This window comes from Protomyctophum parallelum (assembly GCF_964188405.1).
Source record: "Protomyctophum parallelum genome assembly, chromosome: 8".
Taxonomy (NCBI): Eukaryota; Metazoa; Chordata; class Actinopteri; order Myctophiformes; family Myctophidae; genus Protomyctophum; species Protomyctophum parallelum.
This window is the reverse complement of record NC_139703.1, coordinates 21,537,411-21,604,986: the sequence shown is the minus strand read 5'-3', so window position 1 is coordinate 21,604,986 and position 67,576 is coordinate 21,537,411. Positions and strand designations below refer to the sequence as shown.

At 42.9% G+C, this 67,576-nt stretch overlaps 3 protein-coding genes across 4 annotated transcripts in view; all 3 read right to left on the bottom strand.

Annotated features, from left to right (window-relative positions):
• The window catches only part of tfeb (transcription factor EB), a 93,246-nt gene extending 80,818 nt beyond the window's left edge, over nt 1-12,428 (bottom strand). For both annotated transcript variants that reach the window (XR_014569585.1, XM_083770522.1), the window contains exon 1: nt 12,120-12,428. The gene's annotated coding sequence lies outside the window, so the exon portion shown is untranslated. The remainder of the gene's footprint in view (nt 1-12,119) is intronic.
• A 17,613-nt stretch (nt 12,429-30,041) lies between these two features.
• ikbke (inhibitor of nuclear factor kappa B kinase subunit epsilon) lies at nt 30,042-66,760 on the bottom strand. Its single transcript, XM_083770521.1, has 17 exons — nt 66,584-66,760; nt 63,630-63,790; nt 63,138-63,248; nt 61,184-61,363; nt 50,683-50,894; nt 47,830-47,888; nt 47,352-47,443; nt 46,812-46,913; nt 41,189-41,246; nt 39,226-39,338; nt 36,204-36,280; nt 35,894-35,933; nt 35,466-35,567; nt 34,114-34,210; nt 32,773-32,864; nt 31,909-31,980; nt 30,042-30,173 (listed from the first exon to the last, which is right to left on the bottom strand). Exons 1-17 carry the CDS (start codon nt 66,755-66,757, stop codon nt 30,107-30,109), a joined length of 1,809 nt encoding a protein of 602 aa, XP_083626647.1. The 5' UTR covers nt 66,758-66,760; the 3' UTR covers nt 30,042-30,106.
• On the bottom strand, nt 58,276-59,265 carry LOC310863705 (beta-galactoside alpha-2,6-sialyltransferase 2-like; the record flags this gene model as incomplete). The annotated part of the gene is made up of 1 exon (XM_083772202.1): nt 58,276-59,265. The coding sequence occupies one exon, from the start codon at nt 59,263-59,265 to the stop codon at nt 58,276-58,278; it is 990 nt and encodes a 329-aa protein (XP_083628328.1).
• Nucleotides 66,761-67,576: the final 816 nt, after the last annotated feature.

Below are 67,576 nucleotides of genomic sequence, written 5' to 3'. Positions count from 1 at the left end.
AACATCAATACAGCATGGAATTGTGGTCAAAATCGAATCCAACTACAACAAAATATTCTATAAGTCTTGAGTCCGAGAACAAAAATCAATTCATCAATCGGTGGTCCGTGGCTCGAATGCAGAATAAATAACGGACCTTGATTGAAAACCACCATAACAGAGCAACAGTGTGTCATCCACCCATCCAAAAAGAGGATATGGACCCCCCCCCCCGCCCCCGCCCCCATGAGGAAGTGGTGTCACACATTAAAACGCCCACTTTTGATCATGTGTCAATTAGTCACCGATCACATGACATGTTATTGATTTTTCGAGGTAATCTGAACGGTGTACGTTAAAGACAAGTATACTGTTAGTGCCGTGGGGTTCCAAAGTGGGGGTCCGGGGACCCCCCGGGGGGTCCTTCAGGGAGTCCCAGGGGGGTCCATCATGCTAGTTAGGAACCAAATGGACCCTTATGGGTCTGTAACTCAGAGAGTGTGCAAATGGAACCAAATCACTCTCAGAGTTAAATTTACAATATAAATGGGGTCCCAGAGATAGAAATGCCATTAGATAGATGACCGTAAGCCCTAAATCAGGTCAAACTTGGGGGTCCTCGAAAAGAAAATGGTTGAAAACCACTGCTAGAGACGTCAAAACCTTCTCTTATGGGGGGCCCTTGGCTTATATTTTCAAACGGGGGTCCTTGACATGAAAAGGTTTGAGAACCACTGCTGTACTGTACGGTACAGTAAATCAAATCTATTTATTATTCTGTATACATTACTGTACATACTGTACACTTTCTGCATTTATTCTCTCATTCACTGCATTACTGTATTGCACTCTGGCTGGACGCCAATCTTCATTTCATTGTCAAAGTATTTGTATACTATGTGCAGTGACAATAAATTGAATCTAATCTAATCTACAGTAAATCAGAGTAAAAACAATATATATATATATATATATATATATATATATATATATATATATATATATATATATATATATATAGCTCAAAGCTGTACTTTAAAAAGGTAGTGTAAGTGATTGTTGGTTAAAAGAAAAAGTGTTTTGTTAAAAGGTAAAATCACTATGTTCTGATAGTAATTGTTGCTATAGAGTGTTTGTTTAGTTGTCTCTCCATCTCATGTAATATTACAACATTTATACAGTATTTGACTAAAAACAGAGTTTAATACAATGCTGGAGAGACATGAAGACTCCTGATACTGAACAGACACTCCATCTATATAATCAGCAATGATTACTATCACAATATAGAGCTTATTTTAACCAAAGAAAATCACTTGAACCCATTTTGGAGGCGGGAACCCCTTTTGGTGTTTTAAAGCATCATGTCATGCTTTAGCTATTGGAAAATTAGCAGATCTACAAGCTCATAGCACGGCACCGAGTGGCGCGCTATGAAATCTTTGAATATATATATTATTACTGAGTGAACATTTTAACTCAAATCTTTGCTTCTGGGGAGGTCCCTGGAACAACATATTTTCAGATGGGGGGGGGGGGGGGGGGCATATTACATATAATTTTTGGGGTCCTTATTTTGAAATATTGAGCACTATGACTGATGACAGAAACATGCGGTTTTTCAGAAAAACTGTCAGGATTTTGAAGAATTATTTTTTTCTTCAAATTTCGACGTCAGGCCTAAATGGGTTAATACTTAATACTCACTCAATACTCGCCCTACTCTGAAGAATAGTACTTGAGTACATGTACTTAGTTACTGGACAGGTGCACAGGGTCCGTGATGCATTGAAATCAGCACTCATGAGTCGCTGCCCGGTGACAAGGTCACATCGTCAGCATTCAGGAGTGCTGCGGGCGCTCAGCACGCCTCATGGAACCGAGGCTCACAGTCATAGAATACGTGAGCCATATGGCACATGGACCCACAGTTTGTTTACACACACGCAGATGTGTGTGTGTGTGTGTGTGTGTGTGTGTGTGTGTGTGTGTGTGTGTGCGCGCGCGCTGTGCTCCCATCACCGTCACTCGGAAGAGGACATGAGTTCAATGAGGCTGAAGGTATATTCGATCCACACCCACTTTTCCACGCACGCACGCACGCACGCACGCACACACCGAAAAGGTGGCCACCTCTTCACCTTAAACCGGAGCACATGAATAGGCCTTATACACGCCTCCTCGCATCACGGAGGTGAATGTGAATGCACACAAACTGATTTTTGGTGTTAGCAACTTAGCATCACGTTATGCTTTAGCTATTGAAAAATAGCAGATCTACAAGCTCATAGCGCGCCACTCGGTGGCTATGAGCTTGTAGGTCTGCTATTTTTGAAAAATCGAAGAACGACTGACATTTTTTAGAATCTGATCTCAGGTCAGAATGGGTTAATCAGACCAGTGTGTGTCCAGTGGAAATCTCGTATGAATCTGATCTCAGGTCAGAATGGGTTAACTATAAACTGCTTTTTGGGATGAAATATGCACCCTATTTTAAAATCTTGGAAATATATCCATATGTGGAGATCTAAAGGGTTTGAGGTTCGAGGTCAGATGTAGAGTTGCTAACCAATAGTGATGACATCAGGGATGTCCATATATGGGCTTAACTGCGACAGCAGGTCTAATTTACTATGACATGGTGCACGACACGCTGACAGGAAACGCTCCATTCCATTAGGTAGTTTACTATGACATGGTGCACGACACGCTGACAGGAAACGCTCCATTCCATTAGGTAGTATGACTGTGACCTTCGGTCAAAATCGTATGATATTTAGTCGAGTCTAAAACTAGACCAAAACTAAAACTTTTCGGATGACTAAAACTCCAAAACACTATAGGAGTAAAACTCCATCCCAAATCGACACTCAGCAGAGTGACTTCAGCTGGCCTGTCACAGACTGTTTGGCCCGCGTGTCGGCTCTGAAGGTTCACCTTTAACCTGTGACCCTTCACCCCCTGGTGAACTCCCTTCCCCCGCTGACTCTATACTCACCAGTTCGGTCAAAACAACCGGGTCCAAAGACTGTTTTGTTGTTGTTTTTGTTGTCATTTGTAACCCACTCAAAAACACTTTGAGATCCACTGGTGTTGGGTGTACATATAGGCTTGGGATGATCGCAATCAATCAATCAATTCCATGTTGAAAAATGTCAATATATTTTCAAAAAATTGCAGAAATAGCAGATCTACCAGCTTACACAGTGACGTGTTGTACGCTTGCAGATCTGCTATTTCCCCTATTTTGTCATTTAAAAAAAATATATGTTTTTATATGAGGCAGTGATTTCTTTGTATATTAACGTAAGTGATATCTGCCCTGTGCAATCAATTTGTGATTACAAATTACTGTTGTGCAAAAAAGAATCACAATTAAATTGTTAATCACAATTATTTGTGTGACAACGAATGGTCAGCTTAAATGGTGACAGCCCAGTAGGCATAACGCTAGCTAGTGTACCCTCTGGAATCATTTCATTACATGTTTTTGTAGTCTGGGCTTACTGTACGTACCGTATAGCCTACCGTATACTGTATCTGCCAGATACAGTATACTCAAATGCTGAATAAATAATGGACCTCCATGTGAAAAGGGTTGAAAACCACTGCACTACATCACAAAACACTACAGTAAAACATAGGCTCACCATTGTACAATACAATAAAATACAAATACAGTACAGTACAGTACAGTACAGTACAGTACAGTACAGTACAGTACAGTACAGTACAGTACAGTACAGTACAGTACAGTACAGTACAGTACAGTACAGTACAGTACAGTACAGTACAGTACAGTACAGTACAGTATTGCAGTGGTGAAGTGCTTCAAAGAAACTAAGACATTGGGTAAACAACATCAATCCTACACCTGTCCCAACAACATTGTTAGCGATTTGGCTATGTATATTGTGTGTGTGCGTGCGTGCGTGCGTGCGTGCGTGCAATCAATAAAACATGGCATGCACGTCAAAAAGGTTAGCACAAGCCCTGGTCGAGAGAGAGAGAGATAGAGAGAGAGAGAGAGAGAGAGAGCGAGAGAGAGAGAGAGAGCGTGAGCACTCTGACCTCCAGGTGCACCTGTGTGTGTGTGTGTGTGTGTGTGTGTGTGTGTGTGTGTGTGTGTGTGTGTGTGTGTGTGTGTGTGTGTGTACATTCCTTCGTGTGTGTGTGTGTGTGTGTGTGTGTGTGTGTGTGTGTGTGTGTGTGTGTGTGTGTGTGTGTGTGTGTGTGTGTGTGTGTACATTCCTTCGTGTGTGTGTGTGTGTGTCCTGTAGTAGCACTAATCGAGGGAACTTCCGACAACAGGGCTGTGAGTACTGAGTACGTCTGTCTGTCTGTCTGTGTGTGAGACTCAAAATGGAATACAAAATAATACATGCATACTCTATGCATATATATACTTATCTCAGCCCAATAATAAAACACCAATAAAATGTATCACACAGTAGCCAAGTGCTGTACTTAAGTACAATGTTGAGATGTTTGCACTTTTTCGAGTACATATGTCCAATTACTTACTTACTTCTACTCCACTACATCTCAGAGGCACATATTGCACTTTTACTCCACTACAATTATTTGAAACCTTTAGTTACTAGTTACGTTGTTGATTTAGATTATTATTATTATTATTATTATTACAAAACGTACATTAACCCCTTCAGCCCTATACATTTCGGCCATTTGAAAATATATATTTTCAAATGGGACATTATGGAAAATAGGTGCTTTTACTTTTGCACTTTAAGTACATTTTGATACCAATACTGTTGTACTTTTACTCTAGTCTATTTTGAATTCCGGACTTATTTACTTCCACAATGTAGAAATGTATTTCTACAATTGCGGTGTTGATACTACTTAAGTAAAGTAAAACATGCAAGTACTGTTTTTTCTCCACCACAGGTATTCCCCGTGTCATGAAAGGAACTATAAGTTGTCGGACCGGTACAACCACCTTTAAGCCTGATTTGTACCAAGTTGAACGTCGGTGTTTGCAGGCCGCCTTTGACTCCACATGTTCATTTACTCTGTCTCGTCTTGGTCGCGCCATGAATTTGATTCAGTCTTGACTCTGTCTCGGACAAAGGGACTCGGGACTCTCCCCCCACCGAGTTCACTAGCTGTTATCCTGTGTGTGTGTGTGTGTGTGTGCGTGCGTGTGTGCGTGCGTGCGTGCTGGCACGCACATGATCCCATGCAGTTCAAAACCGCAAGCCACCATTTATTTGAATGACTAAAAAGTTCTATTAGTGGCTGCTAGTGACTCTGTGGTGCATTGTCTCCATGCTGCAGTGGAGGACCCCATTCATCATGGTTAGAGAGAGCATGTCTGCATCGGTGCTTCTCCACCCTTTTCATGTCAAGGACCGCCAAATTGAGATCTTAATTTTGCGGGCGGACCCCCGTCCAAAAATGTTTTGTGCGAGGTAGGGACTAGCCTGAAATTACAATGTGCAGTTTAGACAGGGATGCAGCCAACACTGAGTCCAACATGCTTCAATATACACATCAACAAATTGGCAAAAACGTTAGAACAGTCTACAGCTCCCCTTGGCAAACACAGAAATCAAATGCAAGCTTGCTTTTCGCAGATGACCTGCTGCTGCTGTCTCCAAGAAGCAAAGGAAGGACTACAGCAGTAACTTGATCTCCTACACAAATTCTCCCAGACGTGGGCCCTGACAGTGAACCTAACTAAGACTAAAATCATAATATTTCAAAAGAAAGATCCAGCCGCCAATGCCATACATTCTTCCTAAATACAATCCCATTGGAACAAACAAAAAACTATACATACTCTCTCTCTAGACCTCTCTTAAAGTCTCTCTCTCGGAGCAAAAACACAAGAGTAATTAAAATGAATTGGACAGCCAATGTCCAATCTTATAGAAATGAGATCGCATAGGTGTCGTTTCAAATTGGTCTAATCGTGGACCTAGTATTTCAAATCACATCGTGAGTTGAGTGAATTGTTACACGCCTATAGTTCCTAAACTTCGTATGTTGGCCCACAAAGCAACCGAAGGTGTGGCATACCTTCAAAGTCTGATCCAACCCTTCCATGATCCTAGATGAGTATGTGACGCATTACCAGCTTAGTGGTCAGTTAACGTATTTGCTTTGCTTTTTTTGGTGTTGTACTCTTTAACTCGTGTCTTTTTTAACTTATAGCTATTGCCTTTTTTCTACTGCTTTCTATTTACTGATTTTTATATGTTCATTGTTCTGTGTATGTTTTTACACTGAAACAAATTTCCTTCGCGATCAATAAAGTATCTATCTATCTTACTACAAATCGCTCTGGATTAAGAGCTTCTGCTAAATGCCTACGTCGTAAATTGTCTGTGTCCATTAAAGTGTACATTCATGTGCTCCTAATGTGTCCATTGAAGTGTACACTACATGCATGTGTCAACTGAAGTGTACATGCATGTGTTCCTGTGTCCATTGAAGTGTACATGCATGTGTTCCTGTGTCCACTGAAGTGTACATGCATGTATTCCTGTGTCCACTGAAGTGTACATGCATGTATTCCTGTGTCCACTGAAGTGTACATGCATGTATTCCTGTGTCCACTGAAGTGTACATGCATGTATTCCTGTGTCCATTGAAGTGTACATGCATGTATTCCTGTGTCCACTGAAGTGTACATGCATGTGTTCCTGTGTCCACTGAAGTGTACATGCATGTATTCCTGTGTCCATTGAAGTGTACATGCATGTATTCCTGTGTCCATTGAAGTGTACATGCATGTATTCCTGTGTCCACTGAAGTGTACATGCATGTATTCCTGTGTCCACTGAAGTGTACATGCATGTGTTCCTGTGTCCACTGAAGTGTACATGCATGTGTTCACAGATGATCTCAGGGGTCAGTTGGAAGGTCAGATCCCACAAGCAAGAGGTCAAAACTCAAAAGGTCAACAGAGCACGTCAGTGCGACATGAGTTGGTGCGGATGTTCTAAAAGACACTCATTGGACAGACAGTCTCCGTGTTGGGCTTAAATTTAGACCCGTGTTTTAAACGTGTCTATAACAGCACTTCCAAACCTACAGTTCTTGTTCATAGAATGTGTTCCTCCCTAATGCAGGAACCTTTATACTCCCTCTTGGAACCCCATTTGATGCCGTTAGTCTCTCAAACACAAATCTTTTGTATTTTTTTAGTTTTTTTTGTAAATCAACGGCCTATACTTTATCATACTACTCATCAAAGGTATAGCCGATCTACAAGCTCGGAACTGCACTAATTGTACATTTGAATCCTGAACTGTTGAGTAACAATTTTTGGACACATCGATAATCCCATGATGCCATATGGATTTGGTACAGATCTTAGAGGAAAACTATCATATTCTAACACTCTGTATATGCACACAGAATGACTCCTCATACTTCCTAACAGGCTGCTTCCTTACTTCCATGTTGTGTTACCGATGACACTAATTAAGTCTCTGTTCCATTTAGTGTTAACGTTTTAACTTCAAGGAACCCCATAACTCTGAGAGTGTACACAAATGGAACCAAATTGGTTAAATTTGCTCCATTTGGAGACACCCGTGCAGGGCCATACATTTGGAGCCCACTCAGGTCGAATTCACACCTCTACTTCGGTAGACTTGATGCAAATGGACGGAGAAGTTGCATACCGTTCTTGCATATTTAATTTGCTGCATTTGCCTTCACACTGGCCGTGTCAAGCCGCAGCAGGGAACCGCAGGGAACGTTGTCAATGTGTTCAATTCATAAATCATACAGTGAAATATATGGTGTTGAAATAAAAATATATACTGTACTTATATAATAGTCAGTTTAGGACGTAAAGTGAGGGTTACGTGGATGCAGTGTCTACTCAACTGTCTACACAAACACACATACCACTTTTATCTGACTCCAGATCAGCGGAGCCGCCTGTCAGGATTCCCGGTCCAGGTCTGTACTACGAGCGCAAACTCTTTCTGCGACATGCAACGTTGTGCAAATGTGCGATGGAACCCAATCGCCTCCATTCTCTCGCTATTATATCGTGTACACTGCATTGTCCTTGTGTGTAACCTTCAGCATATTTGATATAGGCCTATGATCGTCTGGCCATATTTGCAATAAGGGCTTCTATTTCTTCATTAGACCAACGTCTGTCCACAAATGATGCCTTCTCCTTCCTTCTCGTGTGCCAAATACCAACTTATTCATCCCACAATGGCACATTCACCCCCTATATTTAATGTGTGGATCTTTTCTACGTCCGAGCAGACATGGTAACAGCCATATTCAATGCAGTTGCATTCACACCTGCTGTGATCCGCACTCTGCTGCACTTTGAAGCGAAGTGAAACCCCCGTTTTTTTTGCGAATTAGAATGTGCTTCTTTGATGCATAAGGATTCAAATGAGCCTTTACATCTGCCAAACAAAGTGCACTTTCCGACCATACGCAGCAGGATTAGTTTTAATCACAGTATAGCATGCTGGTGTGACTGCGACCTCAAAGACACGTTGAGACCCACTGGGGTAGCATAGTGGTACAGTAGCAGCACCCTGACTCTGTTTGACCAGAATGGAACAGAGCCTTCATTACTATCATTAGTATCATTAACACTGACTCTGTTTGACCAGAATGGAACAGAGCCTTCATTAGCATCATTAACACTGACTCTGTTTGACCAGAATGGAACAGAGCCTTCATTAGTATCATTAACACTGACTCTGTTTGACCAGAATGGAACAGAGCCTTCATTAGTATCATTAACTGTTTGACCAGAATGGAACAGAGCCTGATTAGTATAATTTACACTGACTGTTTGACCAGAATGGAACAGAGCCTGCATTAGTATCATTAACGGTTTGACCAGAATGGAACAGAGCCTTCATTAGTATCATTAACACTGACTCTGTTTGACCGGAATGGAACAGAGCCCTCATTAGTATCATTAACACTGACTCTGACCAGAATGGAACAGAGCCCTCATTAGTATCATTAACACTGACTCTGCTTGACCAGAATGGAGCAGAGCCTTCATTAGTATCATTAACACTGACTCTGTTTGACCAGAATGGAACGGAGCCTTCATTAGTATCATTAACTGTTTGACCAGAATGGAACAGAGCCCTCATTAGTGTCATTAACTGTTTGACCAGAATGGAACAGAGCCTGATTAGTATCATTTACACTGACTGTTTGACCAGAATGGAACGGAGCCTTCATTAGTATCATTAACTGTTTGACCAGAATGGAACAGAGCCTGATTAGTATAATTTACACTGACTGTTTGACCAGAATGGAACAGAGCCTTCATTAGTATCATTAACGGTTTGACCAGAATGGAACAGAGCCTTCATTAGTATCATTAACACTGACTCTGTTTGACCAGAATGGAACAGAGCCCTCCGAAGGAAGTCTGGTCCAATCATTTTAAGATTTCTCCAGTTTAATCCTGAGTTTAAGTTTTGTTGTGTTCAATATCTGATTTTAGGCATGTTTAAGCCTCCAGGAAAATCCGTGTTGAGGTTCTTAATCCACTGTTTTTCATTAAAACGTCTTTGTCCTACTGTCCAGTTGGGATTGTGTTGAAGTCCAGCGCATTTTAGAGCTTCAATGCCGTGAGCCATGAAATGTTGCACAAACCTTGTGGTTGTCTTTTTTCCATTGTTAATATTGTATCTGTGTTGTCCCAGCCTTGTACCTATTGTTTTACCCGTTTCTCCGACATATTGTAAACCACATTTGTCACATGTGATTAAGTAAATGCAGTTGCTGGTTCCGGCTGTTATTTGTTGTTTAATCTCTAACACGCGTTTTGTAGTTCTATTTTTGACTAATTGTTTGGGTTTGAAGTATTCTGGTCCCTGGCGTGCTGGTGTGTTGATTTCTTTTAGCTTGCTGTGTACTAGATAATCTTTAAGGTTTTTGTTTTTTCTGTAGGCCAATATAATTTTATAATCTTTTAGAAGATCATCCGTTCGGTTCTCCTTTTTATTCTGTTGTTGGCTAGTGTGCTCTGTGTTGAATAACTGGTTATCAGGGCCAATTTAGGGCCTGGATCCTGCACTCTTATTTCTAAGAAGGTATTTTGAGCTTTCCGGAGGAATGTCCTAATGTATCCTCTTAGTCTGAGGGCCTTAAATAGTGTTTTACAAGCTATTTTGAAATCACTTCTTTGCGTGCAAATCCTATGGAATCTTAGTAGTTGTGATTTGACTATCCCTGTGTAGGAGTGTGTCGGGTGGAATGACGTTTTGTGTAATAGGGCGTGGGTGTCTGTTTCTTTAAAAAATACTTTTAAGTCTAGTTTCCCATTTGTGTTAAAGTTTAGGCCCTTGAAGATTGTTACATCAAGAAAGTCAATCCTTTCAGTGTGTGTCACAAATGTTATCGTTATGGATCTATGATGGCTATTTAGAACATCAATAAATTCCTGGAATTCTTCTTTGCCATGTTCCCATATTCCAAATATATCATCCAGAAACCTATAGTAATGTGTCGGTTTAAGTCTGCATTTTTCTAGTGCTGTCTGCTCCCATATGCTCATGTAAATGTTTGCATAAGATGGTGCAAATCACTTTCCCATGGCCGTCCCTTTGATTTGTAAATAAAACTTGTTGTTAAAGGAAAAATCATTCTGGGTTAGATTTAAGTCTAGTAATTTGAGTTGGAGGGGGGGGGGGGGGACGAAACAAACTAAAATTAAACTATGACAAATCCAAAAGTAGTGGGCACTAAAGTAGAGTGGGCACCTCGATGTAAAATGTGCTATATTATGTTAAACAAAAAATGGCCTCTTAGTTATAAGTAATGTAAAAGTATGCTATTCTGATGTGAACATGTGCATAGAGGCTCCCTCCATGCATTGCAGAGAGCTCTCCAGTAAACTTGTGTGATTACATAACTCTCAGAGTATCACCATCACAGGGTTTATACATAGCAGCATGGTGTCTGGGGACGAGCTGTCCCTGTCTCTCTCTCTGCCTAGAGAGAGAGAGACAGGGAGACAGAGAGAGAGAGAGAGAGAGACATGGCCGGTCCCTGTCTCTGTGACTACCGAGAACCTCAACCGACCAGTCTCTCTCTCTCTCTCTCTCTCTCTGCCTACCGAGAACCGACCCGTCAACTCTCTATCTCTCTGCCTATACCCAGAACCTCAACAGACCAGACCAGTCCCCTCTCTCTCTCTCTCTCTCTCTCTCTCTCTCTCTCTCTCTAACAATGACAATAACAACTCGACATACTGTAGAAGGGATTCACCTTCAGACCACCTTCCATTATCCATGGGGGGGGGGGGGGGGGAGGGGGGGGGGAGTAAAAATGAGAGCATTGCATTATTGTTGTAATTTATTACCGCAAAAAATAAAATATATTTGATTCTTCCGACTCATATAATAATAGAAGGGCTCCAGTCAGAGCTGCCTGTCGCACTTATTGTTGCTGCTACACGCTTATAGCCATGTAGCCATGCAGTGGTGGAAAAAGTAATCAATTGTTTTACTTACTGGTAAGTAAAAGTATCAATACTGCAATGTAGAAATACTGTCAAAACCGTACTTAAAAGTACCAAAAGGAAAAGTACTCCTTATGCAGAATGTAACGTTTCAAAGTTGTCAAATGTTTAACCACATAAATAGCAGATCTACTATAATAGCGTAATGTATTCAATCAATCAAAAATATGTTAATGTAATGCATGTGTGCATTTAACTAAGAGGGTAATATATATATATATATATATATATATATATATATATATATATATATATATATATATATAGGCCTATACTTATGATGTGTGCTTTTCATGCAGAAGTGCTTATACACAAGAAAGAAAGCTTGATTCGTCCTAAAGGCTATGTGTTAACAACAATAGCCTACACCTTTTGGAGATCAAACCCTTTCGTTTGGACCTGTTAATACCCGTGCCCAATAATTATAATTTGCCTCACACAATGTCAGACAAAATGACTATGGTCGGATTGCAATTGCAACAGTACACACACAGTTCAGTTCAGTTGGGTTGGTTTGTGTTTGCTGTAGTGCGCGCTGTGCGCATATACACACACACACACACACACACACACACACACACACACACAGCAGCACTGTTCACTTGCAGTCAGTAATGTGTGATATAATGTCACTCACCAGCTCTTGAAGGTCAGACAGAGAACGAAGTTAAGAAGCAAGCTCCAGGAAACTCCCCCCAAAAAACCCACACACACCACCACCACTCTGATGTTGTTGGAACTGAAATGCACTCTCTTCTCTCGTTTAGGAACAAACTGTGTCGGATCATCGAAACATTTAAAAGGGTTTCTCCTTCTTTTATGTTGTTGTTGTTGCGTGTGTGGCGCACCAGCTGCTCCGCTGTCTGTCCAGTGGGGCAGCTAGAGGGGGGTCCGACAGGGCAGCAGGGGTCCGTCCGTTGCAGTGCTGTCCGTGTCGACTTGTTGTCAGTCACCACGGCGGACGGAGCGGAGCAGAGCAGAGCGAGAGCGTCCGTCTGCCGGGTCACCTGCGCCTGACTGTGTGTGCATAGTGACAGGCAGGGCCACCAATGACAGCACGTGGCAGGGGCACCATGGGAAATGGAGTTCTCCCCCCCCCCCCCCATCTTTTCTTGTAATTTTATTTTTTTGTTCTAGGCCTTGTGAGCTTGTAGATCGGCTATTTTCAAAAGATTTGTATTGATTTTAAATTTTGAAATGAGACATTCTGCAAAATGAGTAGGCCTACTTTCTACTTTTGGTACAGTATTATTTCATGATATCATTATTTTTTAATTTATTTAATTTTTTTCATATTAAGGACAAGGTCCATTAGTTATTCGGCGTTTGAGCCACGGACCTTTAGCCAGCCTATTGGACCCAAAACTAAAGAATATTGTGATTTTGTCCACAATACCACGCTGTATTGGTGTATTGTATTGTGTTGGTACCATTAGGAGAGAATCGAGAGATAACAGGCAAAAAGGAAAGGAAAGTTACCATGTTTACCCAGGGTAACTGGACTAAGCTCAATAACTTGTTTACAGCCAGGCCCTGCAGAACATTTCATGGTAGGGGTTCAATGCCTTGTCCAAGGGCACTTCAGCGGTGGTAATTTTAACGTGCCGGTCCGGGGATACGAACTAGCGACCTTCCGATATCAAGACCGCTCCGCAAACCGTTCGGCCACCGCTGCCCCTAAGGCAAGGTCTAACAATAATTTAATTCTAATTTAGCTCAATTTGGTTTCATTTTACATAGTTAAAGATCTAATAAGGGTCCATTTGGTTACCAATTATCCATCATTTATCTGTATGGGGACCACCTGGACCCCTCTCAAGGACCACTGGTTGAGAACTACGGTTCCAGACTCTAGCCTATAGTGGTTTTCAACCTGGGGGCCTCATTGTCAGAATATGTATCTGTCGAACCGACCGAGTCCAACTAAATGTAATACCTCGACTTCACTTGAATATACAATTCCAAGTCGGCTATACTTATCAGGGTGGTGGGCACTATCTTGCCTTACTCCGAATCCCTAAGCTTCTTTGCCATTTTTTACTATTTTGAAAAACATTTTAAAATAGTTCAAATAGCCAATATACAAGCTCACAACGTGTCGATAAATCGGCTAGTCATGTAACTATTGTTCTTAAATAGTTTTGTAATGCTTGTAATGTACACATATGTTTTCTCATTCCAACAAAGCTCCTTTTAATTGAATTGTATTCTATACATACTCTGTTACAAGTACAATTACTTTTACTTAAGTAAAGATCACCTTACAATTTAGGCATTTAGCAGACGCTCTTAATCCAGAGCGATTTACAGTAAGCAAGAACATTTTCAATACATGGTAATACATCAAATACATAAAAAATAGTCATCAAGAATCATAAGAAAGCTAAGAACTATAGCATCTGTCTAACAGTAGAAAATATGTACAGTAAAGCTATGAGTATATACTATAGAGTGCTACAGTATATGTGTACATAAAAATGCTATCTATACATTACATAAGTTTAGCCTTTGCATACGCCTGTAAGGTCATCGAGGCTAAGTGCTACGGCAAGTACTTAGTGCGTACGGGCTAAGATGGAGTCTGAAGAGGTGGGTTTTCAGAATACGGCGGAAGATTGGGAGTGAGTCTGCAGTCTTGATTGTATATAAGGGGAAGTGCTATAGTCATAGCTGATCTGAGCGTGCGGGCAGGTTGTATAGGGTTCCGATCAGACTTTGAAGATATGGGGGGGGGGTGCCAAACCTTTGGTTGCTTTGAAGGCCGGCATCAGAGTTGCGTACGCGGCAACCGCGGGAGCCGCAACCTTGGCACCCAATTCTACTACTCACAGTGGTATCACTTATAGCAGTGTTGTTTTCGTCGACTAAAACTAAGACGAAAAATGTTCGTCAAATACCTTTTTTCACTGACTAAAACTAAATGAAAACGAAATAAAAACGAATCTATGATGACTAAATATACTGACAATTTCGTCAACAAATAAAAACTAGACTAAATGTTAGGAAGGGACTAGTGGACAAGAGATCCAGTTTTATGCTGAGTTTCATGCTGAAAATAGCAGATATACAATCTCTCGTTGTGAGATTGTATATCTGCTATTTTCAGCATGCAACCAAAGTGTAAAATATGTCATTACAACGACATCAAGGCCTGTCAAAACACATTTTAGTCGACTAAATCAACTGTAGATTTAGTCGACTAAAATCGTATGACATTTAGTCGACTAAAACTAGACTAAACACTAGAACATTCCAGGTGACTAAAATATGACTAAAACTAAGTGAAAACTATTCAAGAGACTATGACTAAAACTAAAATAGAAATTTGCTGCCAAAAACAACACTGCTACAGTATATACACTTAGACAGAGGGATACTGTGACAGCTTCCGTCCTGTATACATGCAGCCACCATGTACACAATGACAGCTGGATACGCTGTGCACTTTTAAATATGTTGCCATTCTGATGATTGAGTTCATCACAAATCTATCCTCTCATATATGAGATATGACTGGTGACAGCTTGTAAGTTGTATGTTTATATCTATCCATAGTTACTTTGTACATTAAGCTACAGTAACCACCACCAGTCCAAGTGCATAATATATGCAATGCCATGCAGGCCTCTGTACTCTCATAGGCCTCACTCACACCTTCGCAAAACAGACTGATGCATGCTTGTTGTATAGACCGATTCCGTAGCGGTTTCATGGTCGCAGCCTACGTATTTCCTGTAGGCGGACTCGACGTAGCTGCGGGGATAAAACCCTCACCAGGCGCACCTCTTCCACTACAGTTAACGGCAGAGTGACTGATGTTAGTTTGCCTCAAACTTTACTCCTTTACCTGCTTTTTTACTAACACTAACATTACAAAGATGCCCAGAACATCGAGATGAACCTGTGTAGTTTATGGCTGCTCCAACAGTAGTGGCAACATAAAAAATAAAATAAAACGGAATGTCTAATATCCACCGCGGTGGCTGAGACCAGAGCCATTGAGTAATGGTTGAGACGAAGCATGCAGGGAAAGATACATATCGCCCATGAGTCTTACCCAATACCAAATCTTTCTGTTTTATGAACACAAGGCTGCTGTATTTTATACCTCATACTAAGCATTTAAAGTATGAGGTATAAAGTACACTGGCGTTATGTATCTTTCACTTCTTCGTCTCAACCATTACTCAATGGCTCTGGTCTCAGCCACCGCGGTGGATATTAGACATTCCGTTTTATTTTATTTTTTATGTTGCCACTACTGTTGGAGCAGCCATAAACTACACAGGTTCATCTCGATGTTCTGGGCATCTTTGTAATGTTAGTGTTAGTAAAAAAGCAGGTAAAGGAGTAAAGTTTGAGGCAAACTAACATCAGTCACTCTGCCGTTCACTGTAGTGGAAGAGGTGCACCTGGTGAGGGTTTTATCCCCGCAGCTACGTCGAGTCCGCCTACAGGAAATATGTAGGCTGCGACCATGAGACCAGCTACGGAATCGGTCTATATACAAAGGGTGTGATACATCTTGCCCCAATGCATTTCCAATGGGAGTCACATGGTTTGACTCAACATTTGTGTTGTATGAGGGGGAGGGGGGCAGTCGAAACACAGCCGAAAGCCATAGCCTACAACAGCTTGTAGTCCAAAATGTTGTATCAAACCATGTGACTTCCATTGGAAATGCATTGGGGCGGCCATGACACTTACATCTTGCTTACATCTAGCATGCATCCATGTTGTATGCTAGATCGAAAGGTGTGAGTGAGGCCTTACATGCAGTGCTGGAAAAATAACTAAGTACACATTTTACTGAAGTAATGTACTGAAGTAAGTACAATTTTGAGGTATTTTTTGAGAGGCTCCTCTATGCACAGCTGTCCCTGTGAGCACATCTAAGCGTCAGGAGCGTGAAGTTGAAGCTGAAGTTTTCTTCTTCGTGGGGTTTTTAGACAGCTGGTGGATGGAAAATAAGCTCCACCTCCGCGCCCGACGGACGCGACGGACAGACTCAAATGGACGCGACGGACAGACTCAAATGGAAGCCGCGCACAAGCGTGAAAATGAAGCGTGTCACCCGGCAGTGATAGACACTAGCCAATGGAACAGATGCAGCCTGCAGCCCATCCACTGGGCGGGGTTTTACTTGTAGTTTTCTTCTTTCACGCTGTCAAACACCCCTGGGAGGGAATTGTGAAGCCATGTCAAGGGATACAGGAAGACATCTGGGCAGTGGGCAGCTCGAACTGCTCGAAGTAACATTATGTCCAAATTGTTAACAAAACATTGAAAAATCGTCTGAAGAAATAAAGTAAAGCATTGGTTCTCATGTTTGCTTCAGATCACCCCTGTAATCTTTTCATCCATGGCTGAATTACATTGTCATTTACTGTAACCCTGATCCATGACATTGAAAATAACTTTATATTTATAAAATAGCCCGTTCTCTTCAGCCTCCACAGCCCTTCTCATCAACATCAACATCATCATCATCTCCGTGGTGGTCTAGTGGTTCGGTTGCGGCGCTCTCACCGCCGCGGCCTGGGTTCGATTCCCGGTCAGGGAACACTGTTTTATGATGAATTCCTGTTCTGTTTTTTAACTATATAGAAGTGTCTATTTGTACGTCTTTAATGTTTTGATGAATTGAACAATGTGGACCCTGTTGTAAACAAGTGTAATGCTTAATTGGGTCGTCCACTCACAGTTAACAGTCTTTGTATTGAGTTTGTGCTTCAAATGTATTGTAATTCTGCAAACTGTTAATAAATATTTAAATCAATCAATCAAAAATCTCCTTCTCCTTCTCACCGCCGGGTGACACAAGCTTGTCGGCAGCTTACATCTGACGCGGAGGAGAGCGTCAGATGTAAGTTGGCCGTCGCGCAAGTCGTCGGCGAAAACAAAACTAAAACAAAACTCCTCGGCTGGGAGGCAAAACGGGGTTGCCCGTTCCAAAGGCACGTAGGTTAACCAGTCGACTAGACAGTCATGTCTCGATAGCCAAGTAGCAACCCAGCAACATATAGCCTACACTAGAATGCGCCTTTGTCTGTGTCAACCTCTTGTCACTCAAACGTCACTCTCATGCCCACTTCGCTAACGAAGAAATAGAGGACTACAGGCGTTTAAATAGGCTTCCGTGTGCGTCTCCTCTAGGAACCGCCCAAAGCCCCGGAAGGATTTAAAGTGAGACCTGATGCGACGTCCAACTGACGCCTTCACGCCTGACAGTGTATTCACAGGGTGTGTGTGTGTGTGTGTCTGTATGATCACAGAATGTGCTCAGCTGATTGGCTGAGCACGAAATGTGATGTATATGATGTTAGTGCGCCCGGGCGCCCCTCACTTCACACGGGTGTGATTTGTTTCTAGTTTTTTTTTTTACTTTACTTGAGTATTTCCAATTTCCACTCCACTATCTCGGATTCAAATATTGTACTTTTGCTCCACTACATTTATTTGAAACCTTTAGTCAGGCCTACTAAGGTATATGCGCATGCTTAAAGTGAATGGCACATCGAGTGGCAAATCGAGTGGTAAAGCAACAGGCAAAGTGAGTTTAACATTGTTTAATGTTGTTTAATGCAATCTGCATGGGTTGTCAAGGCCAGAAAGTCGTTTTTTGCCACTCAGTATGGCGTTCCTGCATAACTTCCGGGTTTGATGATGATGTCACGCGCATAATACCCTCTATTGTATATTTTAATATCATTACCACTTCAGCCCATTTCGGCCATTTGAAAATAGCAGACTACAAGCTCACGAGTCACAATGAGCTTGTAGATCGGCTATTTTCAAGATTATATATGCATTTGAAATGAGACATTCTGCATAAGGAGTACTTTCTACTTTTGGTACCAAAAGTACATTTTGATACCAATACTTTTTGTACTTTTATTCAGGTACATTTTAAATTCCGGACTTTTTGAGTACTTTTTCCACCATTGGTCTCTTCCACAATTCATGCTGATATTTTAGTATAAAAAGGCAGTGGTATCATATCTCCTCAAGTCTAGACCAGTACGATACTGTTACTTTAATTGAGTATTTTACAAATGTACTAATACTACTACTAATATTAATAGTATTATTAATATTATTATTATTATTATTAATAATAATAATAATAATAATAATATTAATAAATACTTCTACTACACTGCAGTTTGAGGCAAATAGTATACTTTATTTACTAGTTACTTTGCAGGTTTAGATTATGAATAATAATAAAAAATGCACTCTGACAAATCACAGTGGTTCTCAACCTTTTGAGCTAGACTGCTAATCATCAGTGGACAACATCAGTGTGCCAGGTATAGGGTGGGCGATATGGAAAAATATTATATCACGATATTGGGATAGGGATATTACAGTCAGTACAGTCAACCACCATACAAGTTAACAACAACTAAGGAAAAGGAGTAACAGAACATTTAGTATTAGTAGTAAATATGTATTCATTTCAGCTAAAGAAACCGTCGTTCTACAAAATAATATAGAATTGCAAATCATAGAATGCGCAATTCACATTGTCACGATATACACGACGACACTGAAATGGCATCAAATCAAATCAAACTTTATTTCTAGAGCACATTTACAAAGACCAGAAGGTCAACCAAAGTGCTGTACAGGATCATGAGGTAAACAATCAACACAGGTAACATAGTAAAACAAAATCAAAGCAACACAAACAGTACACATGGTTAATTAGGTCAAACATGGAAAGCCAGGGAGAAGAAATGGGTTTTGAGTAAAGACTTTAAAGGCCTCTATAAGGAGTGAGCAGACTTAATATGAAGGGGCAGACAGTTCCAGAGTTTGGGGCCGGCCACTGAAAAGTCACGGTCACCTCTGGACCTGTAATATCGTGGAGGCATATCGTGGAGACATTTTTGTACAATATTTACCGTATCCCCATATCGCCCCCCCCCCCCCCCCCCCCAGCGCCAGGACAGACCGACGAGATGACACGCTGAGGGTCTCGTCAGTCCAAAGGTAGTAGAGGAGGCCAGACCAGGAGAAATACATATCCCTCCAAGCAGACCAGCTGGGTGGACGAGGAGGCTATGACACAGCTATGCCATAATGGACCAGATCCAATGGAAACTGTCTCATTGTCTATGTAACTAATGGGGGAAGTGTAACCGGAGCATGCCTGAAGATGAGCTATACTCCATGGAGGCTATATTTGGCCTGTATAAGTGTTGTGCTGTGCTGTGCTGTGCTGTGCTGTGCTGTGCTGTGCTGTGCTGTGCTGTGCTGTGCTGTGCTGTGCTGTGCTGTGCTGTGCTGTGCTGTGCTGTGCTGTGTGGACACGTATATATAGGCTGGAGCACTGGACTCTGTTGCACTCCAGTATGCATGGACATGAGGGTCTTGTATAGCCTAAGGCCCAGACCACACCAAGGATTCACCATGTCACATCTCCTTGCAAGTATATAGTTGCATGTAGTTGCAATGAAACCATTATCCCCAATGGCAGTTGCAAGGAGTTGCATTGGTGCAATCTGGGTTTACTCGACATTATAGTCGCATGTCTGTCTCGAGAGACTACAGCATTGGTGTGACATGTTCTTAAAACTGCTTTGTTGCAAGGAGTTGCGACTAGTAGGCCTACTTGCCTAGGTGTGGTTTGGGCCTATGATTTCAACTCTCGTATTATGTATTTCTCTGTGAGAGTTTAAGTCCCCTCCGGCCCTGTACACTGCAGAGACACCATTTCAGAATTAGCATCTCCGAACATGTACAAATCTATAAAGAAGTGTTTTAATACTGTAAGTGGCTGATTCTGTCGTAAGTTCCCAAAGGCAGTAGTGAGCAGGCGAGTCCGGAATTACCGGACACATAGTGTTGTATATTTGTCTATCAAATGTCTAACATTTAATGAACATTTAATTTCATTAAATGTTTTGATGAATTGAGTACATGAGGACACCAATGGAAACAAGCCGAAAAGGCTTCCTTTACGGGTGATTTTCACCCGGACAATTTTATTTTAGCAATTTTCATAATGTTGATGTCTGAGGTGGGCGGGTCTTTCAGTACCTTCATGATGCTTAAGTGACATCATATAGCAGGTAGGTTTGTTTCCCTGCCCACATCCCAGTTTTTTTCTACAGGCAGGCGTTCGGGTGAATTTCACCCGTGTTTAGTGATAGTGTGATAGAGAAAAAAAAACATACACCCACAATGGATTTTGTGGGTGTCCCAACTTCATTTCTCTTTTTTGAGTGGTGCAACCACTCCCTTACGGAGCTGTGTGTGCCTGGGTCTGAGCACGAAAATAGCATGGTTGTTTTTATTTATTTGATTTCGGGTGTGCCAGTACAGTACTGCAGAGGTTCCCAACCACTGGTACTTGAGCCCCCCTCTGGTGGTACACAGAGGAGTGAGTTGCCCAAAAGAGGAGAAAAAAGACAAAAGTGGAATGAAATATTTATATTACTACAGGTAGTTGAAATGCTGAAATGAGCATGACAGCACACCTAGTTAATAGAATGTTTGAGAACGGAATAATCACATTAGAAATATCAGCATGTTGTGCTGATTAGACAGGGTTTTGTCAGAGCAGCAGCATACTTGGCTTAGGAATGGAACAAAAAGGGCAGGTATATGCTCCTGTATTTTAACATATATTATGGTGGTACTTGGAGAGACAAATATATTCTGAGGTGGTATACTTCAGTATGAAATGTTTGGGAACCACTGCAGTACAGTACAGTACAGTACAGTACAGTACAGTACAGTACAGTACAGTACAGTACAGTACAGTACAGTACAGTACAGTACAGTACAGTACAGTACAGTACAGGGACCCCCACACGGTAACTGTCATTTCTCAACCGTTTTGGATGTGGGGCGGCTTGTCGGAACCGGGCCGGCACCCTGGCCGTGGTCCTGTGGGCCTGGAACTTCCGGGGACCCCCGGGAACCCCTACACAGAGTTGTACCACTCACTTCACACAGGTGTGATTTTTAGGAATATTTAAAAAAAATGATATGCACGTTCTTCATTGATTTTGCCCCCCCCCCATGATAGCTTCAATATGTACTTCAATATATTTTGATGAGAAATATTTTTTATGGAATATTTTACATTGGTTAAAATATACCCTTGTTTTATGGTGTAACAAAAAAAAAGTTTTGTGTTCTAGGATTAATCCTTTAAGCAGATCCTGTATTGCAGGCCTAGTGTACTGTACTGTTCATGCAAACTTTAATAAAGTATTCAATTAATTAAAAAACACATTTTATACACTAGCTGTATACAGAGTAGATATCTGTAGGCTACATATACATGTTACCTTTAAACACATTTTAAATCTTATTTTAAATTACTTTTATTTTAGAGGTATTAAAAAATATACCATAAATGGTCACTTTATAAATGTGCAGATATCCTGTAGGTGGGCCTATACACTAATAGAATAATGTTAATTGTTTGTTGGTTGAGAGAAAACAACGTTGCACATTAATTAAAATAATTTCTGTTTTGCAATACTGCAATATAGAAATACTTAGTAAATGTTATGTCCGGAATTTAAAATGTACTTGAATAAAAGTACAAAAGTATTGGCATCAAAATGTACTTAAACCAAAAGTAAAAGTACTTATTATGCAGAATGTCTCATTTCAAGTCTTCAAATGTTTTTGTTTTTTTCAAAATACCTGATCTACTGAGTTGAATTGATTTGACTGAGAAGAAGTGTGTCACTCTGTAACCGTTTCATTACTAGGAACTTATTTGTCCACAAGGGGGCGGCATTGTGAAAGCAATGCGACTTGGCCTTGTAGACAGAGGAAAACAAAAACTGTACTTTATAGGCCTACAGTTTTGAGATATTTGTAGGCCTACTTTATTTCCAATATCCAATACTTTTACCTCTAAGTTCTACTCCACTACATATCAGATTCAAATATTGTATTATTTTACTTTACAGCTAGTTATTAGTTACTTTTTGTACGATTTTCATTATTACTAACAAACTCAGACAAACCCAACTCTTGTTTCATGACAATCATGACAATAAACACAATGTTTTGGGCCGATTAAATAATTGGGAAGAAGGAAAAACGGACTAAATGGATATTAGCCCCGACCACGTGGTTCCGTTCCCAATATGAGCCCCCACAGATCATTAAATAACTGGTTCCAGGACACCCAGGACAGAGTCGTATCCTAATAATGTTAAAGCCGAGGAAATCAAAAACAATCCTCGGGAGCTATGGAAGTTACTAAACAACCAACTAGGCTGTGGTCGGAAACTAAAAACCAGGTTTACTAACATAAACATCAAATCGAATAACACCCTCATCACTGACAAACTCGATGTAGCCAACCACTTGAACATCTTCTTTACAAACATTGCAACAAAGCTGGTTAGCAAACTGCCCTCCCACTCTGGGCGTTTTGGTGTAGAGCACATCACAGCCTTCTACAAAAACCTTGGTGTTTGTAAAGATGATTTTAAAATGGCAATGGTAACAACCGAGGAGGTACTTAAAAAACTGAGTGCCCTCCAACCCCACAAGGCCACTGGCCATGACAATATTCCCTCCAAATTTCTCAGAGACTCAGCCTTTTCCATAGCTCCAGTCATCACCCATATAGTTAACCTCTCCATCAAACAGGGACAGGTCCCCCAAGATTTTAAACTGGCCAAAGTAACCCCCTTGTACAAAAAAGGGAGTAAATTAGAACCCGGCAACTACCGCCCTATTTCTATTCTAAGCTCCATCTCGAAAGTGATGGAAAAAATAGTCTATGAACAGGTTGAAAAGTATCTTGCCACTAATAAATTGCTGTACGAGTTCCAATCTGGTTTCAGAACATCCCACTCCACTGACACATGCCTCCTCTATTTGAGCGACCACATCAAACACGAGGTGGATGCTGGAAAATACTGCGGCATGGTCATGCTGGACCTCCAAAAGGCTTTTGACACCGTGAACCACTCCATACTGGTTAACAAGCTTAAAGCTATTGGTTTTGATAGCACATCAGTGAGCTGGATGCAATCCTACCTGGAGGGGAGAGAACAGATGGTGGAGGTGAACGGAACACTGTCCCCTCCCCTCCCAGTGAGCTGTGGCGTCCCACAAGGAAGCATACTAGGGCCTTTACTGTTCCTAATTTATGTTAACGACATGACTTCAGCTTGTGACTGCAACTTGTTCCTGTTCGCAGATGACTCAGCACTGCTGGTCTCGGACAGGAACAAACTGCAGGTTGAAAAGACCCTCAGCTCTGAACTCGGTAGAATCTGCACCTGGCTCGCTGATAACAAACTATCCTTACACCTGGGAAAAACTGAATCCATCCTCTTCGGATCAAATAGTAAACTCAGCAAGGCAGATGGCTTCTTGGTTAGAGTGGGTGACAATATTATCACACGAAAAGATGAAATTACCTACCTAGGTTCCATCCTGGAGGCCAATCTTTCCGGTGATAAAATGGCCACCAACGTAATCAAAAAAGTCAATCAAAGAACAAGATTCCTTTACAGGATCTCCTCACTGGTCAGCAAAAACACCTTGAAGACCTTAACAGGAGCCCTCGTACAAGGTTTCTTTGACTATGCATCCACCTCTTGGTACCACAGCACCTCAAAGGCCCTTAAAACAAGGCTCCAGACCTCTCAAAACAAACTGGTCAGGCTCCTACTTGGCCTCACCCCCCGAACCCACCTCACCCCTGCCCACTTTGACAGGCTGGGATGGCTTAGGGTCGACGACAGAGTACAGCATCTTGCAATGGGTCTGGTCCACAAGATTCGATACACCACCAAGATACCCATGTACCTGTCTAAATACTTCCTTAATGTAAACGAAGTCCACACCCACAACACCAGAGGGAGTACAACAAACCATGTACAACCCAGATTCGGCACAAACAAGGGACTAAATTCTTTTCGCTCCTATGCCACCAAAATGTGGAACGCCCTACCAACAGTCATTAAGACATGTGAATCCCTTGACTCCTTCAAAACCGCTCTCAAAGGGCACCTACGGATGGCTGCAATTCGAAACTGGCCTCTGTAAAATCTGAATCCCCCCCACCCCCCCACCCCATTTTCCCTCACTGTATATAGTATCTTTTCCCTTTTTTGCTTCCCATATGATGAATTCCTGTTCTGTTCTTTACCTACAGAGAAATGTCTATTTGTATGTCTCTAAATGTTTGTATGTCTTTAAATGTTTTGATGAATTGAACAATGTGGACCCTGTTGTAAACAAGTGTAATGCTTAATTGGGTCGTCCACTCACAGTTGACAGTCTTTGTATTGAGTTTGTGCTTAAAATGTACTGTAAATTCTACAAACTGTTAATAAAGATTTCAATCAATCAATCAATGCTGTGCCTCTCCCAAGCATGGTGTAGGCCTAATTAAATTGCACGGATTGGCAATTCCTTACTTCGCCTAGAAAACCAAAAATATCCATATTATAGTCTACTACTAGGCTACTTTTTGACCCTGACGGCTTTCAATTACCAATCCGTGCTTTTGCACTGTGTTTTGGGAGAGTTATTTACGATTCTGTGCTATTGGGTTACAACTCGGACAGGGCTGAGTCGGCCCTACCGTATAGCCTACTTTGCAACACTGACATGGAATCTCGACGCTTTCTCAGTGTCGTCTCTCGTGGCTCAAGTTTGGTAGAGACTGCGTCACAGTCTATATGGGAGGATTTCCAAATAGGCCTATAGAGATTTGGGCGTTTTCTAGGCGTGTATGCTATTTCACCATGTTTGGGTGAGACAGCGTTTTTTCTCTCATTTTCCAAGGCAGGGTCGTCAAGTGAATGGGTCCACTCCAAGCAGAACCAAATGTCCAGCGGTCAGCCGGTCTTTGCCCAAATGTATGTCCTCGACCCGGGTATGGAGAGAAGTACAGATTTGTGAAAATGACTCTTCCCAAAACACATAATTGCAAAACATAAATTAACCACTTCAATGCTATATATACAAAAAAAAGAGTAGTTCTAAATTAAGTATTGATACTTTTCCGTAAGTAAAACGTGAGTCCACACACTGCTTTTGAGTAGGCCTACCACTTTGATGACAATACTTTTGCACTTTTAATCAAGTACATTTTTGAATACCAAACATTTTCTAGAGTATTCTTACATTGTGGTATTGATATTTTTACTTAACTAAAGAACCTTTATTCCTTGGAATAAAATAACTTTATAGAAAACCAACACCTGATGGAGTGTGAACATTAATATTCCATAACAACAAAGGCAGCAGATGTCATGGTCAGTCTTTTTATTTCAGTCAACACAAACAAAACCATCTCTTTCAGTCACAACAAAACATTTCGCTTTCCTCTGCTGTTAGCAGTCAGTCAAAATTGTTTCTAAGTGTTATCCGTGGAAATGTATTCAAAGAAAATGATTATTTACAGATCTGTTCAATTAAAGCTGCACCATGTAATCTTTTTTTAATTGATAAAATTACATTTTGTCAAGCAAGGGATAATGTATGGCATTGTTGATGAATAAATCACCATCAGGGTGGGTGATTAGATGTTTTCATTTTATTTATCAAATAGGCCTACTTAATTATGTTTTGAATTAAAAACACATTTTTGGAACAAAATGCCTCAAATCATCCAATTGCCATCCAAGGCGTAAGAAGAAATTGCACCCTTTTCACATGGCCTATTATAGCGCCACCATGAGGCCTTAACCTGACCTGCCCTGGTGGAGACCCGTGCCCCGAGGGGCACTTTATCTAGTTATTATTATTATTATTAATATTTTTTTTTTATTTATGGCTGGCTCAGGCTGGCATAGGCCTATATTGATATCAAAGGTATAGCTGAGCGAGTTTGTGCTCGTATCAACATCAAACTGTAGCCTACTTTATGGGTGACCCATCTCGGGTTACTTTGAAAGGCATATCCTACCAGGGGTCTTCAATGTTTTTCAGGCCAAGGACCTCTCCATGCATAGGCATGAAGAGACACAAAACTACTAGTATTTGGTGTACTGACCCTATTATTGTGCTTAACTGACCAGCGAACTGGCCTGACCTGAACCCCACAGAGATAGGTTCTATTGTCAAGAGGAAGGTGTGAGACATGAGACTCAACAATACAAATTAATTTACGGCTGTTATCAAACAAACCTCATGGCCTTCCATAACCTCAACAGTGCCACAGGCTGATCATCTCCATGCCACGCCCCATTGATGAAGTAATTTGTTCAAAAGTAGCCCAGACCAAGTATTGACTGCATACAATTAGATAGCATTTCTTTAGACTTAGATAGCATCTGATACAGACTTATAGCATGTTATGTAGACGGCACTATAATTGCATTGTATATAGTCATAGCACGCCATAGTACATATGTATAGCATAGTAGTATATATATATAGTTTATATGTATAGTCTCATAATATAGATATTCCACTGTTACTTTCTTACTGTAGCTTACGCATGTTTTATGATAAATGTTTTTGTGATGTATTTCCCATGCTTTTGTTCTTGATTATTGTAAGTCGCTCTGGATTAAGAGCGTCTGCTAAATGCCTAAATTGTAATTGTAAATTGTACAATAATATACTTTTCAGATGGTCGACATTTCTTGTTTTAAAAAAACGTAAAATATTCAAATTTGTTGAGATAGGATTTTTAGATTTTCATGAGCTGTACCGTATGCAATAATCATCACGATTAAAACAAAAAAAGGTTTTAAATACTTACTTTATGCCCAATGAATTGGGAATATATGAAAGTTTCACTGATTTTTTTTACGGAAGAAAATTAACTTTTACACAATATTATAATTAATTGAGATGGAGCTGTATACACACGGACATCGGTCAAATTTTATAAGTTAATAAAAGCTTCATCGGACAGAGAAAAGCAGGCAGGCAGGCTCTTAAAAAGTAAATGATAAAAGAAAGACAGAGTGTAGGGCGCCTGCACACAACACCATGCGTTGATGCCATGTGTGCATATAGTATGAACTATGATCAATGGAGCAATGGCGTGCGTAACAAGCTTCTCCCCTATTGTGAAAATTCCAGCTTCATCATTAGTAGGCTATGGGCATGGCTTAAATACCATGTCACTTCACTAAATAATTTTACTTTAAATTGTGTATTGCCTGTATACAGTAAAAGCGGGAGAAATCAGTTAAAAACATGTTTATAAACAGTTCTGTACATGGGTGGAAATAGGATATAAGTGCGCAGATGATTGAACAGATCAAGATGTGGCTGCTGAAAAAAACGCACTGAAAAAACACTTCTTTCAGCGTTGAAAGCACAGTATGCACGTATGACCGTAGGGGGGAAATAAATTACATTTTAAGTCCATGATACATTTCTATTTATCAGAACGACAATTTTAGTATTTAGTCAATACAAAATGTATTGTATATACACTATTCTATGAATCAAGGTTTCATCAAGTATCATTCAGAAACACAACTTTTGTTTCCATTCCCAGTGTGTAGAAATGGCGTCTGCCAGCAGTCTGCTGTCTGAAGAGCAGTTCCTGTGTTCGATCTGTCTGTCTGTGTTCACTGATCCAATCACCACTCGATGTGGACAGTGGACACAACTACTGCAACGCCTGTATCACACAGCACTGGGACAGCAGTGAATCTGTGTGTAAGTGTCCACTATGTAACAAAACCTTCTATAAGAGACCAGAATGCTCCGTTAATAAAGTCCTCTCTGAGATGAGAATTCCATCACCAACCAAGAACCTGCTAAACCAGATGAAGTGTCCTGTGATTCCTGTACTGAGCCAAATCCCAAGGCCCTGAAGTCCTGCCTGGTGTGTCTGGCCTCCTACTGTGAGACTCACCTGGAGCCTCATCTGAGAGCCACAGCGTTTAAACGAGCTTTGGGCACACTTAAAAACTTTCATCCTGGTGTCCCTATTTTGGACATGACGAAAAATGGCCCCACATTTTTTAAGTGTTTGAAAATAGCAGATCTACAAGGTCACAATGCATCGTGTTGCAACATGTTGTAAAGGATTGATTACTTTATTAACAGTACACTGGTACAGTTCTACAATAAATGGTGGCTTGTTTCCAACCTTGTAGATCTATTTTAGATATGCCAAAGTATATCAGTGGTGTTTGAACAACAGTTTGAGCCTTGAGGATCCAATGGAGTTAGGCGGTTTAGTAAGAAGCACTTTTTAATACATTTCATTGTATCAATATTTGTAAAACCCACACAGACACAATGTTCAATAGCACTGATTTATAAACCCACACAGACATAAGGGCTGTTCAACAGCAGTGATTTATAAACCCACAGACCGACATAAAGGCTGTTCATTAGCACTGATTTATTAAACAAAGTTATAAGCTTAAATATGGAGATGGGAGTTTTGTGCCCGACAATATGATTATTATCCCATAGCTATATTATTGGAACATAGAACTTTAAATTAACTTTGTTTTAAGAAACAAATAAATTGTGCAAAATAATGATAGAGGGTAAAACTAACATTAAAACAGACTAAACAGTCAGAAAAGTATAAAATATAAGTCAACAAAGGAAATAAAAATACATTAAGTGTGCTGCCTGCAAGTAATATATATGCCTACTGTACATTGTGGCAGCAGCCAGGAAATATGAATGTGTATTGTGTAAGAAGTGTTTAGGAATTGAAATATATTGCCATTGTGATTGAACTTATCAGTCAGTGTCATATGACATTACATAGCCGATGCAAATTATATGACATTTCTATCAAATAAACAAATGTATAGACATTTGTCTCAATTTCTCTCAACTACATGCAGTAGCACATCAGCTCGTATATAGTAGCTGGTTGTTGATTAGGGACATTATTTGTGAATTGTGAATCTAATAAATGAGGGGGTGGGAGGGGACTAAGATGACCCGGCTTTGAAGATATTGAAAGAGGATACTTCAAGTTTTCGTACAGCTGCAATGTTGGTGAGTTTGACGTCGTTTAATACAATCCGATAGGACTTTTCTGTTTGGATGTATGGGCTGTCAATGGGAAAATGCAGCTAGTTGCCACCCTGCCATTAACTCAATGGCAAGATGGCCACGGTCTGCAACTCTGCACATGGTCACCGAGGTCTGTGCTGAAATGGAACAGAGCCTTCATTAGTATCATTGGTAAGTGTAACACCTGTGAAAGTTTCTTTCCAATATGTCTGTGCATATAGGGCCTTATATGGACATGCCCATGTTGGCTACAACCAGTGTTGGCAGATTTAGCTAGAGAAATAAGCAAACATGGGACCTAGCATCTTTCATGACATGAAATGCAGCTCAAAGTGCTTTACAGAGCAATGGAGAAAAAGAAAAGAAAAGCAAGGCAATATACTTTTATATACTTTGGCCATTTAAAAAAAGGGGGGGGGGGGGGGGGGGAAGATCTATATGCCATTGCTTACCTCTCCAAGACAGAAATGCATATATCTTGCCTATCACTTAACTGAAGAAAACACAATCAACGGGATCACAAAACAAACATAAAGGCCGTACTGTACCATGGATGTAAAATAAAGAATTGTTCAACAACTCTGAATAAAAACACGCCCTGTGTGTGTGTGTGTGTGTGCGTGCGTGCGCGCGTGCGTGCGATAAGTCGTCGCCCCCCTCTGGTGGTCACAGTGTGGAAGGACTGGATCCATCCGGTTTCAGAGCAGCAGCCGTAGGGTTCACTGCTCCCAAACTGTAGAGGACACGAAACACACATAAATAGAAGCTGTTTAGCAGTTAGCAGTGGTTCTCAACCTGTGGGTCAGGAGGAGACCCCCAGGCACACGAACACATCCACATGTTTCAGTTAGCAGTGGTTCTCAACCTGTGGGTCAGGACCCCCCCCAGGCACACGAACACATCCACATGTTTCAGTTAGCAGTGGTTCTCAACCTGTGGGTCAGGACCCCCCCCAGGCACACGAACACATCCACATGTTTCAGTTAGCAGTGGTTCTCAACCTGTGGGTCAGGACCCCCCCCCAGGCACACGAACACATCCACATGTTTCAGTTAGCAGTGGTTCTCAACCTGTGGGTCAGGACCCCCCCCCAGGCACACGAACACATCCACATGTTTCAGTTAGCAGTGGTTCTCAACCTGTGAGTCAGGAGACCCCCCAGGCACACGAACACATCCACATGTTTCAGTTAGCAGTGGTTCTCAACCTGTGAGTCAGGAGACCCCCCAGGCACACGAACACATCCACATGTTTCAGTTAGCAGTGGTTCTCAACCTGTGAGTCAGGAGACCCCCCAGGGACACAAACACATCCACATGTTTCAGTTAAAGGAACACTTCACCACTTTTCAACCTATCTTCATATAATAGGTCCTCATTAATAATCATGATGAAATGGCACGATTCTTTTCTACTCAGTCTGTGTATCATAGGAGGGCTGTGGGCAGTTTAGAAACCGTCTTCCAGTGACATCATCATTAGGCAGATTTTTTTTTAAACAAGATTATTTTACAAAAAGGTTTAGATTTTCATTATCGTGAGAACGATGGCTTCCATTTTCGCATTGCAACTTTTCGGGACTAGAAAGCCTGCAGTTTCTATTAGCTTGTATTCCCCATCGATGATGTCACTGGAAGACGGTTTCTGAACTGCCCACAGCCCTCCTATGAGACTTTCATGAGTATTAGTGAGGACCTATTATATGAAGATAGGTTGAAGTGGTCCTTTAACAGTTTCCGTGCTTTGAATGGATTACTCCAGGTTAATGTCGCTGCCATATTGGACATACGCGAGTTTTGTTTTATGTGTTTAATCCGCCGTAATGTAAACAAAAAAAATAAAATTCTTCTTCGCCGCGGAGAAAGAGAGTAGGTGCATCTGTTGTGATAAAGAAACCGGAAATCGTCACATGCTGTGGGCTGCTAGGGCTTCTGGGAAATTGAGGCCAATGTAAACGAATGGGGTGCAACGCCTCATTGAGACCAGTCTTGTGTGCGTCTTCCGGGTGCACCAAGATGGTGGATGCTACACTCGGATTATAACAAACCAGGGGAGCTTTTTTTGCTGGATTTTCGCGGATTAAAAGCCCAAATAATTCAGCGTATGCTCTAAAGGTAATACAACAATCTCGGCAGTGAAGGGGGGTTGATTAAAAGTCCGGTAAATCGTTTTCCGCAGTCAAACTGTTAAAGATGGATTGCCGTGACTTTTGTATTTCTTCCCCCAGTTTTTCCATGTGTGTATGAGGTGACAGTACTGCATTAGACCCCTTGGTGTGGTTGTTCATGTGCAATGTGATGTATTCCCTTTGTATTCAGTGTGTCTTCCTATGTACACAGTATAGAATCAAGAGACCTGATCATACCTCCATGTATACTGTATACTAGCCCATTCTGACCTGAGATCAGATTCATACGAGGTTTCCACTGGACACACACTGGTCTGACTAGAATCAGTATAGAAACGTACCTCTCTATGATGCTGTTGTTACACTGAAGCTCCCGGACCAGCAGCTCCATTTCGTCCTTCAGATGATACATCCTGGATGAACAAGATGTATATGTCCATCATGTTGTATTATTAGTTCTGGTCCATACCCGTTTGGGGATATGATATGAGTGCGTTCATCGTGAGTACATTTATTTCACCCAGGTGAAGGTAATCTGTCCTCTGTCGTCGTTCCCCTTACACATCTCCTCCAGCCGTCGCTACGTATACTCGCAATACGCACTGAGCGCAGGGCAACTAAAAGTGCCAAGCCGACCCTCATGACAACAATGTTCTCCGTGGCTCTGCTCCGTAACAACGAGCGGCCGTGTGTGTGCGTCCTCGCAAACGGTGAAAGTAACCGATCTGCATGAGGAAAACGAGCATGCTCGTCGGGAGGGGGCGGGGCAGCACACATATCCTACGAGTAGGCCAACCAGATGGTCAGCGATGTCCCACGATTTCCTCTGTCAGTAAAACCTACTTACACACATTCCAGTGCCAATTCTGTCCTCAAATTTTGAGCACGGGATATCTGCCACTTACTGTATATAATATAAAGGTCAGCTTGATATAAACCTTTGATATAGACAGTCGACTCGACAGCAGAATTGAAATGTTTTGCATTCACCTGGTATATAAAACCTCCACGATAAATAGCATGCGCGTCGCACGCATGCACCTACACGCGCACAGTCGCGCGCGCGCACACACACACACACACACACACACACACACACACACACACACACACACACACACACACACACACACACACACACACACACACACACACACACACACACACACACACACACACACACACACACACACACACACACACACCTGGAGACCATGGGGTCTTTGTCCCCTGCCACCAGCAGCTGATGATGTGCTGCTGTCTTGGAACGCAAAGAGTGGAAGAGTCCTCCCAGAGCCTGAGGGTCATAGAATCAATATATGAACACTTCTGGTGCTGCGGAACATTTCAGAATGATGGCGCTAGGAGAGCCAAGCAGTGAGGGAGATTTTACTCTGAAAACCCCCACTTTCCATTTCCCCCAAAAACCTACTACATCAGACACTAGTAAGTCTGATCTCTCTTTTAGAAGCGCTAATATTGTAACTGAGATGCGTGATGAAGTCAGAAATCAGTCCAGAACATCGGCGCTGTGATCAATCTTCGCAGAGGCAGCGTAGACTCAGAGAAAATAGGGAGGCTCTTCCGGCCGTAAATAAGGAAGTAATGCGGGCAGGGCTGTGCACGGCCCTGCTATAGGCAACGGCCGTTTAAAAACAAAAAAAGAGGATTTTAGCGATCCCGTTTTATATCAATAAAAAAAACCTTAACCCATTTAGGTCTGACCTCAAAAAATGTAAAAAAATATTCTAAATAATCCAGTTTTCTGAAATAAATATTTTCACGATTTTTCAAAATATAGCAGAGCTACAAGCTCGTAGCGCGCCACCGAGTGGCGCCCTACGAGCTTGTAGATTCAATATTTCAATAGCTAAAGCATAACATAATGCTAACACCAAAAGGGGTTCCCGCCCAGAATGGGTTTTAAGACGTGCCCACACGTTCCAGGCAGTGTTCATCTTTTCACAATATTTTGATTTAGTCTTAAGTCTTTTGAATAACACACCATTTAGTCTTAGTCCTATTTAGTCGAACAAAATTAACACGGGGTTCCAGGCAACCCGTGGTTTAACCCATTCTGACCTGAGATCAGATTCTAAAAATGTCTTCTACATCCTGACAGTTTTCATTCTGACCTGAGATCAGATTAAAAAAATGTCTTCTATGTCAGTCGCTCTTCGATTTTTCAAAAATAGCAGACCTACAAGCTCGTAGCGCGCCACTCGGTGGCGCGCTACGAGCTTGTAGATCTGCTTTTTTTTCAATAGCTAAAGCATAACGTGATGCTAACACCAAAAGGGGTTCCCGCCCCCAAAATGGGTTAAGATGTGCGTGGACGTCCTGGGCATCAGAAGTGTTAACACATTGAACTGCCACCATTAAACTCCGGCGGCTATCGCTTCCTTGCAGCGGCCATCTTGGTCCAGGCAAACATGCCCGAGCTGAGCGTTGCCTAGCGACGGGGAACGCTGCTTTACGGTAGATATTAGCGAGACCATTTTGAAACGAAAAAATAAATAAAAAACCTTATAACGTGTATAGGATACCTCAGTGTGCTGGTCATCACATGTCTCCAGGTCAGCCATCAGACCTCTGGAGAAAGAGTTGAAGTCGTCCAGTCGACACTGCATCTCCAGCAGGACACTGGAGACACACACATTGACGTGCGCGCACGCACACATACAGACGGGTTAAAACATTACTTCCAGATTTCCGTTTTTTTTAACTAACGCCGCATAATTTAGTCACAATGCCTTAGATTTCCATAGTTTATGCTGGAATGTAGCATGAACGCATCCACAAGGGGATGTAGCTCAGTGGTAGAGCGCATGCTTCGCATGTATGAGGTCCTGGGTTCAATCCCCAGCATCTCCACTCTTTATAGGTGATTCAATATTAAATGCTGTAACACAAAGGAGGGTTCTGAATAGACATTTAAATTTAACCTTTAATCTTCTGATTAGCTTGTTGCATTATGGATGTGTTTGGTGCTTCAAGAGCAAAATAATGTTTACAAAGATAAAACTGAAGGTCACTCATTTAAAGAACATAGTTCCTAGTGTGCATAATAATAACAATACACACAATGAAATGATTCATAAAGAAATCACACCTGTGTGAAGTCAATTTGCGTCTTCTCTTGCTCAGCCAATCAAATCAATCGCTATGATTCACACAAACACACAAAGCTGGGCCAGAACCCCTCACAGATGTATTTAAAGTACCAAAAGTACAAAATACTCATTATGAGGAAAGTCCCATTTCAAGTTTTCAAATGTGTCCAAATATTTTGAAAATAGCATATCTACAAGCTCACAATGTGCCGCGATGCAACCCATTGTTGAGCTTGTAGATCGGCTATTTTCAAAGGGCAAAAATGTATATAGGGCTGACTTTGGTTACAAAGTAACTAGTAACTAAAGTTTTCAAATAATTGTAGTGGAGTAAAGGCAAAATGTTGCCTCTGAGATGTAGTGGAGTAGAAGTAAAGGAACTGAAAATGTGACATTCTCAAGTGAAGTACAATTACCTCAAAATGTTACTTAAGTACAGTACTTAAGTAAATGTACTTAGTTACTTTCCACGACTGCCTTTGAACTCTGACCTCTCACCTGTTCCATGTCTTGGTGGTGGTAGTCTCACATTGCCAGACTGTTGCCTCTCGCAATGTTCAAATGCTTTCGTCATACAGTCTGGAGCAACGGAAGCTCTGATCATGAGTAAAATATAAAACGGAAGTGGAGCCTCCTCCCCACTTCCTTTACAGTCGCACAAATGTATCCTAATATAAATATAAATCATCTAAGCATATATACTGTAGCTTGCTGCTTAGCAGAAATGGACATAAAATAGGCACTAAAGATATTTTAAAACATATTTTCGGTGGTGGTGAACTCACCTGTTCCATGTCTTTGCCGTGGTCAGCAGCTCCCTGTATCTCTGGACACATTCATCCCTGAACAGACTCTTCATGCGCTTCACATGAGAGGAGAGGTGGATTCTGGGAGAGAGAGAGAGAGAGAGAGAGAGAGAGAGAGAGAGAGAGAGAGAGAGAGAGAGAGAGAGAGAGAGATACATACTCACTTTTCAACAAACAACACATACTCACTTCTCAACAAACAACAAATACTCACTTCTCAACAAAACAAACACATACTCACTTCTCAACAAAACAAACAACATACTCACTTCTCAACAAAACAAACACATACTCACTTCTCAACAAACAACAACACATACTCACTTCTCAACAAAACAAACACATACTCACTTCTCAACAAACAACAACACATACTCACTTCTCAACAAACAACAACACAAACTCACTTCTCAAACTTGTGGATTTGCTCATCGTTGTAAAGTAGTTCTGTGGTAAAAAATAAATAATAAAAAATAAACACAAGACATACAGTATGAACATTTATAACATGCATACAGTATGAACATGCTGTGACTTAAAAGTATGAATCCTGATGAGTGCACACAAGTATTGGCAATCATACTGTCCTTCAGTCAGACACACACACACACACACACACACAACACACACACACACACACACAACACACACACACACACACACACACACACACACACACGCGCACGGACCATGCACGCGCACGTGTGCGTTACGTACTGCCAATGATCCTGTCCTTGCGGTACTGCTGGTGGATTACAATAATCTTCTCTTGAAGGACCTCCATCTTCTCCTGACTGCGGGAGTGAGAGGTGAGAGTTCAGAGTTCAGCACACAGACACCATGCAGGCCCCCAGAGCGGCTGGCCACAACGTTGAAGCCTGCTGCTGCCACCTTTTCATTTACATCATGGTTTTATACATTGTTTTATACATCATTGCTGATGAGCGGCGCTTGTTAGGAGGGAGGCTTGTTCATTGTAGGAACTAATACACATACTGGGCCTGATTCTTCAACGCGCTTCCGCTTATATATTGACGTGACGCTAGCGGAAAGGCATTTACGTGGATTTCCCACATTAATTTGGAATTCATGAAAATGGCCGTGAACTTGACGCTGCCTTTGGTTTGTCGGAAATTCCGCTAAATCCTCCGCCACCTCTTTAGGTGGCGGAGAAATTTTCGGAACCATACACTTGCGTATAGATTTATTCAGAAGGCTTTAGTCTTCATGCTGAATCAATAAATTGTTCCCAAATCTCAGATAAAATATGTAGGCATGTGTCCCCAACATATTGGTCATAAAAAAATGATAGCCTATATATATATATATATATAAAAGCCGAGTGCACTTGTATGCCTTTAATGCATGCATTAGGATATTTCTATCATGCGCGATTGGGGCTGCTCACTTGACAGCTTTCTACTCGCAGTGCAACGCGTTGTGAGCTTGTAGATCGGCTCTCGCGGACTCGCTGCATGTTAAAAAACAAACTCACAATTATAATAAGAACATAGGCCTGGTTAGTGTTGTATAGTTAGTGAGTCAGTTCTCTGACTGTCGGTGTGTGTGTGTGTGTGTGTGTGTGCGTGTGTGTGTGTGTGTGTGTGTGTGTGTGTGTGTGTGTGTGTGTGTGGGGGGGGGGGGGGGCAGACAGCAGCGTGCTGCCGATCCGATTCACATTGGAAAAAAATAGAAGACCACATTAGCCTAATGAATGGCATCAGCGTGTTTGAAAGTCGGCCAGTCATATCATAGTTTTAAGCCAGCTCACCTGCACTCGCACTTGTTCACAAACATGACGGGCAGACTTTATAATAATGTATATTATTGATATTGATCACATGCATGGATGCCACACACAGAATAGTTTAACTCACTGGATAAACTCACTGGATTATAATTTCTTCAGACAAGAGGATCCCAGGCCTACGAGGTAGGCCTATAATTATTCACTTATGAATGTATAGGCTACTGTTCTTTATCGCGCAAACCAGTGTCGAGGGCCCATGCCCCCCTCCCTCTCTCTCTCCTCTCTCTCTCTCTCTCTCTCTCTCTCTCTCTCTCTCTCTCTCTCTCTCTCTCTCTCTCTCTCTCTCTCTCTCTCTCTCTCTTTTGCATTGACATATATCCGATATCGGATATGTTTTACCTCTGCAAAGGTGTGAGTGAGCACCCGCCTTGGTCCAGAACTTAATTAAATAAATTATAATTATATTGCTTCAGCGGAGCACGCACCGTTGTACATAGTTTGTACATATATAGTAGCCTACAGTGGTAATATACAATGGTGCAAAAACGACATAACATAAAAGCCCTAACTGTCCTGTAGAATTATTAAATTAATAGAGTGCGGGCTATATTCATAGCAGTGACCGCGGCTGTAATTTCTTTCCAGCAATCATTTTTATTGTAATTTGTGAAGCCGCTATATAGTCTGCGGCTGCAAAGCCTTTTTTCTTTTTTTGACAGACGGATCTCAGACAAACTGCTGTCTGCTGAGTCATGCTTGAAGCCTTTTATGGTACGATATGGGGCGTGGATCTATGCAGATGAGGTTGTCGGTTGCTTTTCCGATCACTTTGCACCCGCTGCATTCAGTATGACATACACCTGCGATACGCCTGCGAACCTGTGGTACACACCACTCTCTGAATAACACGTCATCTCAACTTAGCTTGATCGGACGGATAAATACGATATCTGTTTCCGCCACCGTTACACTCTGGCGCATTTCGTTTTTGAAGAATCAGGACCACTGTGTTGTGAGCCAACGTCAGCCATGATGTCATACGTTTTGCGGAGTCGCCGTTTTGCCTGTTTTACATGGAGACTGGACAGGAAACGGCGTTCTCAAAGATTTCCACTCTGGAAGGTGGTTTCACTTTGTTGCGTTTTCACCTCCTGAAATACTCTCCATACAAGACATGGCTAGTATCAACTCTAATACTAGCCATGTCTTGTATGGAGAGTATAGGTTGCTGCCTTCAGGAAGGAGATATGGTGTTCCAGCATACAATAAGGTCAGACTGAAGAGGTCAACTCTGAGGCTTAATCAGGATTTTGGCCGGGACTAGACTGAGCTGTGGACATTGCTCTCTGCCCTTATGTTTTCTATGTATGTAACTGTATTTTATTAAAAAAATTCTCCCGTGTTATGTCAAATGTGTATATGTGTTGCATACAAGGCCGCTGGGCCGCAAAACGAATTTCAGTGCGAACTGACAATAAAGTACTCATATATCATATAATAAAGTATCATATCATAATATCATATCCTATCATGTTCTCGTCTAAAGGGACCCCAGCAAACGATTTCCTATGAACACCGTTCTCGTGTAAAGACCACCTCAGAGGCCCAGGCGTTGGCGTAACCGTCTGGGCACCCGACTGGTAATCCAGTCTGGCAGCGTGCCGCGGGTTCGACTCCCGAGCCCGACACGGCCTTTACTGCATGTCTCCCCCCCCCCCCCCCATCTCTCTCCCGTTTCCTGTCAGCCTACTGTCTGTCCCTTCAAAAAAACAATAAAAGGCGTAAGCCGCAAAATAAATATCGAAAAAAAGACCACCTCAGAGTATGGGTCGATTTGAACCGCCCTCAAGGAACCCTGAGGGGATGTAATACGTAATAATATATTACTCTTGATTCAAAAGCAATGCATAATATCATTACATTTTTAATAAGTAACATATTACTCCCATGATGAGTATAATATTGCCCGCCACTGCCCATCCATCGTACCTCTTGTCATGGGCCAGGCTGTCAGAGAGCTTGGCCTGCTCTATGAGCAGATGTTCCAGTCTCTTCTGGAACTCCTGGATCCCCGCGGCGTACATGGGCACGTGGTCCCGGAGCTGAAAGGAAAGGAAAGGTACTATGTTTACCCAGGGTAACTGGACTAAGCTCAAGAACCTGGGCTCAAGAACCCCTACAGACGGGCCCTGCTCATAGAACATTTCATGCCTTGCCCAAGGGCACTTCAGCGGTGGTAATTTTAACGTGCCGGTCCGGGGATATACGAACTAGCGACCTTCCGATATCAAGACCGCTCCGCAAACCGTACGGCCACCGCTGCCTCTAAGCAGAGCGCGGACAGCAGAGGAGTGTTGATTTTGTCGACTTAAAACTAAGACGAAAAATGTTCCGTCGACTATACCCTTTTTTTCACTGAGGAAAACTAAATGGAAACTAAATAAAAAACGATGACTAAAACTAAGACTGAATATACTGACAATTTCGTCAACAAATGAAAGCTAGACTAAATTGTTAGGGACTAGTGCACAAGAGATCCAGTATAAGTCATTTTTACAATTAGTTGCATGCTGAAAATAGCCGATCTACAAGCTCACAATGCATCGCGCTGCGACGCATTGCGGGCTTGTAGATCAGCTATTTTCAGCAAGTGATTACGACGGCATCAAGGCCCGCCAAAATACATTTTGTTCGACTAAATCAGCTGTAGATTTAGTCGACTAAAACTAGACTAACACTAAAACCTTCCAGGTGACTAAAACGTGACTACTACTAAATGAAAACTATTCAAGAGACTATACGACTAAAGCTAAAATCTAACAAAAACAACACAGTGTCAGTGGCTCCCTGGATGATCACCTGATCTTAGTACAGATCTTGCATGCAGTCATACAGTCACTGCTGACTCATGCACAGGGGATGTAGCTCAGTGGTAGAGCGCATGCTTCGCATGTATGAGGTCCTGGGTTCAATCCCCAGCATCTCCACTTCTTTATGAACCAATTAAACAAGCGGGTTCCTTTCCCGTGGACCGTCTGGACATTCTCCAACGCTTAAGGATTTCATTATTTTCTGATTAGCTTGTTGCACTGCCCTGTTGTTTTGTGCTCAAAAGGGCAGATGTTTACAAAGATGGAACTGAAGATCACACAAAAGAACGATATCCGATCTCAGATTATTGGTAGCCTCCCTACTAGCAATGCTCTTAAAGAGACAGAGACAGGCAGACTGGCTCAGACTGGCTGCTCTGTGAGAACAAAGCCATTGAGGGTCACATCATTATTGCGTCCTCAATATCGGTGAAAATAACCGGGATGGCCCCGATACCGACATGGCATCTTTATGGCCCATATGGCCAATTTCAATACGCTACAAATTATAACGTAAATGTCGGTTATAACTGGAACCAAAAATACTTTTGTATTGCCTTGAACTGGGAACCAAAGTGAGCGTGTCACAATTCTACAGGTTGGAAGATGCATATTATGGAACAATGGCATCATTGAAAGAAAAAAGAAGGGAAACTGTGAGTACCATCGACTGTCAAATGGACACTTAAGGGCTGTATTTTGCGTGTCTTAAGTACCATGTCTTATTACTTAACTTGAGGCGTGATCAATGCCATTTGGCTATTCTGAGTGGCCAAAGAGCATTGACCACGCCTCCAGGTCTTTAGTTAAGTAATAAGACCTGGTACTTAAGACACGCAAAATACAGCCCAAAATTTGACTGGTTTGACATATTTGAGACGGCATCTCTAACCACTCAGCTCTCCAGCTATGTCAGACCCAATTACAATTGGTACCGCTTTAGAGTTAAAAACAAATCAATCAACATTTAAAGGTGTAGTAGTCTCCACTGACTGTGGAGCAACGGAAGCGAAATTTCAGATTATAAAGCAGACGTCTCTCTAATGGCTGACTCACACACGCGCGCACACACACACTCTCACCAACTGCAGCTTCTTCCCATTGTCGGTTGAGTCTGTGCTTTCTGGAGGGTGATGACCTCTGAGAGAGAGAGAGAGAGAGAGAGAGAGAGAGAGAGAGAGAGAGAGAGAGACAGAGAGACAGAGAGGGAGAATATAATCACAACAAGGACGTCTCAGAATGAACTAGAAAGATCAGACCTGTCTGACTTGAGTGGTGCCCTGTGTGTGTTTGTGTATACAGGCATATCATATCATTTCCACAGGTGAGATCAATCCATTCGGATTCCATATCGTAATATGGGCTTAGGTGTCGCATCAATATCAAACTTCTCTTGTTCGTGCAAGTGGACACTTGCACGTTCAAGAGAAGTTTGTTATTGACGCAACAATGTTTCGGTCGTGGAGTGTATATATATATAGTAGACCTTCCTCAGGCTTTTCCATAGAAGACACGATGGCTTCTATGGGATCCGAATGACTGAAGTCAGTCGTGGCGACTGAGAAACCTTAACCCATTTTGGGGCGGGAACCCCTTTTGGTGTTTTAAACATTATGTTATAATTTAGCTATTGAAAAATAGCAGATCTACAGGCTCATAGCTACGAGCTTGTAGGTCTGCTATTTTTTATAAAGAATCGTGAAAATGTGGCGCAAATCTTTGAATAAATATTCTTTCAGAGCGAACGTTTTTTAACTCAAAATCTTTGCTTCTGGGGGAGTCCCTGGAGGAACAACATATTTTCAGATGGGGGTCGGCGGCCAATTACATATATTTTCGGGGGTCCTTGACATGAAACTCCTCTAGACCTACCACTTGTCCTCTTGACCCTGTCCCGTCTCCAATCTTCCAGACCATCGCACCTGATCTGCTCCCCTTCATCACCTCCATCATCAACACCTCAGTAACCTCAGGCTGCGTCCCATCTGCCCTCAAGTCAGCCAGAGTAACACCACTCCTCAAGAAACCAACCCTTGACCCCTCAGATGTCAAGAACTACAGACCGGTATCACTCCTTTCATTTATTTCTAAAACCATTGAACGTGTTGTCTCCAACCAGCTCTCTCTCCATCTCTCACAGAACAATCTGCTGGATCCCAACCAGTCCGGATTCAAGAAGGCCCACTCCACAGAAACTGCCCTGCTGGCAGTCACAGAAGCACTACATGCTGCCCAAGCTGCTTCCCACTCAGTACTGATTCTCCTAGACCTATCGGCAGCATTTGACACAGTGAACCACCAGCTGCTCCTAGACACCCTAGCGGTCTAGGCATCGGTGGAACGGCACTAAAGTGGTTCTCCTCCTACCTCACCGACCGGACCTACCAGGTTTCCTGGAAAGGTCTGTTATCATCCCCCCGAACCCTCCAAACTGGGGTCCCACAGGGATCTGTACTTGGTCCTTTTCTCACTGTACACTAAATCCCTTGGCACTATCATCTCTGCTCACAATATATCCTATCACTGCTACGCCGATGACACACAACTGTTTCTATCCTTCCCCCCCCCTCTGCCACTCAGGTGGAAGAGCGCATCACTGCATGCCTGGCTGACATCTCACAGTGGATGTCCTCCAATCACCTCAAGCTGAACCCAGACAAGACTGAGCTTCTCTTCTTCCCAGCTAAGTCCTGCCCTATGCGGGAGCTAACTATCTCCGTAGACAACGCCCTGGTAACGTCTGTCCAAACAGCCAGGAACCTCGGTGTTGTCCTGGACAGTCAGCTCTCGTTCAAAGCTCACATCACAGCTGTCACTCGATCCTGTAGGTTCACACTCTATAATATACGACGAATTAGACCGTTCCTCATCCAGGAATCAGCCCAGCTCCTAATCCAGACAACAGTCTTGTCAAAACTCGACTATTGTAACTCCCTCCTTACTGGCCTACCAGCATGTGCACTTAAGCCTCTCCAGCTGATCCAAAATGCCGCAGCTCGCTTGGTCTTCAACCAGCCAAAATTCTCACATGTCTCCCCCCTGCTCCGCTCCCTCCACTGGCTCCCGGTCGCTGCCCGCACAGAATACAAAACTCTGATGCTGGCATTCAAGGCAACCAAAGGTATGGCTCCCCCATATCTTGCAAGTATGATTGAACCCTACAAACCCTCCCGCGCACTCAGATCAGCCAACGCAGGGAAGCTGGAAGTACCCTCACTAAAAACGCCGGGACAACGCTCCACACGCCCCAAACTCTTCTCCCTTCTGGCTCCAAAACTGTGGAATGCACTTCCCATTGCAGTCAGAACTGCAGCATCACTCCCAATCTTCCGCCGTAGTTTGAAAACCCACCTTTTTAGACTCCATCATGGCCCATAGCACTTACCCTACCCCCTTAGATAGCATTTCTGTATACTTAGATAGCATCTGATACAGACTTATAGCATGTTATGTAGACGGCACTATAATTGCATTGTATATAGTCATAGCACGCCATAGTACATATGTATAGCATAGTAGTATATATATATAGTTTATATGTATAGTCTCATAATATAGATATTCCACTGTTACTTTCTTAGCTTACGCATGTTTTATGATAAATGCTTTTTTGTGATGTATTCCCATGCTTTTGTTCTTGCTTATTGTAAGTCGCTCTGGATTAAGAGCGTCTGCTAAATGACTAAATTGTAAATTGTAACTGAGAGAACCACTGACATATAGAAACATGGGTTTTTCAGAAAACTGTCAGGATTTAGAAGACATTTGTAGAACCAGGTCAAAATGGGTTAATTGGCATGTAGGACCCGTTGCACTGATAAAACACTAGTAGCCAATAGTCATATCTGCAGCATGTACTGTATGTATGAACTCACAACGTTCATATCTGCATCATGTACTGTGTATGAATGAACTCACAACGTTCATATCTGCATCATGTACTGTGTATGAATGAACTCACAACGTTCATATCTGCATCATGTACTGTGTATGTATGAACTCACAACGTTCATATCTGCATCATGTACTGCAGGGATACTCAAATAGCTGAACCTGTGGGCCACATTATGAAAATGGCAAGGGGCCAGTTGATTAAAGCAGGGGTAGATATTTTTCCAGGTACCCCCTCATCCTCGCAACACAGATAACAATATATTTACAACCACAAGCAGTGTTTCCTGCAGGAAAAAGCTTTGGCATGGTGCTGGGCGCAGGCCGCAGGGGGGCCTTCTTGCGTCGAACATTTTTATTAATTAATTAATTTGATTCAATAATGAATTAATAAGATTAATAAATTAAGATTAATTTGTATTATTGCTCTTGTATTGCTATTGGAGACACTGGGGGGACACTGGGCAGGCACTGGGGAGGCACTGAGGGGACACTGGGGAGGCACTGGGAAGGCACTGAGGGGACACTGGGGAGGCACTGGGAAGGCACTGAGGGGACACTGGGGAGGCACTCAGGGGGCCACTGGGGAGGCACTGGGGAAGCACTGAGGGGACACTGGGAAGGCACTGGGGAGGCACTGGGGAGAAACTGCAGCCACTGTGGAGACATTGGGGAGGCACTGGGGAGGCACTCAGGGGGCCACTGGGGAGGCACTGGGGAAGCACTGAGGGGACACTGGGAAGGCACTGGGGAGGCACTGGGGAGAAACTGCAGCCACTGGGGAGACATTGGGGAGGCACTGGGGAGGCACTCAGGGGGACACTGGGGAGGCACTCAGGGGACACTGGGGAGGTACTGGGGAGCCACTGGGCAGACACTGGGGAGGCACCATGGCGGACACTGGGGAGGCACTGGGCAGACACTGGGCAGACACTGCAGGGCAGACACTGGGGTGGCACTTGGGGAGGCACTGGGGAGGTACTGGACATTTCATATCACACACACACCATGATTCACTAGCCCCCTCAAAAAAAAAAAGAAAAAAAAAAAATCTTTTTTTTTGAGGGGGCTTGGGTACCCCCTGGCTATGCGTCGCGTACCCCACTTCGGGAACCGCTGGATTAAAGGACAACATTTATGATACTTTATACTTTTTTGCTTTATTTCCACCTAATGTATGAAAAGATAAGTACAATGTGCATTATTTTATGGCTTGGCCATTTTCTCTCTTTTAAATAATTCTGTGCAATTAGCAGTAGCACATTCAACACAAACAACTTTCCATAAAACAAACTAATGTACATTGTCTGCCTGCCTGCCTGTGTGTGTGTGTGTGTGTGTCTGCCTGTGTGCTATCAAGTGGGTTAACATTAAAGATCTCTGAGCTGAGCATCTCTATTTCAATTGCTTCACAATGTAATTCATGACTTGGCCCACATTCAACACACATGGCTTTTCCATTAAATAAACTTGGGAAAATAAATAGTTAAAACTATATTGCTAAATAAAATAAAAATACATTATACTTCTACCTGGAAGACTAAGTATACCCAGCTGTCTGTTTAGCTACCAAGTGGTTAACATTGATGATACAGTTAGTTAAGTAGAGCTACAGTACATCTCTCTTTCATTTGCATTACAATGACAGTCAATTATGACTGGGCACATTAAGCTAAAGTTGTCAAATCCATCCTGCCCCAAAAATTATCAATATGTAGCGGTTTGAAATGGTTGAAATGGTTGAATGGTTGAAATTGGTTGCTGGGATGCCAGTCAGGGCAAGGCCTGACAATAATAGCCTATAGTATTAAATAAAAATAATCAAACGCAACAAAGGGTGCATGAACGCTCACATAAACCCGTACAGCAGAATACCATTCCACTCCACTCCCACCCTGTCCGGATTTTGACGATTTTGACGTTTGACGTTGCTCAGTAGCAACACACACAGACAGTACTGGTGTGTGGTGCACAAAGTGTGTTGCGCTTGTTCTGAACCAACGCTGTCCTCCTGAACAAGTTGTTCAGTTGATCAGGAGAACAAGTTGTTCAGGAGGACATTGGAATGAAAGCAGCCGATCCTCCTGGCGAACATGCAACACTAGAGCTAATACTGAAGCTAACTAAACACAACATGCAACGCCGTTCTGCAGCGTGACTCCCCGACACTTCCTGCTCCTTCTCTCCTCCTCCACACACGGTGCTCTGTGCGTCGCTTGCCGTGGGTGCGCGACCATTTCTCAGTGGTCGAGTCAACGCAACGGAGGTGTGTGTAAATGGGTGTGCGTGTGAAGTTTGAGTGACAGGTTCTAGGTTGCTCCAAACGGATCGCCACCGTTTTGGTCATTATCTCTGGAACGCAAGGTCCAATCTGCTCAGTTTAAAGCTTGTTGGATACATGAAATTGAGGACATTTGATTGGCAGGCCAGTCAAAATTGCTCCGCGGGCCGGAAGTGATGTACTGTATGTATGAATGAACTCACAACGTTCATATCTGCATCATGTACTGTATGTATGTATGAATGAACTCACAACGTTCATATCTGCTGCATGTACTGTATGTATAATGTATGTATGAACTCACAACGTTCATATCTGCATCATGTACTCTACTGTATGAATGAACTCACAACGTTCATATCTGCATCATGTACTCTACTGTATGAATGAACTAACAACGTTCATATCTGCATCATGTACTCTACTGTATGAATGAACTCACAACGTTCATATCTGCATCATGTACTCTACTGTATGAATGAACTCACAACGTTCATATCTGCAGCATGCACTGTATGCATGTATGAACTCACAGCGTTCGCAGCGTGTGCTCCGAGCGCAGGCAGGCCTGTAGCTTCATGCCGATCATGGTGATGCTGAGCATGGCCTCTTCACACTCCCTACGAGTCTTCATCCTGAGGACGGTATAGGAGAACAGAGGGTTAAAACAAGTCTGTATACGTTTGAAACTATAAATACTATAGGATGTCTACAAATGAACCTGGCGCAGCCGTCTTGCATCGCGTGGGGGGGGGCAGTGGCTCAGGGGGTTAGAGTGGCCGGTAGAGCGACCAGATGGGAACCACGGGGATACTAGTTCGATCCCGGCTATCACCCAGACTCGAGGCCCATTCCTTAGTCCAGTTTTCGGATTATTCAACATTGACGTCACATTGTTTTTTACTAACCACAGTTTCGGTGGTCACCTCTTCACAGAAAAGTAGACTATGATGAATAGGCCTTTAGTGTCGAAGTGTCCTTGAGAAAGACACTTCTCGCTGCAGTCGGGAACGTGTGTGTGTGTGTGTGTGTGTGTGTGTGTGTGTGTGTGTGTGTGCGCGCGCGTGTCTCACATGTAGCTGTAGTATCCTTGCAGCAGCAGATCTGTGTGTGTGTGCAGAGAGCGCACTATCCTCAGATACTGGTGAACCACGCCTACCACCACCTGTTGACATGTCAGGAACCAGAGAGAGAGACGCGACGCACTCTTAGTTCTGTTCTACGTTTAACCCATTCTGACCTGAGATCAGATTCTAAAAATGTCTTCTACATCCTGACAGTTTTCCATTCTGACCTGAGATCAGATTAAAAAAAATGTCTTCTATGTCAGTCGCTCATAGCAGACCTATAGCAGACCTACAAGCAGACCTACAAGCTCGTAGCGCGCCACTCGTGGTGTGCTATGAGCTTGTAGATCTGCTATTTTTCAATAGCTAAAGCACGACATGATGCTAACACCAAAAAGTGCTGGATAGACTGGATAAAACGCACGCACGCACGCATACATACACAAAATAACACAAGACAGAGACACAACTGCAGTGATGATACCTTGGAGAAGTGGTAGTCTGCCATGACATCAAACTTAGGAGGGATCACAGGGGTTTCCGCTACGAGGAAGAGAAAGAATACAAACTTAGGGGGGATCATCACAGTGTGTGTGTGTGTGTGTGTGTGTGTGTGTGTCTGTGTGTGTGTGTGTACCGGCGTTTTGAAGAAGTGAGGGGTGGGGTGAGGGAAAGGAAGCGCCAATGGGAGAAAGATGGTCAATGCAGCCAAAAAAACCCACAACCAATAATGACTTCATAATAATGCCCTCACTGCAATAAACCATGTGGCGCTCGGATTGGACTTCACAGTCACATCAAAACTCACCAGTAGAAGTCATCATCGGATACGACATAAGCAAGGGTGTGTGTGTGTGTACACAGTTATGCCTACAATTAGTAAAATATTCAGGTTGGGATGACAGTTTAGATTAGGTTAGGTATGTCGTTTTCGTATGTTTAGCTGTGTTCTTCTGCAGTTTCTTCCCTCCGTAAAACGCACCCAGTCTGCAAGGGCCTTTATGTCTGATTCATTCATACTTGGTTGAAAACATGTCTTTAATTATTTCTGTGCTATCTACGATTATAATCATCGTATACCCCCTAGGATAGGGTACGGCATCAGCCATCTACGAACATGTTCGTACCCCCCCTGTATAATCCATATATATGAAAGCGGCAGCCGTCAATATACCTTTTAGAATTGCTCCGGTTGCTATGGAGCGCCTCCGTCCCCACCAGCTATGGGACGTTTTACATCCAGCTCCATTGAGACTCCATTACAACATGATTTTCAAAGCCCTGCATCTCTAAAGCTCTGAGCTGTCCATGGTGAGCCGTCGCACATCCCGACGATCGTACATGATTAGTGACTTTGTCTCGCATCGCTCCGGACATGTAACCGTTTCTGACGAGAGCTAAGGGCTATGAGCTGCGCTACTGATCACTGTGCTCACAACAGCAGCCGGTGCCTCACTGATATAACCCGGAAATGAAACGGAGGAGCGTAGAGTGAGAGCAGGATTGGTGTGCCTATGCTACCACCTAGCGGGCACCCAAAGAATTAAATGGTTGATAAATACTAGTGGATATGACTGGGGATTGAACCCAGGACTCTATAAAAAAGTGGAGATGCTGGGGATTTAACCCAGAAACTCATACATGCAAAGCATGCGCTCTACCACTGAGCTACATCCCCTGGTCTTTGAAGCATGGGCTCAAAATTTCAAACGGACCCCATTTGGGTACCATCCGTACAGCCCCCCCCATAAGAGTTGCATTGCATGCGATTAGAAAACGTGATTTATTGTTTCTGCTTTTATATAGAGGTCTGGAAAAACCTTATACTTTTTTGCATGTCCTTCAGTTTTGTCTTTGCAAACATCTGCTCTTGAACAAGAACAAGCAACAAACAAACAACAACAACAAACAACAAGCTAATCAGAAGTTTAAAGGTTAAATCTGTTGTAGAAAGAGTCAAGACTATACGGGCCACAGAAACATACGTGATCTCTCTAATTGTGCCAGACAATTAACACGCAATGAACCCCCTCCTTTGTGTTACAGCTTTTAATATTGAATCACCTATAAAGAATGGGTAGATGCTGGGGATTGAACCCAGGACCTCAGGCATGCGAAGCATGCGCTCTACCACTGAGCTACATCCCCTACAGTAAGACCACAAGTACTTGAGCCACAACATGACTTGTGAGCTTGCAGATCAGCTATTTTCAGCTTTAGGTTTGTGGTTAGCACACTGACTGTATTGAGTTTGTGCTTAAAATGTACTGTAATTCTGCAAACTGTTAATATTTTTCAATCAATCAATCAATGACTGCATCATCTGGTGTTTTCAGTGTTTGCGCTAGAGGGTGCGGTTTCCAACAACCTATGTTGTTGGAAACCGCAAGGTTCCCAGTCCAAACCCGGGCTAGAGATAGCGTCGAAGTGTCCTTGAGCAAGACACTGAACCCCTAATTGCTCCCGGTGTGTGCCTTGCATGGTTTCCTCCGACAACGGTGTGTGAATGGGTGAATGTAATGCACGCTCTCTGTAAAGCGCCTTGGATAAAGGCGCTATATGAATGCACCATTTACCATTTTTGTTTTTGATTTGATTTTTGATTTGATACATTCATGATACAATTCATAGGAGAGCAGTACAGAATGATCAGGATTGCACAAAAAGTCTGAGGACTTATTTCCATTGTGACCCAAATAAATAAATAAATAGTTACAGCATATGATAAGAAGAACATGTGTACTAACATTACAATACTAATGACATTTATAACCGGCCATCATAGATCAATAAACAAAAGACAATAAATAGATATAAATTTTAAATAGATAAATACAGCACTATACTAACTTGCCCATCAGCCACTTTTTCAACATATTTTTAAAGACTGGGCAAATTTAATTTCCCTTGGGATTTTTTTCCAATCCTCCACCCCTGTATATTTAAATTAGCTTCTACCTACCCTATGTCTCAGGTTTGGTGGTTTAAGATCAGCTACACTAGCCCTTGTGTTCAAACTATTAGAACTGGTTTTGTTGTCAGCATAGCAGGTAAATACTTAGCTAATAGCTGTGTAATGAATGTGTGCGTGCACCTGTGTGTAAACGAATGTGTGCGTGCACCTGTGTGTAAACGAATGTGTGCGTGCACCTGTGTGTAATGAATGTGTGCGTGCACCTGTGTGTAAACGAATGTGTGCGGGCACCTGTGTGTAAACGAATGTGTGCGTGCACCTGTGTGTAATGAATGTGTGCGTGCACCTGTGTGTAAACGAATGTGTGCGTGCACCTGTGTGTAATGAATGTGTGCGTGCACCTGTGTGTAATGTGTACCGTACGTTCCCTGCAGGGCAGTCCCGCGGAGGCTCCTCCCCCTGGCCCCTCCCCCTGGCGGCTGAGCAGCAGCAGAGGTCTGCGGGGGGAGGTGGGCGGCAGGTTGACCACCTTCATGCTGCCCACCAGGGGGAGCTCATGTCCCAGGTAGAGGAAAAGCTGCTGCCCCACCCCCACCCCGGTCTGAGACGCCACATCCTCCATGAACACACCCACCCTGGAGGGGGAGAGAGAGACAGAGAGAGAGAGAACGGAAAGTGTTCTGTTCAAAAGCTCCAGTGCAACACATACGGATATACAGATTGTCAATAAATTAAATCACACCCGTGTGAAGTGAGGGGCGCTAATATATTAAAGTCTAACTCATGTTGATTAGGTGATGTAATGGTGATGTAAAAAAAAAACGGTGCCAACACAAACATTACATGCCATTAACAATATATAATGAGGGACAATATGGCGTAAATTTTCCCATCATTGTCAAAGGCGTTTTTAAAACAAGAAGAAGAAGCATGATCAATATAAAATACATTACGATCGATGCAAAAAAGAATGCAGTAAAAAGCCATGAAAAACAATATACTGTAGTATGTCGAAAAGTATGATTTTAATTTTTCTTATCTGCAAATACCGGTACATGAAAAACGACATACTATATTATGTCGAAAAGCATGATTTTATTTATTTTGTTATTGTCGAAAACCATGAAAATGTACATACTATAGCTGGGAGAGTGGGTGGAGACTAGAGTGGGTGGAGAGTGGGTGGAGACTAGAGTGGGTGGAGACTAAAGTTGGTGGATAATGGGTGGAGACTAGAGTGGGTGGAGACTGGGTTGGTCCTGGTAATGTTAGCACTGTTCTGTCCAGTGTTGATGTGGGAGAGTTTAGTCAGAAAGCGGAGCAGAAGACGGAGTCAAGAAAGACCACAACATGTCAGCGAGTAAAGTCAGATCCCAGACGGTAAAAGACCACAACATGTCAGCGAGTAAAGTCAAATCCCAGACGGTAAAAGACAACAACATGTCAGCGAGTAAAGTCAAATCCCAGACGGTAAAAGCGGGCCTCAAATGTGGGCCATCAGATTCGACCGACAGCTTTACAGCTGCTGTGTCAGAGACGGAACAGATCTATTCCTTCTCTGACACAGAACAGATCTACCAGGCAGCCATGCTGAAGCAGCCTGTGATAGAGTTACACAGAATAGAGGAGGAACAGATCTACCAGGCAGCCAATGCTGAAGCAGCCTGTGTTAGAGTTACACAGAAAAGGTATGTGCATGTTTCCATGTCACTCTACACTTTGATTTAACCTTCAACGGAAAGCAGATGTACAGAAATGTAGCTTCAGCACGAGCACTGCTCTCAAAAGTCACCAGATAATTCATACAGGAGAGAAGCCCTACTACTGTGGCCAGTGTGGGAAATGGTTCAGACAAAGGAGAGCTCTCATAAATCACCAAAGTATTCATATAGGAGAGAAGCCTTACCACTGTGACCAGTGTGGGACCAGGTTCAGCACGAAAGGTCATCTCAAACGCCACCAGACAATGCATACAGGAGAGAAGCCCTACCAATGTGACCAGTGTGATAAATGGTTCAGCGTGAGCAGTTATCTTGAACATCACCAGAGAACTCATACAAGAGAGAAGCCCTATATGTGACCAATGTGGGGCAGAGTCCAGCACGGGTCCAATTTTCGATACCTGCACCCGCCCCGCCCGTCAATCATCAGTTCTGCTACCCGCCCGTTACCCGAGATTTATATAAAACTCGAAACCAGATCCGACCCGCCCGTAAAAAAATTCGCCTGCCAGCCATACTGCCGAGTAGTTTTGATTGCGCACACACACACGCACACGCACGCCTGGAAGCCACGATCTCTCTCTCGCCACGCCACACACGCACGCACGCACACACACACACACACACAGGAATAGCCGTGCAGCCTATACACGGCGGCAGCGAGACAGGACGTTATAATCTTGAGTTTCATTAAATAACTGTCTTTCTCCGCACGTGCACGTGCGCACACAACATTATTCAAGTGAAATGCGTAACGCCAATATTGGGCTAATATAGGCTACCAATATGTGGGTAGCCTACAGGGATTTACCCACGGAATGAATATATATATATATATAGCCTAATCATCTATACCAGGGCTGCCCACACTTTTTTTTACTTCAGAGCTACTTTCAAAACGACCAGCTCATATACCCACCAAATAAAACTATCATCCCATTGCTGAAAATAGTTACAAAATGTAATTGAGGAGCCTTTCATAGGCTACATACAGTCGTGTCCCGTTCGTCTGTACCAGGCTGACTTCTATAGGTTTTGAAAGGTACCTTTCATTTTTTTATTCTTTATTTACCCAGGGAAGTAGCTGAGCACAGGGTCTCATTTTCAGCAACGCCCTGCACATCGAAACACACACACACACACACACACACACACACACACACACACACACACACACACACACACACACACAAAATTTCATGTCAAAGGTACCTCTGGACGCCACACCTCTGATGGGTGGGGTTTAGTCTTAAGGGGTGTGTTTCTTTCACCCACTGTGTAATACAATAAATGGACGCTAGGTGGCAGTAGTACAGAGGCCAGAGCAACTATAAGACAAATGCACATGGAATGGGAAATAGAGGGGGGGAAATGGAAATGGTATGGTTTTTATTTTTGGTATTTGACTTTGCTACTGATGATTGTACGCAACAACAAGTATTGCATTGTGTGTTTGAGCTGACAGGCCCTTTTTGATGTCAATCAATCAAGTCATCTCAGGTCATCTCAAGCGGCAGATGCAAAAAATGTTTTTTATATTAAAATTATATATATTTTTAGGGCCATGTCATGTGGTCTACCTGCAAAGCCTTTGTGATCTATACTGGTAGATCCTGATCTACGATCAGCGGTTTTGTCGGCCAGCGCCAAAAATGCTCCCCAACAGCATAATCGGAGCAAATACCGGGCAGTGTGTATGAGCCATAACGTGTTCACTACACTACACTACACTAAGGACAAATAATAATAACTATAACCCATCCGTTACTAGATGTGGAGTCAACTCCCACAATTTCCTTCTTCCCATAGTGCGCGGCTACGTAACTCTGGGATACGGCCGCAAAATTCTAGTATATCAACAAGGACAGGATGATATAAAAAAAGATTAGCCTGATGAGTCGACCATCTTGATCCAAGGCTGTTTCAAACATGGTCATCACTCATCAGGCTAATCTTTTTAACTTTATTTACACTTAGACAGAGTGGCACATTAGGCCAACATTACCTGGGTTAGCTCACATTATGTGTTGCATGGCATTATAAATTATAATCCCTTGGTGTTTCATCAGCGCGACAGAAAATATAGGCTACAGTCTGCAGCCTGGTGATAAAAAAATAAACTCTACACGTAAAATGCTACGATAAGGAAGCAAGGATTAGACCGTGATGTCACTGCTATGCAACAATTAAGGAAGTAGCATGAAGCACAGCAGCAGAAACAGAACGCCATTATGAAGGAATCGGCAGTGATGTGACATCACTGTCGATTCCTTGGGCATGTGACGGATTTAACTTGTCTCCACTGTTGAGGAGAAACCCCAGCTCAGCTGCTGTTTATAACATGGCGCAGTGTGGGTCCACTGATTAAAAAAGGTTACCCGCCCGCGCTGCGTTGCGTTCTGCCCGCACCCGGAACCGTTAATTTATAAAGGTATATATACCCGCCCGTTCCTACCCGTCAAACACGGGTACCCGCGGGGAATCACGGGTATCCGACCCGTTGCAGGACTCACCAGAGAATTCATACAGGAGAGAAGCCCTACCACTGTGACCAGTGTGGGAGTAGCTTCAGCACGAGCAGTGCTCTCAAATGTCACCAGAGAATTCATACAGGAGAGAAGCCTTACCACTGTGACCAGTGTGGGACCAGGTTCAGCACGAAAGGTCATCTCAAACGCCACCAGACAATGCATACAGGAGAGAAGCTCTACCACTGTGACCAGTGTGGGACTAGCTTCAGCCCGAGCAGTGCTCTCAAATGTCACCAGAGAATTCATACAGGAGAGAAGCCTTACCACTGTGACCAGTGTGGGACCAGGTTCAGCACGAAAGGTCATCTCAAACGCCACCAGACAATGCATACAGGAGAGAAGCCCTACCAATGTGACTAGTGTGATAAATGGTTCAGCGTGAGCAGTTATCTTGAACATCACCAGATAACTCATACAGGAGAAGCCCTACCACTGTGACCAATGTGGGGCTAGCTTCAGCAAGAGCAGTAATCTCAAAAGTCACCAAAGAATTCATACAGGAGAGAAGCCATACCACTGTGACCAGTGTGGGACTAGATTCAGCACGAGCAGTGCTCTCAAATGTCACCTAGAACTCATACAGGAGAGAAGCCCTACTACTGTGAACAATGTGGGACTATAGGTTCAGAAATAGCAGTAATCTCAAACACCAGAGAGCTCATGCAGGACTCTAAAGATGTCATGTAGTCAGAGAGCAGGCAACACTGGTGGTCTACTACAGCTGATCTACAAGCTGCAATGTGGGTAAAGTGATGCTAATATAAGTCACCTGCATACTAACTTTGAGGCAGTATGGTGGTGTTCTAAAAACACGTTATTTTTTCATACCACACATTTTTTTATATTAATATCTCAAATGTATGTAGCGCTTTTCTAAGTACCCAAAGACACTTTGCATGGGAGTTTGGGGGAGTGCATTCCACAGGTTTGGGGCAAAAGCCCTATCGCCCCATATTTCTTCCCTTTTCTTTTTCCCAAGTCCCAATAAATGTAATGATTTGTACTTACTAGTCATAATGTAGATACTTCAGTATGAAATGAAATTTACTATATAGTATGCAGTGGTACTTCATTAGCCTACTGGCAGTGTGTATTTGTACTAGAGACCAGCGGGTGGCGGATTTAGCCGCGGTTGCCGCGGGTGAACCGCAGTTTAGGGTGGATTAGGGTCAATTCAATATATTATAAATTAATATCGGATAAACCGCGGGTGAAATAATGCTGGAAATAAATTAATGGCATCTATCTATAGTCTTATAATATAGTTTTTAATCTCGGCGTGCGTGTGTTAGTATTTTAATATTTTCCATCAGGCACAAATTAGACGCCTATATTGGCTAAGGAAGGACCACAACAACGGTGTAGAGCCTAGAGCGAGTGGTCTGCTAGCTGCTAGACTAACAGGCAGCTGAGAGTGTGAAAGAAACTTACAACTAACTGAAGTTAGTTTGGGACTCGGTGCCATGGGACTGCATGGGAGCGAGGGATGGACTTGGATATGCCACATGAAAAGACGTTCGTTGCGATGCGAGAACGTGCAACGGGCGGCTGTGGTGAGTGACACAACTTATAAATAGCCAATCTACAAGCTCACAACGTGTTGCAGCGAGCCAGCGACGGATTTCAGGTGGTTGCGGATTTATAAATTGGATTAATTAATTAATTCGGTCGGATAACGGGCGGATTATAAATATGCACATGCATGCATATGCTCGGATTCGGGTGACAAAAAAGCTCATCCGCTGATCTCTAATTTGTACAGTATTGTATACTAGAGCCATAGCCTTTTTTTTACCATGGCAACGATGAACAAGATAAGTCATGTTTATATTCATATTAAAATCTTTTTGAGGCATTTTCCATCAATTAGTCACTGGAATATCAAATTGTTGCGTGGTAGTTATTATAATACAATAATACAGATTACAGAAACAAGGTTTCTGCATCATTTCTTGACATCTTTTGGGGGCAATGATTGAAGCTCCCCATCTGATTCTGAAAGACATTATATCCGACCTGCATATCTACGTCTCTCTGCCTATCTCTCATGCACGTGCGTGTACACACAAGAAGAGGTTTGCATAAACTTCAGAAATAGACAATTTATTCCTAATGCTCTAGGATGGTTTAAACGTATTTATGTATGTACTTTTATAATTTAGATAATTTGAATATGATTACCTGACCATGCATGCATGCTTGCCATTCAGCTTGCTGGACTCTTGAAGTTGATTTTCCACAATTGTGCCATAAGGTCTTCTGTACAATGTAAACCCAAAGCCTGCTGTTCATGTTCTTGTTGCACAGGTTTCAAAACGTAGGTAGTAACCATTGCTATAGTCTTTTCAATAACCTAGCCTATAGTCTTAATTGTGTTAGTTTATTGTGGTAGGCCTATATTTCTGGACTTTTGCATTCAACCCTGCATAATATTTAAGATAGGCTACATCATATATAATCTGGCTTTTTTTGTGGTTTAAAAATTAAATGAGATGCTGGTTCTGAGTGGTAGACAAAGTATAGAGGGTATGCGCATGCATAAAGTGAGTGGCAAATCGAGTGGAAAATTAGTGGCAAAGTTAGTTTGACGTTTAATGCAATCAGTATTAAGAATACAATTTTGTGGATACTCGTAGTTGTCTTCTATGTTGCACCCCCATGGATAGCCAATGTTAATCTTACAGCTACTTTGTGTAAGTCAAAAGTATGTGTCTTTGAATCAGAATCTACTTTGTCACATCAGAGCTGGTTCATAGCCAGGTGTAAAGAAATGGGTGAAATAATGTATTTTTTCGTAGGACAGATATACAGTACATGTTGATCCCATTCCCATGGGGGACATTCAGGCACCAGAGAAACGGCTAGTACAGTTCCAGAAACGGTACAGTTTACATGTAACACAATAAAGACACGATATATTTATATTAATGAAAGAGTATGTAAAAGTATACATAAGCCAATACCCATGTTACCCACCCAAGGAGAAAGTACATCAAATGATGCATATATGAGGTTCCAGGGTTACCGGTGTACATTAAAGCAGTGGTTCTCAACCTTTTCAAGCCTCGTAATCATTTGAACTGTGGACCACCTCGCAATGTTGTGAGCTTGTAGATCTGCTATTTTCACAATTTCTGCCTCTTTTTCATATTATTTGACCATTTTTATTGCGACCACAAACAGGTCGCATTTACTATGTATTGTACAGTATGTAGACATGCATTTGCCGTCCGTCCGTTAGTCACCCCATGCCTCCATATATCATTACGTGCAGTGGCGGGCCGTGCCAAAATGAACTAGGCCTTCAAGCTGCAGTGGCAGCAAAATAAATACAATATATAATATTTGTTAAAAAGAAAAGCTTATTATAAAATATACATTTCTGCATCAGGTGTGCAGAAATGGGCCAGCTGGCCCTGACGGCCCACCACTGACGAGTAATGACATCGTATTCTGCCTGTCTCTACTCTCTAGCACAGGGTTCCCCAATTAGCGTCCCGCAGAGCGCCCCCTTGTGGCCCCTGGAAGAATTAAAAAAAATATATATATAATGTTTTTCTTTTTTTCTTTTTGGGTGGGGTCCCAGATATAAATGGCATTACATGGGGGTCAGTAGCCTCTGCATGTCAAACTGGGGGTCCTTTTCAAATGGGGTCTTGACCTCGACCTCGCACGTGCCGACTCGGCCCCCAGCCTGGTACCCTAGTCAAAATATGGCCCTAGGGAAAATTAATTGGGGAACCCTGTCTAGCACCTTCGGATGGCTAAAACCAGAAAGATCCGAACCACTGTCTGGAATCCATTTTCATTTCGATACCGTCTCCTACACGGATGTCAGACTCACAGTTGACCGCACTGAATCCGGGAAGCGTCACCCTGCCTCTCCTGAGGTCATCATCAGAGCCTGTGTTGATTCGCTGGATCAACCTCTTCTCAAATTTTAAGGGGTGCCAAGCGCAGCAGTTTATGTCCTCAAACTCCTCGAAGTAGTGGCACCGGGCCGTCTGCCTCGCGGAGGGGATGTACTCATACACGTGGACCTTGTCGCACAGCTCCATCATCACCGCGATGCCCATGAAACCGGAGGTGGGCGGGTTGGGCGCAATGTCCTCCAGTGTATTTCTCTGGATCACCTGCCAGAGCTGATCCAGGTAGACGGGGTGAAGGGCATAGAAGGGCTGGCTGGGGTCCAGCCTCCGGCGCTCTGCGTATGGAGCGAACAGCTTCCCCTGGCTGTACCACTTGGCCAAGTCGAGGTCGCGTGGGGCTTTTTCCCAGGCCACCAGGGTGACGTTCCTGTAGAGTGCACTGGTGGTGAACTGAAACCGAGGTTCATGCAGAATCTGTTCGTTAACGAGGCGAATAGTAGTTCTGCTTCCCACGTCGTTCTCGTAGCCTTCTGTCGGCGCATTGTTGAAGCGAATGACCGCGTCGTGGGAATCGATCTCCTCGCCCAGACCCGAGTGCAGCATGGTCCCAGCAGAGCTCACCACGGCGCAGGTCATAAAGCGGCGTTGGTTCTCGTGCCGTCCGGGGATCTGCGTCAGGGGAGTGGAGGGCACCAGGCGCGGCCAGCCCAAAGAGGAGAATGGTTCCTCGGTTCCGTCCACGGTCCTCAGCGTAGCCTGGCTCTTCAGTTCACACCGTATCGCCTCTGGGCTCTGGGCAGGTCTGCGAACTCCTTTTCTAACGTGGTGCCCTTCCCATTGCGGTTCGGGCTCCACCGGGAAAAGACAGACCCACATCAGAATCATAGCACCGAGGGCACAAGACACTGTGGCCAGGATTGGATTATGACGACGCTTGAAATAATAAAGTATCATCGTGACCCTTAATTTGCTGTTAAGAATCCTAGAGGTATCGCTGCTCGTTCAACTGCTGAAAAGAGTAGCCACTAGCCACATTCCTTTATATACCCTCAGACATATGGAGCAATTACCGTATATTTCCAAATATGGCAGCTATTTGAAATAGCCGTCCATATTTGGACATATAGTTTGACGTCTATGGCCGGCCGCATGGTCTACTTTGGCCTACTGTGGTCAGAATAAAGACAAACACGAGTACGTGACATAAGGGATGGTGATCCCTGATGATGTGATGAAGCACATAAGATGCTCCATACTGTATATGGAGCTGAACTGTTCTGACATTCCATAATTGATCCTTCTCCATTCATCCTTCCTCTTCGATGTCTCCCTTTTAACTGATACCTGTCCATTCAAACCCTTGTCGAACTCAACTTGGGGCGAGGGCCGCATTGGTCAAAAGGTCACTTGATGGGGGCCACAACCAGTTGCGGACGCACGCTCGATGTCTCAGTCAGTCACTGCTATAATATCTATCTATCTATGCTCAGACCCAGCCAGCCACACACATAGTGCTCAGACCCAGCCAGCCAGCAAGCCACACACATAGTGCTCAGACCCAGCCAGCCACACACATAGCTCCGTAAGGGAGTGGTTGCACCACTCAAAAAATCTTCAAAAAACTGAAGAGGCTACTGGAGATTGGAGAACCTGATTTGGACATGATCTGATGCAGGACAATGTCACTATGACAGGAAGAGAAGATGGGTCTGGCCACATTCATTCACCCCATAATCTCAGTGGAAATTGGGGAATATGTTGTGAAATAAAAAGTCAGAAAACTGGAAGGTAGGAAAATGCCTTATTTTACATTTTCTTAGTTCAAACCATTCCATGATTTCCCCATGCCCACACATCTGTGGGCTCTCTCGCTCTCTCTCTCTCTGAACAGAAACAAGTCGCGATGCGGCCCCTCCCCCTTCACTTCACACACACACACAACTTTGTCCCTATAATGTGCACGGGCTACTGGCACCGTTCCACTTCATCATATTACGCAAGAGACGCCACACACCAGTATAGAAGAGAGATAGTCACTTACTCACTTGTTGTAACTTGTAGGGATGCCACAAAGTGACCATCAGCCAAATCGAATAGTCGACAGCTCTGCCGATTAATAATCGATTAATTGAACCCACCCCCCATATTAATCAATATCAGCTAAAACGTATAAGATTTTATATTATGCACATGCCATGGTCACATAACCATTATATGTTGAGTGCATGCTTTGATGGTTACAGTTTTATAATCAGTTTTGATGAGTAAACCTTTGTGGAGATCCTCTCAGTTCTCATTGTATGCTAGTTACTGCCATTCAGGATGGAAAATGAAATCCATTTGGATTTGGGGAGAAGTAGTTTCATAAGGGGCTGGTATGAAGTACTTGATATAAAGAGAACATGTTGTTTCATAAGGGGCTGGTATGAAGTACTTTATATAGAGAACATGTTCAGTTCACTAGTCTACATCTACACTCTACTCTACACCTGCCTTCATTTAATCTGATTGTCTGTCTGGCAGGCACTTAACAAGCGACCGTTAACTGTGTCTGTTAGAGAGAGGGGCAGAGAAGAGTGGCTTTGCTCAACTTGATTTATACTTATATTCTCCACTCTGATGAAGGTACATGATGCAACAAAAAAAAAAAATTTTGCTTGAGGCAGGCGGGCCACATAAAATGACATGGTGGGCCACATTTGGCCCGCGGGCCTTGACTTTGACACCCATGAATCCGTAAAAAAATAAGTCAGTGATATGTGTTATAATGGTACATGTAGACGCAGTGAGCGATATATCTTACGTGTTATAATGGTGCATGTAGACGCAGTGCGCGCTGGCCTGCTGCAGACAGAAGACGTGGACCGGCGCCCTCTGCAGGACGTCGGTGGTGGCGGTGAAGAACTGGTCGAAGCCCCAGCATCGGTCCTGGTCCGCCTCCAGGATGCCGACCAGCACCGGGACCAGCTGGCACTGCAGCCCTCTGTTGGTGGAGAGGCAGATGGTGCGTTCACACCGGGACTAGCTGGCACTGCAGCCCTCCGCTGGTGGTGCGTTCACACAGAGCAGAGGCAAAGACACAGGGCCCTATACCTTACGCCCTGCCTACACCCACTAGCACTAACCATAATCTGTGAATTACGCATTTAGCAGCTTCCACTATCTGTGAACGCTATTGTGCGGCCACGCTACTCACTATACATTATGGAGCATAGTGTGTGTGGAGGTCTTTTCATTCAGTGTGTGCGTGTAGCAATGCATACAGTGCCCATGAAAAAAAAAGGGGGAAAAAAATAATGTTTTACAGATCAATTTGAATGTGATGGAGATTCCTGCACAGTTTATATCACAAATTGTCTTGTTATCCGTTGAAATCTATCCAAAGACAACCGGTCGTCATGTTTTGGCTGTCTGTCTCTCGGATCTGTGATTATGCTCTCACTAGCAGGCACTACTATAGGACGTTAAGTATCGTCTCCGGATGTTTGTTTGAACTTTGAACTTTGAACTTCCTCCAGTCATGTGCCATGTCTAGGTAACCAAAATTCCCAATACTCAAACATTCCTGCCCCTCCTTGCCTTCCCTTTGCGGCTGGAGGTGTGCCCGTGGGCGTGTTGATGATGCGCTTTCCCTGTAATTGCTATCTTGCCCACACACGTTTGGGAAAGCACATAGCGGGTCCTCAGACCGCCCACTATAGGCCAATTCCGTTTGATAGAACGCGCACCTGTAATGGACACGTCAGGAGAGTGGAGCTGCCTGGACGCTCACAGGTCTCGTTCTCTCCTAATTCTCCACGAGTCTCTGTGATTTTCAATAGACAGCAGAAGTGAGAGTATCAATTCCTCATGCCAATTGTGTTTCTAAGATGATAGTCTATTATCTAAGAAGACGATGGCATGCGTCGTGCACATTTGCATTAGGGGAAGCCTTGCGGGGCGAGGCTTCCCCTAATGCAAATGTACACAGGGCGGACCCAGACTTCTTAACAAATTTTAAATGTTTTTTTTGTGGCTTTCGCCTTTATTTTATATTTTTTTATGGAGGGACAGACATTAGGCTGACAGGAAATGGGGAGAGAGAGATGGGGGGAAGACATGCAGTAAAGGCCGTCGGGATTGGGAGTCGAACCCGCGGCACACTGCGAGACTGGGCTACCAGCCAAGGTGCCTGGACCACTGAGCCATGGCCCAGGCTCAGACAACTATGTGTTGAAATGGGATAAGTGGGAGGCGCACACTGGAGGCACAGTCTAATTGTAAACTGAGCAGTCTATTATATGAACTGAATTTGAATTTACAAGAATATCCATCGCCTTATTATTTCTATTATTATTTTTATTTCGTTGTATGTATGTATGTATGTATGTATGTATGTATGTATGTATGTATGTTTTTATTTTTATTTTATTGTTTACTTTTGCATTCTGTTTTCCCTTTATTTCTGCGTTGTGAAGATTTTTTCTGTACCCTGTGATTGAAAAATAATAAAAATATTACCGGTAATCATAAAAAATAAAACGAATGAGTTGGGCATCTTATAATGTAGTAGACTCTGGAAAAGCATTCTAGCAGCCAGCTCATAGCATGGCTCGTTAGGCAATAGACTTTCAATCCATACCTCCTGGGTTCAAATCCTGCTCACGGCATAATTTTTGCCCACTGCAAACAACCTTTTTTTGTGGATGAAGTAAAGTTTGCTTTGGTCCGACACACACACACACGCACACACACATCACGCACACACTGTAACATACTGTGAGATCTGGCAGCTGTGAGGTAGATGGTAGCTCCACTCTATGGGGCCGTCATCCGTGCGCTGGACTCCAGCTATGGCCCCCATGGGTTTACCTGTGGTGATCTTGTACCTGCGCACAACAAACACACCGTCTCCGTCAGAACACCTCATACTGTATGTACAGTATACCAAACTGTTACCTTTCAGGATTTTCAAATTCAAAAGTATAAGAATGTAGAGGATGTGTGTGGGGAGGAATCAATTACGATTTCCTTAACCCTTTTTACTGACGAACCAACCACCTCCGGTTTATCTCCTAGACAAGGCGACGCTGTTAGATCGTAGCATAGCGCAATCTCAAACTGAATCAATATAAAACATTCAAAGATGGAGATCTCCGTCCATGGCACTTGAAAATAGCAGTTAATGTGTTAACACATTTTGCTGGGGACCCCCTGGAACCCCCCACCCTCCAGGACCCCTGTAACGTGTGGCGTCGTGTGCTACTCACATGGTGGTCTTGTTCCTGCGGGGTCCTCCGTAGGGCGTGAAGGGGAGACCCCCGGTGGCCACGTGGTAGAAGGTCACGCCAATGCTCCACAGGTCAACGCTCACGCCATACGCCCTCTGCTGGGGCTTACGGAGTACTGCGCGCTCATAAATGTCTGGATGCTGCATGCACACACGCACACACGCGCACACACAAACGTGCACACACACGCACACACACACACACATTTTCTAAATTGGAGAGAGCTAATGAAAGTTACATATATATTTAATTTAATTTAATTTAATTTAATTTAATTTAATTTAATTTAATTTAATTTAATTTAATTTAATTTAATTTAATTTAATTTAATTTAATTTAATTTAATTTAATTTAATTTAATTTAATTTAATTTAATTCAATTCTAACTGCAATGGTGAGTTTCTTCCACCGTTTGGGAGCCAGAAGGGAGAAGAGTCTGGGACATGCAGAGTGTTGTCCCAAACGCACAACAGCATTGCAAAGGATGTGCCATCTGTTGAGATTTGTATCTATTCAGAATTCAGTACAGCGGTTCCGTTATTTTGTCCACTAGAGGGCTCCCTAGTCTTCAGAATAATAATAATAATAATAATAAACTTTATTTATAGAGCACCTTTCATGACACGAGTTCAGCACAAAGTGCTTTACAAGACAACAAAGTATAAAAAATGTCAAACAACATAACAATCAAGGCATAATCAGTACAAAAAAACACCAAACGCAAATGCATATAAAGACAAAGAAGTAGGTAAAAACAGTGAGATTAAAATCAAAGGATTCAGCCAAATGCTAGAATAAAAAAAGTGGGTCTTAAGCTGAGTTTTAAAAACATCTAGCAAGGGTGCCAGTCTAAGGTGGATTGGAAGTTTATTCCAAACCGTCGGCCCGTGGAAAGAAAATGCTGCTTCGCCGTATTTTTTCAAAGCCATTTTTTGTGGCTTTTCAAGCAAGAATGGCGGTGGTTTGGTTTTAAAGTGTCAATGGGTCGGGACTTAAATCTATGAGCTAGCATGCAGCACGTTTAAACATGTCTTTGTGGTAGAGCCTTCGTCTCCTCCAGGCTGGACTACTGTAATGCACTTCTCATCAGGATCCCTAGCAAGAGCCTTCGGAAGCTCCAATACATCCAAAACAGCGCTGCTAGGATCCTGATGAGAGTGCGCAAACGAGAACACATCACACCCATCTCTCGCTCACTGGCTCCCCGTCGCATTCCGGACACAATACAAAATATCACTGCTCACCCACCAATGCGTCCATGGTAAAGCCTGTTCACAACCATAAGGCAGAGAGTGTATAGAAGAGAAGAGCCTGGTCACAACCATAAGGCAGAGAGTGTATAGAAGAGAAGAGCCTGGTCACAACCTTAAGGCAGAGAGTGTATAGAAGAGAAGAGCCTGGTCACAACCTTAAGGCAGAGAGTGTATAGAAGAGAAGAGCCTGGTCACAACCTAAGGCAGAAACGCTATCGCTAAGTGTGATGCATTTCGCGCAGATACAATATTTTTCCGACCAATCACAAGTCACAACACTTGTAAAGCATCAACGTCACTTCCTTGAGCGGTACTTCCGCCAAAATCCTGCAACTCCCGCCCCAAAAGAAATGATGATGGCGTCCGTCTACAGTGTAGGTCTTGCCCAGCGTGAGCAGTGATCGACTGTGCAATTAGTCTTTAACCCACAGGTCACAACCAATAATAATATTATCTGAACTGGGGATAGTTTAGTTTGTTGATTACTTTTGATGCAGCAATGACCTTTTTTCATTGGATTTATTTTCTTCTTCTTTTTTAGGTATTAAAAAAGGTATTAAAAATCCTTACAATTTCACACACATAATCATGTGGGGACTCCACTGAGTTAGAGTACTCAGCACTTCACAGATCATTTCCAGAAAGAATGTGGGTAAAAGGCTGTTAATTAGCTTCCAGTGAAACATTCCTTATGCCTTAAGAGAATTTAATTCTAATGCATACATTTTGCATGCCTTTTTTCCTCTGTGACTAAAACCTCCGTGGGTGTACAATACCTTTTCTTAATTAGGCGCACTGCGCAACAATTAATCCAGGCCGCTCATTTGGGGCCGATTCCCAGCTGCATCCCCTCTGAAAACCTTGCATCTCCATTTTACAACTTTGTTTTCTTTTCTTTTTCGCCGCAAATGAATGCCCTACTTCACCAAGAGTGTCGCACAAAGGCAGCGACAACAGCCGATCTACAAGTTCACAACGTGTCACAATGCGACACATTTTGAGCTCGTAGATCCATTTTACAACGTTTTATTTTTTTTCGCCGCAAATGAATGCCCTACTACTGTCGCACAAATGAAAACAGCCGATCTACAAGTTCACAACGCGACACATATCGAGCTTGCAGATCTGCTGTTTTCACTATTTCAATTTGTAATAAAAATAAAATAATGGACATACTGTACATGGTTTCCCCCGATGGAATGTTCTCTCATCTCACCTTACCAGATAGTCAGTATTCAGTAATTAAGTAAATGTACTCGGTTTCTTTCCACCACTGCATCTTACCAGATACTCTTCAGTACTTAAGTAAATGTACTCAGTCACTTTCCACCACTGCATCTTACCAGATACTCTTCAGTACTTAAGTAAATGTACTCAGTCACTTTCCACCACTGCATCTTACCAGCTACTCTTCAGTACTTAAGTAAATGTACTCAGTCACTTTCCACCACTGCATCTTACCAGATACTCTTCAGTACTTAACCCATTATAGGGCGGGAACCCCTTTTGGTGTTAGCATTATGCTATGCGTTAGCTATTGAAAAATCAAAGAACGACTGACATAGAAACATAGCTTTTTCAGAAAACTGTCAGGATGTAGAAGACATTTTTTAGAATCTGATCTCAGGTCAGAATGGGTCAAGTAAACGTACTCAGTCACTTCCCACCACTGCATCTTACCAGATACTCTTCGGTCCCGTAGATGGACATGAACTTCTCGTCGTCCTCGAGCTCTCGGGCGGCGCCGAAGTCGGTCAGTTTGTAGACGGAGCGCCCGTCGTCTCCGACCTGACGCATGATGTTCCCCGGCTTGATGTCGCGGTGCACCACCCCGTTGTCACGCAGATGGTTCATCCCATGCACTGGAAACACAAAGAGAGGGAGCGTTTGTTTCATATCAGGAGAGTAAAGACCACCACCCCGTTGTCACGCAGATGGTTCATCCCATGCACTGGAAACACAAAGAGAGGGAGCATTTGTTTCATAACAGGGGAGTAAAGACCACCACCCCGTTGTCACGCAGATGGTTCATCCCATGCACTGGAAACACAAAGAGAGGGAGCGTTTGTTTCATATCAGGGGAGTAAAAGACAACTAGAAAGAAACCTTACAAGTCGGTTCAGAACTGGAATTAAAAAAGATACGTAGTTTGTCTTAGCAAACGTGGGCTCGTTACTATTCTATACAGGTTGGGAGATGCAGATGCAATAAACTTACACTTGGTTGCATGCTGAAAATAGCAGATCTACAAGCTCACAACACGTCACGCTGTGACGGGTATATATATATAAAAAACTAAACTAAACAAAAAACTATATATACTGTATATATATAGTTTTTTATTGGGGACAGTTAAGCAGTACATCTGACAAGAAAATCTTTGCACATAGTCATCCATTTTATTCTCTTAGCCAACTCTTGTCGTGACAAATCATGACAACAGACACAATATTTTGGACCAAACAAATAATTACAAGAAGAAAAACAACAAAAAAGTGTTGTAACCTGCCGTTTCTTTCTATTTTCTAATTCTTTGTTTGGCCGAAAAATTGTGTTTGTTGTCATGATTGGTCACGACAAGAGTTGGCTTTGTCCGCGGCGTAAACGTCTTTAAATAAATACTTTCTGAAAAGTCTATGAGGAAAATGAACTGGGATTTATTTTCCGGGTCTC

Bases quoted from the DNA above. Each gene is read 5' to 3' on its own strand.
- ikbke (XM_083770521.1), bottom strand. From the start codon at position 66,757: ATGAACCATCTGCGTGACAACGGGGTGGTGCACCGCGACATCAAGCCG. The intron at 47,444-47,829 runs GTATCATCACTG...ACATGTCAACAG, and splicing joins CAGACTACCACTTCTCCAAG to GTGGTGGTAGGCGTGGTTCA. The intron at 39,339-41,188 runs GTGAGAGTGTGT...CTTTCCTTTCAG, and splicing joins ATGGGAAGAAGCTGCAGTTG to CTCCGGGACCACGTGCCCAT.